This window comes from Solanum dulcamara, chromosome 8, assembly GCF_947179165.1.
Source record: "Solanum dulcamara chromosome 8, daSolDulc1.2, whole genome shotgun sequence".
NCBI lineage: Eukaryota > Viridiplantae > Streptophyta > Magnoliopsida > Solanales > Solanaceae > Solanum > Solanum dulcamara.
Window position 1 is genome coordinate 30159603 of NC_077244.1, and position 72089 is coordinate 30231691.

At 36.0% G+C, this 72089-nt stretch overlaps 1 protein-coding gene across 1 annotated transcript; it reads left to right on the plus strand.

Moving 5' to 3' along the window:
* Positions 1 to 23170: 23170 nt before the first annotated feature.
* LOC129899859 (uncharacterized) lies at positions 23171 to 27632 on the plus strand. The gene is made up of 8 exons (XM_055974867.1): positions 23171 to 23188; positions 23659 to 23907; positions 24354 to 24629; positions 24705 to 24920; positions 25053 to 25139; positions 25243 to 25347; positions 26384 to 26773; positions 27588 to 27632. Exons 1-8 carry the CDS (start codon positions 23171 to 23173, stop codon positions 27630 to 27632), a joined length of 1386 nt encoding a protein of 461 aa, XP_055830842.1.
* The last annotated feature ends 44457 nt before the right edge of the window (positions 27633 to 72089 follow it).

Genomic DNA, 72089 nt, shown 5'->3' on the forward strand with positions numbered 1-72089 from the left:
CCTTTGTTCCTATGGTGGGACGTAGTTTAAGAGACATGAGGTTAATACTAGGGATTTTGGTATGGACCCCACCTCAAGTCCACCCATTGCTTATTCAAATCCCTCGGAATATATATATATACCATAGAAATCATAAATGACATATATTATAGTCATGATCATAGGTTTGAAAACATAGTGTAATATCTCTTAAAATGCTCACAAGTACCTTAAGAATGTTTTGGTAATAGGACTCTCATGTAATGCATTATTCTTAATATTTTAGGAAAATCCGAGTTTAAAATATCAACCAGGGGGTCAAAACCTGCGTGAAAATAGTCTCGGTAGATTTTTAGAACTTGTATATCGAAACATAGATTTTTCAAACAAACTGCACAACATAGTAAAGTGCGCGGGAAAAACCATCGCTAGGTCCGCGACGCGGACTTTGCGTGCAGTTTACTGTTTGAGTAGTTTCTTCGAAAAATCTATTTTTCAATATATAAGTCTTAAAAATCTACCGAGACCATTTTCCTGTAGGTTTTGATCCCTTGATTGATATTCTAGACTCGGATTTGCCAAAAATATTAAGGATAATGCATTACGTGAGTGGCGTATTACTAAGGAATTCTTAAGGCACTTGTGAGCATTTTGAGTAATGTTACAATATCTCTCTCTTGGGAGCATTCTTCCTCAAGTGAGATCTAACTAATATAGGAAGTACATGGAAAAAGGACTAGCAACCCAACATGAATATGAGGATACTTTGAAATAAATGCATAGAACATGTAAACTTCATACTCAACATAAGACATAGTCCTTGAGAAAAATCATTTTCATGAATAATGCATGCATATGAATGATATATGGAACTGAACAGTAGGAGTTTAATCGATTTAATCATGAATAACTTAGTACCCGTAGGCTTGAGTTGAAGGAAAGAGATACGGATAACGCTTTATCATGTCTGATTTTGCTTCCCACATAGCAGTCTCTACTTGTTGATTCCTCCATAACACTTTGGCGGATACAACATCTTTATTTCTTAACCTCTTGACTTTCCAGTCTAAAAATCTCAATAGGGACCTCCTCATATGTCAAATTCTCTTCAATACTCAAATTCTCCATTGGCACGATAGAACTTGGATCACCCATAAACTTTCTCAACATTGGCACATGAATTACCGGATGAACCAAAGCCAAGTCAAATGGCAAGTCTAACTCATATTCCATTTTGTCGATAAACCTTAGGATCCTACACCTCTATAAGAAAATGTATCCTAAGAGTACTACTCCTCACAGCCACATTTTATCAAACCTGAGACCTAACCTGTATGCCATCCACCTTCAAGCCTAGTTCTAGAACCATTCTAATACACTCACTTGGAGTCATCATCAATTAAGAATTTTTATGTCTATATTAGCATCTCTACATATATATTTGCATTAACACCTACTAACAGACGCACCAATATACTTTTACCTATATATTGTACATAACAAGATCAATCTAGCTCTACCTCTATGTCTATAAACTTCAATGGGGTAAGCATTCTACCGTTTATAAAAATACAGAATGGCCACTCTATCTCTATCTATCATGACTCCAAACTAGAACCTTAAGACAAGAACTAAAGCTACCCTTAACTACTGAATCATGACACTTCCATTATAGAATAGACTCATTTGGGAATTGACGCAATGATCTCTACAATCTATTAAAAGCATAAGATATATGCAACCGATCTAGACCAATCACTACCATGTAAAAAAGGGAATTCTCACTTACCGAATGAAGCACCACGCTAAGTTTGGGGACCCACAAAGGGTTAAGGATGAGATTGCCAATGACTATCCTTATCATTATTAGAAAATCATGGATAATGCCTCAACTTATAATTCTTTGTAACATAAAAAAACATACACCCGAATTGGCTAAACAATCTCCTGTATGATACCTTCCACACCTTTGGCATGTGAGAAATGCTTGACCACTATAATTGTCACCTTGATATCTAGGGTTAGGTACCCTATCCTTGTGATACTTAGGCACTTACGTGTTATCAAAAGATAAACCATTCTCAATTCGGTCCTTCTTAGTCATCCTATAAACCTCCTTAAGCTTTTTCTCTTCAATTTGCTCAATATGAGTCATTAGTTTAGAGATATCCATTTCCTTTATTAACATGGTCGACTTACATTCTTTAACAACCAAATTTGAAACCCCTGATATAAACTTACTCATTGAGGCTCGAGGGTCGGACCTCAAAGTCGGAGCATACTTGGAAACTTAATGAATTTGAGGGCATTCTCCCTCACACTCATACTCCCTTGCTTCAAGTTGATAAATTCCATCACCTTCGCCTCCCTCAACTCTAAGGGAAAGAAACGATCAATAAATTCACACTTAAAACTTTCCCAATCTATAGGAACCTCATTCACTATTTTGTCCTTCCATCAAGAGTCTACATGCTTAAGTTGATCCACTAAGTGGTTATGTGAACTGGGTACTCACCCCTAGTTCTTAGAATCGAGTACTCACCTCAAAACCTTTATATTTTGGGTACTCACCTCTTAGAGATTTAGGTATTCGCCTCTAATTCCTTTATTCCTATGGTGGGACGTAGTTTAAGAGACATGAGGTTAATACGAAGGATTTTGGTATGGACCCCACCTCAAGTCCACCCATTGCTAATTCAAATCCCTCGAAATAGATATATACCATAGAAATCATAAATGACATATATTATAGTCATGATCATAGGTGTGAAAACATAGTGTAATATCTCTTAAAATGCTCACAAGTACCTTAAGAATGTTTTGGTAATAGGAATCTCATGTAATGCATTATTCTTAATATTTTTGGAAAATGCGAGTTTAAAATATCAACCAGGGGGTCAAAATCTGCGTGAAAATAGTCTCGGTAGATTTTTTTAAAGAAACTACACAAAACAGTAAAGTACACGGCAAGTCCGTGTCGCGGACTTGGCGATGGTTTTCTAGCCGAATTTAGTTTTTAGTAATGACACTTTAGAATATTTCCTAATTGTTATCTAATGATCCTATACATTTTTAGGACCTAATTCAGCTTTATAAATTAACCTAAATCTCTAAGTTTATTCATTCTTCTACATTTCACCTAATCAAATATTTCTCTTTCTATAATGGAATCTCAAGGATTCTATTGATGATTTCAAGTAAATTCACTCAAGCTCTCCATCAAAACTTCAAGTTCTTCCAAATTATTTGGTTTTCTTCACTATATTAAGAGACAACGGACTTCCATGTTATATCTCACATAGTCTTATTATAAGTTATGGTTCCTATCCCATATATGTATGATCTCTTATGCATGTCATGATTTAAATTATGCTTTGGTCATTATAATTTTCTCATGACATTAATTATCTTATCTTATCACATGTTTTACTTGACCCTTGCATTTTATGATTTACGTTGCAGATCATATTCATCTACGTGGCTAGTTAGGGTTTTCTATCCGGTGGTGTTTGTGGTGTGTTCTCATTTATCATAAACTAGTCATCGAGTTGGTTACTATTTTTAAAGACTATTTTTTATGTTTTATATTGAGGGTTAGCTTAGGCATCTAGTTGGATAAATATTTCGAGTCTGTGTTGTCATGTGACATTTTTCATTTATTATTCATGGTTTAGACTCCCTTATAATGTTTACGCTTTTACTTTTCCTTATATATTCTTATGATATGTACAAGAGTCTTCACTAGAGCCCTTAGGGGTTTCAATAGATGTGTTAAGACTAGGCCCTAGGTCAGTTAATGACACATAGAGTATGTCATTTTCATAACATAAGTGAAATGTGGGTATATACATAGTTCATGTCATTAGGCCTTAAGGCACTATGTTGGGCCCTAAGTCACCCTCTCCATAATTGACTTGAAAGTCATGATATTTACTTGAAAACATGCATTATTATATATACTTTCTAACATACCATACACAATTCATAAAAATAATGTCATTCGAAAGTATATTTGAAAATACTCATAATTAATATCATGAATTCTAGAGATCAATGTAGGAGAATTCATGTAAAAACTCTTCAATTCAAAGCAATAACCATCAATTTATATCAAAATAGACTCATAATCATAATTTGAATCATAATTCATGCAATTGGAATAGAGATCATAAATCCATAAAATACCATACTTTAATTTGATAGAAAATTTGAGAAATTGATTGGGCTTCATGGATGTAAGAATCCATTAATCAATACCCAAATATCTTAAGTGAGAAAACCAAATAATTTGGAAGAACTTGAGAGTTTTGATGGAGATCTTGAGTGAATTTATTTGAAGTCTTCAATGGAGTCCTTGAGAGTCTTTTGTAGAGAAAAATATTTGAGTAGGTGAATTGTAGAAGAATGAATAGAATAAGAGGTGTAGGTCAATTTATAGATTTGAATTAGGTCCTAAAGACGTCGATCTTAAGTAGCAAGCAATACATAGGGTCTTAAAGTGAGACGAGATTACGAATCTACGGAAGGTAAATAAGGAGACGACGCGCCTACGTAAAACAAGTAGGTGATGCAACTACTTGTACTAAGTAGGTGATGCACCTACTTGTACCAAGTAGGTGACTCACCTGCTTGGGGTGGACCCCATATTGCCATGTGGCAGCATGTGAGTGGGCACATGGATGAGGTGGCGCCCTAGGGAGCTGCCACATGTCACCCCTAGGGACTGCCATGTGTCCCCTCTTAAGGACACATTTATATACATGTTGTGATGACTATTAAGTCATTTTCATCCAAAAATCAGCAACAAAGAAGAGAAAAAAAAACGTGCGAAAGGAGAGAACGCAGCCACGAATTTGGCCAATCTGAGGGAAGCCTCCGACTTTCATTCCGTGAATTAATTATTTAAGATATACCATAGCTACATGATCGTTTTTAACAGCATAAATTACTATTTGGGGCAGCGAAGAAGGGACGCGAGCAGCCCGTCAATTTTCAGCATGTTAAGACAGCTTTCGAGGCAAGTTTTAGCAAGTTCTAACAAGGTATGACTTGACTCTCTTCTCCCATGTTTTGGTAAGGGTTTAGACATGATATGAAGGTATAAATATGGATTGGAAACATGAAAATATACATGTTATGACTAAAGAATGTTGCAGATCATGTAGGGGCTGGTTTGACGCGATTTTAATGGGTTAAAGTTTGGCTAGAGTCGTTGTTATTGTGGTGTTATATTGGGCATTGTTTGTTGTATTTCAGGGATGGAAAATGACTAAAAATGAATGTATATTCTTCTAGTTGCATCCACATGACACTTGTATATATGCTACTGATTGTTGTTGTTGGTTGAATTCAAAGGTTTGCAGGTTCAAGAGACAATGAGGCGAATGTGTTAAGAGTAATCTATAAGAGGTATGTAAGCTAACATTTCCTCCTTTTGGCATGTTTTTGGCATAAGTATGTAAAGTTTATTCTTTCTCTTGGCATGATTTGGTATAAGTATGTAAAGATAATCTTTCTTTTGGCATGATCTTTATGAAACAAATATATGAATTTTATACGATTCCAAGAAAGTTCCTATTCCTAGAGCCAATAGGATGGCCAATTTCTTGATTTCCAAAGGAAATTTTATTATGCTTTGATACGAGTATATAGTTCCAGAAGTTCCATTTTGATGTAATCGATAGTGACTTTCAAAAGGTACTTCATATGACTCTTGTCTTGATTTTGAACGATAGCTTATTTAAATTATTCTATTAAGCCCCATAATATATTTTGATATATGGAAACGATTTCAGAAAGACTATTTTTATATAGACCATCGTGACATCTAAAAGACATGCACTATGATTATCGCTCAATTTCTCTTATATGACTTGGCATCAGAGTTATGCTATCGAGTGTCTAGAAATATTTTGTATTTTATATTGCATTTCATTTCTCACTACTCCACTCGTGGATGCCTCAATGCTTCTTTCACTGAGTCCAGGCTAGGATTTGTTATCATGCGTACTTCTTTGCGTTGTTCGCCGTATCTTGACGTGAGGGGTAGGTATGACCTGTACATAGGATTTGTGGAGTTATGATGTGTCATGTACACATATGATATGACATGATCTGATATGATATGATCTGTTATAGAGATATTCTCTACTCTGGAGTTATGATGTGCTGTGGTGCCAGTGATGGGGCAGCGACCATGATTTGTTCACCGATTCCCATAATAGGGTCGGATATGGCATATGTTTTGTTCATATATTATCTATGGTTATGAAAAGCATTTTGGTATTCTGGATATTTTGCTCATTTTTGCACCTTCTATTCTAGTAATGTCTTTACTTACTATAGTCCATGGTTTACATACTCGGTATATTTTCTGTATTGACCCCCTCTTTCCAGGAGGCTACGTTAAATGCCCGTAGGTACAGATGCTCGGTTTGCTGATCCGCTCGCTTAGGACATTCACCTTGTTGGTTGGCAGTACTCCTTTGTTCGGAGCCCTATTTTGGTACTAACTTTTCTGTTGTATATTTGTACATATTGGTTAAGGGTACGATGGGGCCCTGTCCCATCATATGACTAGGCTATCATTCTATAGAGGTCTGTAGACTTGTGATGTGGGTTATGTATATATATTTTTGGGTTTATGTTTTGTGATGGCCTTAAGGCACTCTTGTGCTATATCTGTTCTTATGCTCTCTCTAGCGACCCCTTTTTGACTCCTATTTTTTTCTATTCTACTAACACGCTAAGTGGGGCTAAGGGTATGCATGGGTGCCAAACTCGGGCAATAGTCATGGCCTACGGAGTTGAGTATGTAAAGACTTTCAAAAGGTACTTCATATGACTCTTGTCTTGATTTTGAACGATAGCTTATTTAAATTATTCTATTAAGCCCCATAATATATTTTGATATATGGAAACAATTTCAGAAAGACTATTTTTATATAGACCATCGTGACATCTAAAAGACATGCACTATGATTATCGCTCAATTTCTCTTATATGACTTGGCATCAGAGTTATGCTATCGAGTGTCTAGAAATATTTTGTATTTTATATTGCATTTCATTTCTCACTACTCCACTCGTGGATGCCTCAATGCTTCTTTCACTGAGTCCAGGCTAGGATTTGTTATCATGCGTACTTCTTTGCGTTGTTCGCCGTATCTTGACGTGAGGGGTAGGTATGACCTGTACATAGGATTTGTGGAGTTATGATGTGTCATGTACACATATGATATGACATGATCTGATATGATATGATCTGTTATAGAGATATTCTCTACTCTGGAGTTATGATGTGCTGTGGTGCCAGTGATGGGGCGGCGACCATGATTTGTTCACCGATTCCCATAATAGGGTCGGATATGGCATATGTTTTCTTCATATATTATCTATGGTTATGAAAAGCATTTTGGTATTCTGGATATTTTGCTCATTTTTGCACCTTCTATTCTGGTAATGTCTTTACTTACTATAGTCCATGGTTTACATACTCGGTATATTTTCTGTATTGACCCCCTCTTTCCAGGAGGCAACGTTAAATGCCCGTAGGTACAGATGCTCAGTTTGCTGATCCGCTCGCTTAGGACATTCACCTTGTTGGTTGGCAGTACTCCTTTGTTCGGAGCCCTATTTTGGTACTAACTTTTCTGTTGTATATTTGTACATATTGGTTAAGGGTACGATGGGGCCCTATCCCATCATATGACTAGGCTATCATTCTATAGAGGTCTGTAGACTTGTGATGTGGGTTATGTATATATATTTTTGGGTTTATGTTTTGTGATGGCCTTAAGGCACTCTTGTGCTATATATGTTCTTATGCTCTCTCTAGCGACCCCTTTTTGACTCCTATTTTTTTCTATTCTACTAACACGCTAAGTGGGGCTAAGGGTATGCATAGGTGCCAAACTCGGGCAATAGTCATGGCCTACGGAGTTGAGTTATGACAAAAGTGGTATCAGAGCAGTTCGCCCTTGGAGTGTCTACAGACCGTGTCTAGTAGAGTCTTATTTATCAGTGTGTTGTGCACCACATTTATAAACAGGAGGCTATAAGATATTTAGTATGTTACCTTTCTTTCATATCTAAGATCGTGCATAGAGCCGAGTCATGGAGAATGAAATTCCTTATACTAACTTATGATTTTAGTAGAAGGACAACATCGATAAAAGAAAGTAACTGACGATATTGGAGGTTACAGTGCATGTAGGTAAGCAAAGACACGAAGGAGATATGTTAGGTGATGTATGGAAATATGATTGACATGTAAGGTTGAAAGGTGAAAGGAAAGTAGACAGGAAAGTGTAACAATTGCTATTTGAGTTGGACACATGAGGTAAGTCCATTATTTTCATACGGTTATTGATACTGAAAGCCATGTGTGGCTGTGATATGAATAAATATATGTTGGCCCTGTGAGGCATTGTATGTATTTCCTGAGTGCAGGTTTCAGATAGTAAAGAATATAGAGAAAACTCTACCAAATTATTTTTGGAAATAGAAAGAGAATGAGTTATAAGGTGGTAATATATCATGAAAGATCGTATCCATGGTAATGATAAGGATGGAAGCTTATGAAGAAGAAAGGGGTATTGTGAATATGTACCTCCACCTTGGAAAATAGTGGGATCCCTCGAGAATAGGGAATAGAAATTGCAAAACAAATGAGGCAGTGTGAAATTATCAAAGGAACAAGTGGTATCCTTTGGAAAAAAAGGGTGATAATAAAATATGAAACATGTGTCATCAGAGTATAAGTGCCCCAAATGGAGAATCGGACACGATTATAAGAACTAGTGACGTACTGATTGGGATGAATGAAATGTGGCTTCGGTTAAACTACTACATTAAGTTGTATGACTCGAGTAGCAGTACTTAGACTAGATTATGTACTATATATCGAGAATACTAACCACCTTATGGTTGTACTAGGGTTTTTTATAGGGGCAACTTAAAGTATGTATGATCTAAAAGAGCGTGTGGACATGGTGCAGCATGTTAAATATATTGGACTAGAATCATTTGCGCATGAATAATTGAAAAAAATAGAGGAGGACATAGGTGCACCCTAAAAGGGTGGAAGTGGATAAGAGAAGTACAAGCGTAAGAGAAAATTAACTGACGTTATCATATGTAAATAAGAATGCTTAAACTTCAAACGAGATCCCATAAGGAATGGATGGATCTCGAGGCCAGCAATAAATAGATAGAAACCGCGGTATCTATGACCGTGTGAGAAACCATTGGTGGAGACCTTAAGGGATGGATGAGATCATACTAGCACTAATGCATCGGATTCCATCAGAACTCCGAAGTTAAGCATGCTTGGTAGAGAGTAGTACAAGGATGGGTGACACCCTAGGAAGTGAAAGTGGAAATGAAACACAAGTAATCCTAATCTTTGGAACTCTAATATTTATTGCTTGATAAGAGTATATGTTATGGCAACGGGATAGAGGAAATCTCTATATAGTCAGTATAAGATTCGGAGGAAGGTTTTGGTTCACATTCGAGGATGAATGTTCTAAAGGGGGGAAGGATGTTACACCCCGTACTTTTGTACCTTGGAATGCTTCTTAAGCTTATTAAGTTTTTGGGAAGGCTCTTAAGTTTCTTAGAAGACGTCATCTGAGTAGTATATTCTATAACGCTATCAAATAATCCTAAGGAAAGGAGAAGGAGATACTCCATAAGAGAGAAGATTGGTAATAGAATTATAAGGATTTTAAACGAGGTGGGAGGGGGGGGGGAATAATAGGTCATGGGACTCAACTTACTTGTGTAAGCTAACAACTTGGATTTCTAATGTAGTTAAGCTACTTGAGTACACGTCAAGCTTATGTAGCAAGGAATACATAGGCTCTTGAAGTGAGACGAGATTATGAACCCATGAAAGGGAAATAAGGAAAACACGCACCTACATAAAATAAGTAGGTGATGCACCTACTTGGACTAAGTAGGTTATGTACCTACTTGGACCAGGTAGGTTAATCACTTTCTTAGGGTGGACCCCACACTGCCATGTGGCAGTATATGAGAGGGCGCATGGATGAAGTGGCACCCTAGGGGGCTGCCACGTGTCACCCCTAAGGGATTCCATGGGTTCCTTCTTAAGGAAAAATATATATACGTGTTGTGATGACTATTAAGTCATTTTCATCCAAAAATCAGCAACAAAGAAGAGAAAAAAATATGAGAAAGAAGAGAAGGCAGCCACGGATTTTGCCAATTTGTGGTAAGCCTCCGACTTTCGATTCATGAATTAATTATTTAAGGTATCCATGGCTACATGACAGTGTTTAAAATAGTAAAATTACCATTTGGGGTAGCGTAGAAGGGACGCGAACAGCCCGTCAATTTTTAGCATGTTAAGATAACTTTCGAGGCAAGTTTTAGCAAGTTCTAGCAAGGTATGGGTTGGCTCTCTTTTCCCACCTTTTTGTAAGGCTTTATACATGTTATGAAGGTATAAATATGGATTTTAAATATGAAAATATACATGTTACGACTAAAGAACATTGCAGGTCATGTAGGGGTTGGTTTGACGCGATTTTAATGGGTTAAAGTTTGGCTAGAGTCGTTGTTATTGTGGTGTTGTGTTGGGCATTTTTTTGTAGTATTGAAGGGATGGACATGACTAAAATTGAATGTATATTCTGATGGTTGAATCGACATGACACCCCGGTTCATGTGGTAAAAGGTTTTACAAAATAGAGATTAAAAACCCTATTTTGGAATCGTAGTTTTAAGTTAGTTGTTTTGAGTTTTTGTTGTATAATGTTGAAGTGGTTTACTTGTATAGATGTTGATGACTGTTGTTGTTGGTTGGATACTAAGGCTTGGAGGTTAAAATGGAAGTTTGGATAGGGCAAGTTATAGGGGAGATGCTTCCCGATTTCCGCTAACTTCGGAACTAGTAATGAACTAGTCTAAGGGAATTGATAAGGGATTGGTTCGTATGGGTATTTGGTGGTAGAATTACAAGCTGGAAAGTCGAAGGTCACAAACTTTAGAATTACTTTCATGTTAAATAGGTTCAAGAGACGATGAGGTGAACGTGTTAAGAGTAATCCGTAAGAGGTATGTAAGCTAACATTTCCTCCTTTTGGCATGTTTTTTGCATAAGTATGTAAAGTTTATTCTTTCTCTTGGCATGATTTGTCATAAGTATGTAAAGCTAATATTTCTTTTGGCATGGTCTTTATGAAACAAATATATGAATTTTATACGGTTCCAAGGAAGTTCCTATTCCTAGAGCCATTAGGAAGGACAATTTCTTGATTTCCAAAGGACATTTTATTATGCTTTGATACGACTATATAGTTCTAGAAGTTCCATTTTGATGTAATCCATAGTGACTTTCAAAAGGTACTTCATATGACTCTTGTCTTGATTTTGAAAGATAGATTATTTTAATTATTCCATTGAGCCCTCTAATATATTTTAAAATATGGAAACGATTTTAGAAAGACTATTTTGAAATAGACCATCGTGACATTTGAAAGACATGCACTATGATTATCTCTCATTTTATCTTATATGAATTGGCATCGGAGTTATGCTATCGAGTGTCTGGAAATGTTTTGTATTTTATATTGCATTTAGTTTCTCACTACTAAACTCGTGGATGCCTCAATGCTTCTTTTATTGAGCCCAGGCTAGGATTTATAATCATGCATACTTCTTTGAATTGTTCGTCGTGCCCCGATGTGAGGGGGAAGGTACGACTTGTACATAGGATTTATAGAGTTATGATGTGCCATGTACACATATGATATGATATGATATGATATGACCATCTGATATGATATGATCTGTTATGGAGATATTACCTACTCTGGAGTTATGATATACTGTGGTACCAGTGATGGGGCAGTGACTATGATTTGTTTATCGATACCAATAATGGGGCCGGATATTGCATATGTTTTCTGCATACAATATTTGTGGTTATGAAAAACATTTTTGTATTCTGGATATTTTGCTCATTTTTGCACCTTCTATTTTGGTAATGGCTTTACTTATACAGTCCATGCTTTACATACTCGGTACATTATCCGTACTAACTTCCTCTTTCCGGGGGGGAAGGACTGCGTTACATGCTCATAGGTACAGATGCTTGGTTTGTTGATCCGCTCGCTTAGGACATTCACTCTATTGGTTGGTAGTACTCCTTTGTTCGGAGCCCTATTTTGGTACTGAATTTTCTATTGTACATTTGTACATATTGGTTAAGGGTACAACGGGGCCCTGTCCATCATATGACTAGTCTATCATTCTGTAGAGGTATGTAGACTTGTGATGTGGGTTATGTATATATGTTTTGGGCTTTGTGTTCCGTGATGGCCTTAATGGCCCTCTATTTCTATATATGTTCTTATGCTCTCTCTAGCGACCCCTTTTTGACTCCTACTTTTGTCTATTCTACTAACATGCTAAGTGGGGCTAAGGGTACGTATGGGTGCCTAACTCGGTCACTAATCATGGCCTACTGAGTTAAGTCGTGACAAAATCATTCAGATCAAGCTCTACTAGATCACATGAAGTAACTTTGTCAAAAACTTAAACTAGTCAATCTCTACAAACTCTTTTAGCTACAACTGGCTTACCTACGGAAGTATAAATCGAAAATAGCTCCAACAATATTTTGGGGCCAACATCAAATCACATGGCCACGTAAAGAGTAATAAATTATAAAATTGCACCTAGATCAAGTACAACATAAATATCATAGTAAAAGAACTGTAACATGTCGATAACAATATCGGGAACCTCTTCTACCTCTTGCTTAGCATGAAGAGCATAAAACATATTATTGTGTTGACGACCTTTTAGTTGAGCTTGGGCACTTTGTTTCACTTTCCATCCATGAGAAACATGTCCTTAGGGATGGACATCCTTAACTCAATACTATTGGCATGCTGACCCTTCTAGTCATATCTATAGCACACATTCAATCCCACTAGACATTCTCCTTTGTGATACTTTCCACAGTTCTTGCATATGGGCATAACTTGGCCATTTGGGGCTCTTCCTTGGGGCTTAGGGTTAGCCAATCTATCCTTGTCAAACTTGCAGTAGGAGCATTGGAAGAGACTTGATAGGAATACCTTTTGTGAAACTGAGGACGCGCACCATTTTCAAACCTAGCATGAAAGGAATCACCACCATCGGTCCTTGCCCTTTTAGACTCGCTAGCTCTATCCCTTAGTCATCCTTTATTTGTTTCGCATGATTCATGAGCCTAGATATATTTATTTCCTAAATCAACATGGCCATCTTGTATTCCTTAGATAGCAAATCCGACACACCCGATATGAAGTTGCACATTAGAGATCTTTGATCAGCAACCATAAATGGAGAATATTTTGTCAATTGGGAAAACTTAAGGGCATACCTCTTCACACTCATATTCTCTTGCTTGAGGTTAATGAACTCTTGTATCCCGTCCTCCCTCAACTTCAATAGGAAAAAAATGATTGACTTGCACCATCACAGCTTGGGAAAAATCTTGGAAAGTCTCTCGGAACTCGGCATATGAGACTTGTTAAATCAAGGGAGCATTTGGAGCTTCTTTCTCCTCCTCAATAACCCTTCATACGGAATCCCTTCATGGAGGCATTTTTTGAAAATTGTAAACAATAATAGTTAGAAGGGAAAGACATAGAGTACCAATCTATCACATAATATAGATCATGAATGAAGTGAGATTTCCCTAAGACGCCTCATAGCCTCTTATTCATAGATATGGTGCGCCTCACATAGATGAACAAGACTCTACTTGATGTGGCATGTTAGACTCTCTTGTCACACCCCAAGCTAGATCCTAGGAGTAACACGACGATCAAAAAATCCTAGATTCCCAACCAAGCCTATTTAATACATTGCATTCATAAGGTCAAATAAATATAGTGAATCAAAAAAATATCAACTCATAACCATGAAGTTTAAGAATAGAAAGAACTCAGAACCTATGTCCAAACCAGACTATATAACTTGTATTTCTTAACATGCCTCTATAACTACATGGGGGCTTATCAAAAGCTCCTAGCTCACCCTAACATAAGAGGAATCAAAGTGGCAACATAAAGAAAAAGCCACGTAATCGATGAATTAGGACTCACCAGCACTCTAGAATACTATATCAACTTTAACCATGAATGTGAGGAGTGTGAAGATCGTTGGTCCCTCTATTATAAGACAATGTAGGAAAAAGTAAGTGTTAGTATATTTAAGGTACTAAGTATTTGAGATATGCTTGAACAATGAAATAAGGCATGGACAATATGCACATAGGATGCATGACCAATGAGATGAATATAGGTAAGACTTAAAAAACATTTAAAACCATATGAAAACTTCTGTTCAATGAATCATAAAACTTCATAGTAAACTTACTTATATTCATACAACTTGTTTAGGATAAGACCATTAACAAACATCTAAGACAATGTGTGCTTTAACATAGAATTTGATGTAACTCCCATATCGAGAAGAAAGAGGCTACTTACCAAGGTAAACTCTTTGAGAAACATCTTAATATCATAAGATATATGTGGATACACTAGATAGGCCATAAAGGCAACCTATGGGGGAAACGTAGTTTAGGACTTTAAGTCGCTACTAGGATTCCCTTGGGTATAAAACCTTTGATTATCAGACCAAACCACACCTAAAAGACCTCTGGGTGCTTATTCAATATTCCAATGGAATTCATTAAAACATCAAGACATTATTACAAAAATAATCATTAGAGTAGCTCATTAATTGAGTGATTCATAGGAATCTATAAACTTTGGTGAGAAATGTACTTATCTCCCTTTAATCATGATTATGTGAGAATTTTACTTATCATACCATAATACCTTCTTGAAGCATTATTGAAATATAATTGAAACATTCGTCATTCATTCATATGTCTCAACTTCTTTCATAAAAGCTTTCTTTTGAAAATCATTGAACTTCATGATCATAATTAATTAAAATCATTATTGATACTAGCTTTATGCAAGGGAATTCATAAACAACTTGTAATCATGCCACTTATAGAGATCATAGAGGATCCCAATGCAATTAATCAAATCTAGGGTTAGAAATAAATTGAAATTAAAGAGATTTTTAAACAAAACCCTTGGAACTTCATGGGTGAATGGAACCCATGAATCTAATCCCACATACCTTGGTGAATATAACTCTTAAATTGAGAAGGAGTCTTGAGTTCTCGTAACCCTAACTTGAATTGTAGGAGAAGACCCTTTAGAGAATAATCCTTCAACGCCTTAGAGAAATTTTTTAGAATAAATTGGAATAGGAGGAAATTTGAATGTTTGAGGGATTTATAGGTTCTTAATTTCCTTGAAAAATGCCTAGATTCATTGAACAAAAATTACGAAAAGTCTACAATACCCCTCATTAATTCTTACCACTATTTAGACTCTACTAGTTGTCATCTGGTTTACAACTCATACAAATGACTCGTCAATCACTCTAAGACCTATACAAAATCAAGCCTCAGGACATTTCCTACGAGTCCTTTTTATGACTCATTCATGTTTTTACTAGTCGTAAGACTGATGTATCGCATATTTATGACACTTTTAATGCTCAAAATGGTGAATTAGTGTGGGCTGCAAGCATGTTTCTATAGATATGATGTGCATTTTGTTTATTTTGTAGGAACACTAAGTCAAGAATGAGTTTTGATGATTTGCTGGATCTGAGTTATTGTTTTGCTAAGGACTAAGTAATATGATCCTCATGATGGACCATAGTGACTTGCACGGACCATGGTGGTTGGCGTATTACTGATGAGAGAATGAATCTAATATTAAAAGTTGATTAAGTATAACTCCACAGAACCATTTATGGGTCGTGGAGTACAACATGAGTCATTGTGGATGCTGTAATATTGAATATGTAAAGTTGAAAGTGGATTGAATATTGACCAAGTGAAAATCCACAATGCCTTTCATGGGCTGGGAGTCCACTACGGATCATAAAGATGGCTCATGGAGGATGGTTAATTAAAGATTTAATATCTAGAAAGGGAATCACTACGGACCCTAATACGAGCCATAGTTAGGACCACGAGACATGGTAGTTTCCCATGAAGAAGTCAAGGCCTCCATAATGTGGTGTAACTAAGTTGGGGACTATGGAGAAGAGCCATAGACCTGAATATTAGTACAGTTCGTAGTCCGTGGGCGTAAGGTCGTGTCGAGCTAAATTTTCCTAGTTTGTTTAGGATTACATTTTGTAATTCTATAAATACTTGAATTTATTAGGTTTTTAAGGTTACGCCTTTTATTATCAGTTTTGTTATTATTGTAAACGACATTGGCAGACATATTCTATTACCTTTTTAGATTGATTGTGGAAATATAATTTTGGTGTTCTTTCTTGAGTCATGGTTCATATGTGTGATTCAAGGTTTACTTATTCATTCATGTTGGGATTTATTTGTGAATAATACACATATTCTTATTTCTTTACATATAATTATGAGTAGCTAAGCTCACAACTAGGGCTGTGGGAACCAGGATAAAATAATGAAGTAGGAAAATGTGTAAAGTGATTATCATGATTTGTCTTGCATGTATTGTGATTTTCTTCATTTATAAGTCTTGGGAATTTTTCCGTATTCAATTCTTGATTGGGAGGGAGGTATTTATTAGGAAAAGATTATCACAACAATAATTCAGAGGAATGAAACTTCATCTAGGTTACTTGAGTGCGGGAGGGGATAGTACTCTGAAATCCAGAGCAAGGGTTAGTAAAGCATACATTCTCAGACCAGGAGAAAAAAAATGAACTATATCTAAGAAGGACGGGAAGGTGAATTAGATGTTAGATAACTCTCTAAATTTTATAAGTAATGCATTGAAATGTTATCACTAACACGATTAATATGTTGAGTTAAACATCATGGGGAACACACACCTAGATAAATTCTCATATTTTTCATAAAGTTATTACTAGTTAATTTGCTATAGCGTGATTAAGTGTTACTAAATAAATACAAAACCCACAATTTTACTTTATGAACTTTTTTTTGGGAACTAGAGACTACATCCAGAAAGTTCTTGCTAATGGATTTATTTAAACCTATTCCCTGCGGGATCGACCCCAACACTTAGTTTGGTAAATAGACTACTAACGATCATCTATATTTCTTTCGAGAAGTATAATTAAAGGTTATAAAAAATAACTCCATTGCCGGGGAATACGACTTTCAAATAATCTATTAGTCACTAATTTAGTTTGTAGTTATATATCCTAATTTTACTTTTTATTTCTTGTTTGTTCTTTTGAAAGGACAAATAGTGCATGCCAAACACCCACATTAAGAGTTAACCACTACTTTCCAACAATCCGGAATTATGAAGGTCAATTCGGAAGATGAATGTGCAAGAGTGTGAGGCATAAATTCTGAGAGAGCTTGCTGAAAATCAAATCAAGGATGATGCTGACAATAGGGATCAACTAAATCAACCATTAAGGGGAAGAGATTAGATACGTGTGAACTTTACCCTAGTTGATGATTATGCTGATACAGATTGTGCAGGATCTACTGGATCTATAGTCCTCCCACCACTACCTCATGGTGTTAACTTCACTATCACGACTACCATGCTGCAAATATTGAACTCAAATGGAATATTTAGCGGAGCAGCAAGTGAAAGTTAAGCATCAAAATCTCAGAGGTTGAGATCGAGACATTGGGATTACTACTTGGAAGTGGAAACATGCAAATATGGACATTGTGATGGGTTTGCCTCATACTAGAAGGCACATGATTCCATTTGGGTTATTGTAGACTGAATAATGAAGTCGGTATATTTTCTACCAGTTAAGACTTCCTATGGTACCGAAGACTATGCAAAGTTGTATATTCGGGAATTGGTCAAGCTATATGGTGTCCCATGTCTATTATATTAGATTTAGTACTCAATTTACTTCATAGTTTTTAAAGTCATTTTAAAAAGGTCTTGGTATGAAGGTTAAGCTAAGTACTGGCTTACATCCTCAAATAGATGGACAAGTCGAAAAAAGGGTTATTGTGGACTAAATGATGAAATCGACACATTTCCTACTAGTTAATACTTCTTATGGTGCCCAAGACTATGCTAAGTTGTACATTCAGGAATTGGTAAAGCTTCATGGTGTCCCCATGTCTAGTATATTAGATTTGGTACTCAATTCACTTCACTTTTTTTGAAGTCATTTTAAAAAGGTCTTGATAATAAAGTTAAGCTAAGTACCACCTTCCATCCTTAAATAGATAGACAAGCTGAAAGAAGGCAACATGATTTCATTTGGGTTATAGTGGACTGATTGACGAAGTCGGCATATTTTTTACTAGTTAAGACATTCTATGGTGCCGAAGACTATTTTAAGTTATATATTCGGGAATTAGTAAAGCTTCATGGTGTCCCCATGTCTATTATATCATATTTGGTGATCAATTCACTTTACATTATTTGAAGTCATTCTAAAAAGGTCTTGGTATGAAAGTTAGGCTAAGTACCGCCTTCCATCCACAAATAGATGGACAAGCCAAAAGAATGATCTAAACTTTGAAGGATATGTTGAGATCCTGTGTGATCAATTTTAAAATAAGTTTGAATGAGCACTAGCTATTTATTGAGTTTTCCTACAATAATAGTTATCAATCTAGAATCTAAATGGCTCCTCTTGAAGCCTTATATGGAACAGGATGTATATTCCTGATGGGATGGTTTTAATAGGTGAGATAGCGTTGATTGGTCCCAATTTGGTAGTAGATGAAATGGAAAAAGTAAGACTCATAAGTGAAAGAATGAAGATGGCTTAAAGATGCAAAATGTTATAATTAGACATACGAAGGAGAGACCTTAAATTTGATGTGGATGATTGGGTTTATTTGAAGGTTTCACCTATGAAGGGTGTGATGCGTTTTGGTAAGAAAGGGAAGTTGTCCTACATATGTAGGACCCTATACAATATTGAAGTGTGTTAGGAAAGTTGAATATGAGTTAGATTAGTCGTTTGAGTTGGAGATGGATCATCCACTATTTCATGTGTCTATGTTGAGAAAGTTTGTGGGTGATCTAAAAACTATTGTACCATTAGAAAATATGAACATTGAAGAGAATTTGACGTATGAAAAGGTTTTGGCGGAAATCTTAGAACAACAAGTAAATAGATTAAGGAACAAAGAGGTTACTTCCATCAACGTGTTGTGGAGAAATCAACAACTAGAGAGTGCTACATGAAAAGCAGAAACGGAAACGATAAAGCATTATCTGTATCTCTTTGCTTCCACTCAAGCCTAAGGTACTAAGTTGTCCACGTTAAAAATATTTGAACTCCTACGTTTCTATTCCATATGTCTCTCATATGCATGCATGTTCATGAAGTTGGTTTTAAAGTATGATTTAAGTTAAGTTTGAAAATCTTATGATTTATGCTTTTTTATTTATCATTTTATTAATGTTAGGTTGCTAGTCCTCTTTCCATGTCCTTAAGTCCACGAGTCACTCTACGACTTGTAGTGCTTTCTACAACTCAGAAGAATGAGTCGTAGGTTAAGACCTTAAACCTTTTCAGGACCACCCTCTAAAAAATCACCTATGACTCAATAGGATGAGTCGTCATCCAGTTGATGAGTCATAAATTTGACTCATAAGGCAAATTTTAAAGGCTCAGAATATGTAGGTTTTAGGACCCGCAGGATGAGAGGGGTTTATGACTCATAGACTCGAAGATGATTCATAGACATGCCTTGTAGACGCGACTTCAAAGACACCAAATTCCCAGGCTTTTTAGACCAGTAAGACGAGTCGTTCCTACATCTTATCCCCACTTCTATGACTCATAGAGTTAATTCGTACACTACAAGAAATAAGACTTATTGTGGCGAGATTTAGTGGCGACCCTACTTGTTGCTACAAAAGCTTCATATTCAGTAGGGACATTTATGGTCGTTCCAAAATGTTTAGTTTCAGTGGCGACTTATTTTGTGTCGCTGCTAATAGTTGTCACTAATTCGCAAATTATAAAGTCCCGCTAAAATAAAATTTGGACCCTAAATATTTAGTAGCAAATTTTCAAATGTTGCCTCAAATAAGATTTTGTAGCGACCTAGTCACCGCTAATGTTAATCCGACTAAATTAAATTTAAAAGAAAAATAAACTAAACAATCTGTAAAAATTTGGCAAGCTTTGAGATATTAAAAGATCATCTCTTAGCTGCTAAACTAAAGGCCATTCTCATCAGCTCTTGCACAAACCTAAATAAAAAAATGGATATTATATAGATTTGGGAAAAAGGGATCGGAGGAAAGAAAAACAGAGACAACACTGCTAACAGAGGTTCCTCTTTGCTCGATTTATAGGAACAAATAGTGTCGATCTGTTGGTGAAATATATATGAATAAGGTTCCTTTTTGCTGAATATTCTTCAATTTTTGACTAATAGGGTTCTATAAAGTATGTATTTCATCAGGTATGTGCTCAAATCCGTTTCTAGGTTTATGTATTTTAAGATTTTACATGTAATTTCTAGAACCCACTTGAATTTTGTAGGAATGGGGTTCTCTAAAGTTGATGGAGAAGGAAGAGACTTCCTAGTTTGAAAATCACTGTGAGCGTAAGAAGTTCGAAGTTCTAAAGGATTGAACCAGTTCGCCCATTTGAAGTTTTGAAAATTAGTTCGAGGTAAGTTAAAAGCTGAAAGTTCTAAAGATGTTTTTGTATTTTGTATTCTCGATCTTGCGAGATAAACTAGAAGCTGAAATTCTATATTCTCATTTGTATTTTGTATTTTGTATTCTCGATATCCTCTGTGTGGGTGTTTCTATGTCTGTTGATGGAAGTCCTACATTTGGATTGCACATTGGAAAATCTATCTTGAAATCGAGAGTCTCTTCGTTGTTTACATCTTTATCTCTTCATGAATTTGTGGTTTTGACTAGTTAAAGAATTGACACCTTTGTTGGAGAAAGAAGTATTCACAATTTGTTTACAGAGATTTATTTTTTATACTTTGTGCAGTTCTGTCTAGTTAGCTGATCAATCGATTCTCTTTATTTGAAGTTTTATTTTCTGGAGATGTGTAGAGTCGATAAGACTCACTGTAAATAGCCGCAGAATGTATGGAGAATTCTAGTATTTGTTCTTATCTTTTGCGGTGTCTTTACATAGGGATGATATTGAACCACAAACTGTTTTGCGTACCAATGATGAAGAAAATCAGGATGATGATTTTATTAATGACAATAATATAGATGTATCTGAGAATGAAGAAAGCGAAGAAGAGTTAATTGATGATAATGATGGAGATGACAATGATACATCCTTTTGAAGATTAATTAACAAAGACGACTGTATATCTATCTACATCTTGTTTTGATAAGTTTTCTGTATTTTATTTTGATTAGGTTGACATAAAATTAATTCATAACGCTTGTATCTGCAACTTTGTAAATATAATCAGCATTTTAAGTTTAATCAATGTGTTACATTTCCATCAATGAGGCTATAGTAGAGATGTTTGATTTGGTGGTTGTATCTTTGATGTCCTCTATGTAGTTGTTATTAGTGCATGTTGAAGAGTAGTGAGTTTCAAGAGTTTTGGGGTGCAATGGATCTGCTGTAGGTGTTGCAGTCAAGGAATTGGCATGGGTGGAGAGCTGATGTGTTGGTGAGGTCCTATCTTGGAAGGCTGCTGTCTTTATGTTGATGCATTTTATTTGCCAAGGTGACCCATTAGCTGTTGTACCTACAAAAAACCATCGAAGGAAAACAACCAGCCAACAAGAGAGAAAAACCTGGATGGGCCTATAGCAGTATTGGAGTTTCTATTTGATTTGGTGGTTGTATCTTTGATGTCCTCCATGTAGTTGTTGTTAATGCATGTTGATGTATCACTCCAGTAACCTGCAACAATACAACAAAAAAACAAAAGCAAGAAAGAACTTGCACAAGCTAGCAAAATAGAAAGGACCTCTAAGAGTGTTTTGGAGCCTGTTTGCTTTTTCAAGGTCGCTCGCCTAACGTCTACAATTATCCGATTGAGCTGAAACTCTTTGAGACTTGCACAAATAAGCTTTTCTTTTGTCCTGCAAGATTTTGAGGAATTTTGCACAAGTTGGAGTTTCCAAATAGCAAATTGCTCCCTCTTTAGGCTTAAGACAGCTGACTTTTTCAAGGTCGCTCGCCTAACGTCTCCAATTATCCGTTTGAGATGAGACTTCTTGGGCCTTGCCCCTATAGTATTTGCTGCAATCCTGCAAGCTTTGGAGGCCTTGGTGCAGGTCCACATGATCCCAATCACCTTGCACATCATACCCTGCTGTGGCTTAGTCATAGGCTGCTGCAGGTCCTTGGGTAGCTCTATGTTACTTCCATAGTAGAGGGGGTTAAGATGTTTGTTGTTGCCAGCTACTCCCAAGAGGAGACCCTTCCTTATGATCAGGATCATCTCTTCAGAGTACCTGCACAAGATAGATAGACTAAAGGAGAAATCTCATTGCTGATTCTTGTGCTGCATCTCTACAACATTCTTATATTATTGTTGCTGCATCTCTGTAATGTTGTTGCTGCTGCTGTAGCATCTACATGTGATGTTGTTGAGCTGTTGCAGGTATAAAGGTAGTTGTTGGTGCAGGCAATCCAATCTCAGATGCTGCAATTCCAACACAAGGCTCAAAGTTGCAGGATACTTCCAAGAGTGCTGTACAGCAGAAACATTGGAAGTACAATTGTTGTTGGTGTGTCTCCTCTTGTTGTTACTGTTGTTAAAGCATTCCAGGTTCTGTATTGTGGTGTATCTGCACAAACCAACAAACAAAAACAAGAAAGAACTTGCACAAGCTAACAAAAGGGAAAGGACCTCCAAGAGTGCTTTGAAGCCGGCTAACTTTTTCACGGTCGCTCGACTAACGTCTCCAATTGTCCGTTTGAGTTGAAACTTCTTGGGATCTGCAAATACAGTATTTTCTGTAATCCTGCAACTTTTGGAGGCCTTTTCCAGAAGCTGGAAGTTCCAATTTGTGAAATGCTCCATCTTGCGACTTAAGTCGACTAACTTTTTCAAGGTCGCTCGACTAACATCTCCAATTATCCTTTTGAGATGAAACTTCTTGTTTTTTGCAGGAGTTGTATTTGCTATAATCTTGCATAATCTGGAGTCATTTTGGTGTAGCATGGTGTATTTGTTGAAGGTTGCTGGTTGCTTTTGGTCTCTGTTGTTGTTGCTGAGTGGTTGTAGCTGTTGATCAGTTTCAATCACTGTTGCTACTGTATTGTGGCATATGCAAGTGATAACTACTCTAGCTCTTACTTCTAGCAGTATGTTCTTAGTTCTACTGAAGCAGTAAACAAGGGAGACTCTCCCCTTATAATGGGAAATAACTAGATGGAATAAGAAGAAATAAAACAGAATATTCATAAAAAGTCTATTACACATTGAGAATGAGATCAGTCAAGAGGATAGTTTGATCTTTTTCAGAGTTTTCCTTCTGAAACTTACCATTCCTAGCTTGTCCATCTTGATGTAGCCTATTGTTTCCTGTGGTAGCTGCTGGAGATTGTAGAAGTGTTGTGTATTTGATGTTTTCTTTAGCTGGTAGATATATGTTTTATCATTTTTAATTTCTGAATATTATACTTCTCCTTTTTAATCATGTTGCAGGAAATGAAAGGAACTAGACGAGGTAAAAGTAGAAGAGGTGGTATAAGAACTGGACGTGGAAATTTTCAAGGACGAGAAAGTCTTGCTGGAACTGCATCTCAGCCACAAATACCACCAAGGCAAGGACCTCTACAGACAGAACAATCATCTAACCCAAGGCAAGGACCTCAGCAGATAAGCCAAATATCAAATGACCCTATCCAAAGAACATCTCTAGAGACTCAATCATCCAGAACTCTAGAAGAAAGTGTAAGCCCCTCCCCGGAGGTTGAAACTGGTGCAGGTTAGTCCACGTCCCTAGCTAGTGGTGCAAAATTGTCTGTGCTTGGTCTTGGTTCTGGAAATTTAAATTTACAAGGATCTAATAGACTAATGGGTGGTGTTCTGCATCAAAGTAAATTAACTTAAAATACTGGCAGTTTCTCTTCTTCTAGTTCTGCTAGTTCCCTTCATCTGCTAGTTTTCATACTTGACAGAGACTTAACTAGTTTCGTTCTTTCTTGGGTGCAGATATAGACACTTATTTAATAATCTTCTTTTGATCTGTTTCTTAAAATATATAAGCTCAAATTTTTATGTATCTTTAAGTTGAAAAAAGAAGAGGATAATTGGTTAACAAAAGATGTTTTGGTGATAAGATGCCATGAATCTGCAAACTTTTAGTGGAGATGATAAGATGCCATGATTGCATATAGTTCTCAAGATCACCATATTATTGCTTTGCAGTTTCTCGCATCAATAAAAAGAGAGGAAGAGGAAAATATAAATCTAAGACGGTTGATATTAAAACCAAGTACGGAGGAAAAATTAATATAATTATTCCATATGACATTGATAGAGCTGTGGGTTCTGGTGCTAGAGATATTGTTAATTACTGTGGCTTGATCATGAGGAGCAGCATCTCATTTCGAGATGGAAATTGGCAAAAGATTGTTTTAAAACATGGAGAAGCAATGTGGTATAAGGTTAAGGTAATTAATTACTTTCCATTTTGTATTTTCTTTAAATTACTTAATTTATCAAATTTAATATTATAATATGTTCAGGACAAATTTGAATTTTGTGGTGGACTGCGAGAACATAAGTTACAAGGCTTTGTGATAAGCACTATGCAAAGACTTTTTAGGGCATGGAAAGCTCGATTGCATAATTCTTACTCTGCCTATGATACTGATGAAGAAAGATTGTCTCATCGACCTGAGGATGTTGAGTTGGAGGACTGGAAATACCTAGTTAAGTATTTTGGCAGTGAGAAATTCAAGGTAACTTTATTATAACCAAAACATTGTTGCCCACTCTATAATCTTAGACATATGCTTACATGGAAAACATGAAATATTTCAGTAGCTATCTAGACTAGCATAAATATTTTTTGATCTCTTGACTTAGTACAGGTTGTTAGTGAGAGAAACAAAAAAAATAGAGAAAAACAGATAACTAAGCATTCTTGTGGGACGCGATCATTTGCAGAAGTAGACGAAGCTACGATGAAAACACATTTGTTCTTCTATAATTACATATACTTCTTGTTATTTATATGATTATTTGCTTATATATTTTTTTTGTTATTGAACTATATTGTAGAGAAATCCTGAATCGGGAGAAAAAGACACACCAGATAAAGTCTGGGAGATTCAACATACACGTAAAAAAGACAACGGAGAACGTGTATGGTTTGATCTACTACAAGTTACTTTATTCTTTTTTTTGGAGATAACTTCTTCTCAAGATAGTCATTAATTCACCTTGTCTACTTCAATATGTAATCTTTCTTCTTTGGATTTGTGGCTGTGTTTGGGCAAAACATCAGCTGTAAAGTTTCTTTGTCTATATAAATAAACACCCTTGAAGACATGGAAATGAGAACACCATTGAGGACTTAACTGCAGCTGCAGTTTCTGCCCCATATTTCTGCAGGTTCTGAAGGTGAAGATGAGGATGACTATTGTAAGGTGTTGCAGGTTGTTGGATGCTAAAGGTTCCAAGTATGGTTGTATTGTAGATGTGTACATGGTTGTGTAGTTGAAGTATTTGTTGTTGGATGTTGCAGATCTGCAGTAAACTTAGTTGTTGATGTAGTAATCCACTCCATTGCACCATGCTAAATCAACCTGCAGGTTCTAGATGTATGCTGCAATTCGACAACAAAGTCATAAAGTGCTGCAACACTTTATTTACCTGCACAATGGAAGCAAACAAGAGAGGAATTCCAAGTGCTGTATCAAGTGTTGCAGGTCTGCAATGTACCTGTACAGTAGAAACAGAGCAGAAATACCTACTCTAGTCCTTATCTCTAATGATAAGTTGTTTAGTCTAGGAAAGCTATAAATGAGGGACTCTCCCCTTTACAAAGGTCCTAACTATTAAATCTTCAAAGTCGATATAGCTATGAAATAGAGACATCCAAATTGAAGAAGAAGAAGTTAGAACACTAAAGCTGTAAGAAGAGTTGAAGGAGGTTGAGTTTTCTTCTTCTAAAACTTGCCATCCCTAGCTTGTCCAACTTGATGTAGCCCGTAGTTTCTTGTGGTAGTTGCTGAAAATTATAGAAATATTGTGTATTTTCAAGCATATGACTGCATTTGGACAATGTATCTGCAGGGAAGTTTGCTTCTCGGAATACATATTTGCATTGGAAGAAGTCCAAAAACTGGACCAAAGAAAGTCCAAAGTTACTTTCAATATGTGCATTATGTTTTGGTGAAATAATTAAATGTTATTGCAGGGTCAGCTTCAACAACTTGTTGTTGAACAACAATCTGAAGAGATCGAGCATCCCATGACTAGGGATGAGATTTTATCATCGGTTCTCGGTGAGATATCAGTCTATGTTCGGGAAAAAGGATATGGAAAGAAGCCTCCTAAAAAGAGTCAACTACATAAGTCAGACATAGAGGCAAGTGTATCTTCGGCAATGGAAAGTATTCGTCAAGAGATGCAAGCTGATATGGATCGAAAGTTACAAGAAGAACGTGAACAAATGACTGCTGATTTAAAAAAGAATATGAAAGAAGATTTGCAGAAAAAATTAGACGAGGAGTGTGAACACATGAAAGGCGAGGTAGACAAGATGTTCCAAGAACAAATGGCTGCTATTATGACTAGAATGCAACAGGTACTTTCTCTTGCTCTTTTGGAATATAATAAATTGTTATCTTCGTGTAGAAAATAGTTACATTAAAAGTTGGACTAGTTATTAGGAAAATCCAACAACTGAAATGTTTTCTGGAAAGCTTTCCATGGCTTTAGAGATGCCGAATCCAACAAAGCTATGGCCTATGGCCAAAAAGAAGTACTTTAGTTATCAACAGTAAGTGGAAGATTGTTGAAAGTTTTTTGTGTTATCTATTTACTGAAAACTAGTGAAGGCTTCTGATAAGCTATCAACAACCTCATCATTATCTATAGGACACTTTTGGGAAAGCTTTTCTTGGTTTCAGCCGGCGAAACTCATTTAATAAGTCACTAAGGCATGATTTTTTGTTAAGGCTTCCAGATAAAGTGCTCAAGTCTTGTGTTATTGTAGGTTTTGGTTTTGTAAACTTTTTAGTTTCTGTGTTTCCATTTTTGGAGTCAAAATCTTGCTTCTTTTAGTTGTTATTTACAAAATATTATTGCTATAGCTGCTACTTTATGTTGTGAAGTATAAGGAAAAGTTAAGATTTTAGGTTGGGATATGAAGAGTAACATCCCAAGAAACATGTTCTTGGCAAGGAAAAAAGTGGTAATTTTCCTTTTCTATAGACTAAGTATTGTTTGATGTTAAATTAGGACTCAATAGAAGCTATATGAAAAGCTCCTATCTTTAACATCCTCAGTCCTTTTTTGACTACTTTTTTTACTGATTATAGGAGAAAAGGAATACTATGAAAGACAGTTTGAGACATTGAAGTCATTCGAGGAAGTTGATATTGTTTTTCTATTTTCAGGGACAAGGTTCTTATGCAATGGGGCCCAATCAAGAAGTAGTTTGAAGGCATGCAATGGGAGTTTTTGCTTTTTGTACTTGTATATGCAAACACGAAATGCTTTTGTTCTAATTTTGTGATATACAATGATAACTGAAGTACTAGCTAATATGTACGTACTCGTAAATGCTTTTGTTCTAATTTTGTGAAATATTATATATTAGATGTTTTTAATATATATATATATACTAATTTTAGAGAATTTGTTTTTAAAACACTAAATATTGGTCTATAGTAACGAGATGAATATTACCTTTTGCAATAACAAAAAAGTTGCCACTGATATTTAGTGGATTTTTGCGGCTGTTAATTAATGACGTGTAGCAGTGACATAAAAGTTGATGTTAATAGTTTATACTTTTTTGCAGCGATAGGAAATGCTACTAATTAATATCAACATTTATCAGCGACATAACAGTAGCCACAGTTAACGTATAAGCTTTTGTGGCAATTATGTCGCCACTATAGGCCATATTTTAGGAGCGACATAACAGTAGCCACAGTTAGCGTGTAAGCTTTTGTGGCAACTATGTCGCCACTATAGGTCATATTTTAGGAGCGACATAACAGTTGCCACAGTTATCGTATACGATTTTGTGGCAACTATATCGCCACTATAGGTCATATTTTAGGAGCGACTTTCCAAATATTTGTGTTGTAAATTATTATTTTTTGTGGCATATTTATTTATATATTGTGACGAATAATGTCGCTACAGATGGAGTTTTATTGTGGCGACATTGTTTAATCGTCACAAATAACTTTTAGTTATGGAACTACTACGAACGAAGCAATTGTCGCTGCTATATACCATTAGCGGCGACTTTGGATCATTTTGTAGCAACGTTTGGCGCCACAATAAGTCTTATTTCTTGTAGTGGTAGGACCAAATTCCAATTTTAAATAAATGGTATTTCCTTCTTTTCTCAAGTTCAATTGAGTGAATCTAGAAACCTTTATGTCCAAGTTCAAATTCTATATTTACCCAGTTATTTAAATTCTCCTCCTATTCTATTCATTCTCCAAAAATTTCCTAAGTCAAGACTTTAACTATCTCTCAAGCTTTTTCCATAAATTCAAGCTAGGATTTCAAGTTCATCAAGGTTCCTCTTCAATTCTTGAGATAATTTCATCAAGATATGTGGCGATTGATCCATGGGTTCATTTCACCCATGGAGTGCCAAGGTTTTCCTCTAAAATATCTTAAAATTTCATTACTTTTAAACCATAGTTTTGATTAATTATGTTGGGCTATTTCAATTACGTTTTAATTATTATTAATGATCATTATAAGCATGGTTTTACATTAATTGCATGATTTAATATCGATTTATAAATACCCATGCATGAAGCAATTTTCAATGATGATTTACATGAAATATGATTATGAAGTTCAATGACTTCAAAGTATTCTGATGGTGTTCATCCAAATTGACTATCTATATAAATTTTAATCTAAATTGAAGTATGAATTATGATCACTGATTAATATTATGTTCAAGATATGAATTTCATACAAGTTATGAAGATATATGACTTAGGATCCTTAAATGGTGACCTAGCAACCTAGTGGCATAAAATATGGAAGTATGAACTGTAATGTTGAAAGGCTTTTACTCACATTGCAATTATGACATGAAAATGAGCTACTCTATGAAGGTTAAACCCATGCACAAGCTTTATGATATATGTTAAATATTATTACTATGGTATATATTTCATGGGATTTGACTTAGCACGGAATGAGGCTTGAGGTAGAGGATCGACATATGGGTCCTTATATAAATTCTCTACTCTCATAACTGCGTACCATTGTAGGTTTGCCAAAATTCCCTAGCTTGTGGATCCACATATAGCACGTGTTCATGACACTTGTCTAGCTGGGTATAGTCTATCTTGACAAGTAGATTCCCCTTTCTTCTGTGTATGGGAAGACATCGGTATTCCATTCTATAATTCGAATGGAATTATTGTTTGTTATGGTTATATCCAATATATGTATATTCTCTTAAGCTCTTTTATGATTTCAACTATATCTCTTAATTGCTTTGATCAATATAGTTTTCTAATGACATTACATATCCTCTTAATCATATACGTTAATTGATCATTGCCTCATATGATTTATTTTGCATGTCCTACCCATATATTTACTACATTCAAAAGTACTAAAGTATATTTTTCCTATATTGTATCATAATATAGGGGTTGAGGATCCTGTTCATTCTACATGTGGCTTCATCTATGGAGGCTGAGGTATGAGTTGTTTGCTTTCAAGGACTTTTTGTTATAATTGTATTGAGAGTGATCTAGGACATGTCTTAGCTCCTGCCCTTCTTGATTTGTAGAGGCATATGTTGGACAATAATACAGAATCTATGTTGTTTAGTTTACACTCGCTGTGTGATCTATGTTTTAGACTCTTTCCTATGTTATTTTTGCTTTACTTTACTTTATGTATGCTAATGATACTTCAAGAGTCTTTGTTGGAGCTCTTTGGGGTTTCAATTGATTTGTTACGAATAGGCCCTAAATCAGGTCGTGACACCAATAAACCAAATAGTCATAAACAAAGAATGAAACTAATCGTTACAAAGAAAGACTAATAGTCATAAAATAAGAATAAATTAGTCATTAAAAAACTTACAGTTATAAAGCAATAAACAAAAATTGTCATAAATAAATCTTTAGTTATAAACAAAGAAACCAAAACAATCATAAAACAAGAATGAAACTAACCTTCTGCATATTTTTTATGACTGTGGTATATGTTCCATCTCCCAGCTGAAGATCTTTCTTAAGAAGCTTGACATACAAACTCCAAGTTGTTGTTTCTCAACCTCAACTACTATGCAAGCTAGTGGTAGCATTTGATTTTTCCCATCTTTCTAAACAACAACCAGTAACTAACCTTTAGGTTCTCCCTTTAGAAATCAACCATCCAAACCAATGCAGTTCCTACAACCAGCCAGGTAAGACATCTTAAATGCATCAAAATATATGTAGAAGCTTTGAAACCTTTTTCTACCATCTTCAAATGTTTAATCCTAAAGATTGACTATGCATGTACTACCTGGATTAGTTCTTAGCAATTCATCTCGATAGTCTAAGATCCTTCCAAACTCAAGAACATAGTCACCTATTAGATCTTGTAAAACTTTGTTTCTTTCTCTCCTACAGACTGTTCTTCCAACATATAAATCCAATTAATTTTTAATAATCTCTTGAAACTCAAAAATTCTAATGTTGGATTGTTCCTTTATCCTCTCATAGTAGTGATGGGATAAGAACTTGCTATTGAAAAGTTTGTTTCTATTAGTAGGGTCACATTTATGAACTGGATTGTAGGTTTTCACAAAAAATTATTTCATTTAGACTCAAAGATAGAGAATAGTAGGTGAAGACTACCAACTGATGTTACACCCCATACTTTTGTACCTTGGAACGTGTTCTTAAATCTCTTGAAAGGATCTTAAGTCACTTGAAAGGATCGTAAGTCTCTTAATTTTCTTAAGGTTTCCTAAAGTTTCTCAAGCTTCTTAAAGCTTCTTAAGACTTCTTAAGAACTCTTAAGCTTCTAAGAGTTAACATGTGAGCCGGATAAGCTATAACTCTATCAAACAACTATAAGGAAAGAAGAATGTTATACCCCATAGTAGAGAAGATTGGAAATAGAGTTATAGGAAACTAGAAGAAGTTGGAGACCAAATAATGAGTCGTAGGAATCGACTTATTTATGTAAGATACCAACTTGGAAATCTTATGTACTTAAGCTACTTGAGTTCATGTGAAGCTTACGTAGAAAAGATTATATAGGTTCGTAAAGTAAGATGAGATTACGAACCTATGATGTGGAAAAGAGAGTACCATATGGCAGCATGAGGGAGTTTCACGTGGAGCAGATGGAGCAAGGTGGTGGACACCACATGCCATGTGGCAGCCTGTGATTAGAGGAAAGGGGTGTGTTGGCCCAATGGGGGATTAACATGTGTCACCACTTAGGGCTTGACATTTGTCCCCATTAAAGTAGACTATATATGTATGTTGATAACTTATATTCATGATTATCCCTTCATTTATAACTTCATTCAAATATTCTAGAAAAGAGAAGAAGAGGAGAGAAACCCTCAAGCTAGAGAGAGTTTTGGATTTGAGGAAAACAAAAGGTAAGCTTCCGATTTTGTTCCGTAAATTAATTATCTAAGGTAAACCATGATTTTATGAAGGTGTTAGTAATATAAATTTATGTTTTGGAGTATCATATAATGTTACCAAACAGACAAGAAGTTTTAGGCACGCTAAAGAAACTTTCGAGGCAAGTTTCGATGAGGTTGACGAGTTCCGGGAAAGGTAAGAGTTTCTCCTTCGAACTGAAGTTTATGATGATTTTATGAGATATATTACATGTATTAAATGATTCTGCAAGTGAAAAAATTTCACAAGGTTGCTTGACGTTAAAAACAAGCTAAATTAAATTCGTAGTAGCTAAATCGAAGTCGCGTAGTGTGTTGTCATTGTGGTGCTGCGGGTTCAGATGGTGGGGTTGCATCTTGAAGGGATTTAAAGTATTTTAAAAAGGGTATGGGTTCTTCTATTTGCAGCCACACAACCCTCTGTTTGGTATGGTTAAAGAATTTATGTAATAAACATTAAAAACTCTATTTTTGTATCATAGTTGGGAGCTAGTTGTTTGGAACTAGTAATGTGTAAGGTTGAAGTGATTTAATTATAAATATGCTGCTGATTGTTGTTATTGGTATGGTTGTTGATATTTTGGCCGAGTTGAAATCTCGGGAATGATAAAGTTTCAGGGGAAATGCTGCCTGATTTTTTATAGCTTCGGAAATAGTAACAAACTAATCGGGGTAAGGGATAGGAAATGACTCCTATTAGTATTTGGTTGTAGAGTAAGATATTGGAAATTGAAATTCTATTAACCTTAGTATTACGTTCATGTCAAATAGGTTAAGGAGGTATCAAGACAAGATGGATTTCAATTAATCCCTAAACAGGTATATGAAGCTTTCTCTTGGAATGTTTTTGGTACAAGTTAGTAAAGCTACCCTTCTTCCCTCTTGACATGTATTGGACATAAATACGATGTTATAATTCTATGATTACTCACCGAGTCCCATCATGGTTTGGGTTCATTATGTGATGGTATGGTAAAGCAATGAGAAGGTTATGATGTCGAGCTCATGACGGGCCGGGTATGATATATGAATATAATGATTCTGTGAGGGAAAGTAGCGGGTATGTAAAACTTATTCTATTCCTTCTTTTGGCATGACCCATAGAAAGCCAACGGGATGAAGAACGTGTAAAGTCTACAAGAAGCTCCTATTCTTAAGTACACTAGGATGGCCAACGTTTTTAATTTTCTAGAACGTATGTCCTTTTGCCTCGATTCATGTTATAGTGTCCAACCATCCTAAGTTGGTATAATTTATGTTGTGGTATAAGGCATGACTCTCATTCACTCTTTTAAGCTAGAGCTCTTCCAATAATTAAACTATAGCTTCTAAAGTTTATAAAATGAATAGACGAAGTATATGTGATCCCAAGGAAGTCCCCATTCTGAAAGCCACTAAGATGGCAATTTTCTTGACTTCCAAAAGATATTTTATTATGCCTTGATATGAGTAGATGATTTCAAAAGTACTACCTTGATTGAAACCATAATGACATTCAAAAGGTACTTGTTATGGCTATTGTCCTAATTTTTGAACGATATTACATTTTGAATATTTCAACAAGTCTCTAATAATGGTTTAAATTGCATATGGTTACTCACTACTCTACTCATGTATACTGTAACCCTTCTTTTACTGATTCCTAGGCTGGGAATGTAATCATGCATAGTTCACTGCATTATCTACCGAGTCCCTCACTAAAAGGTCAGATACGCTATATGAGGAAATGATAATGCAATGACATGAACAACTCACCAAGTCTCTCACTAGAGGGTCGAGAATGTATGTATATATATATGATGATATGAAGTGATGTGATAAGGTGATGATGGCATCAGGCCCTATGATGGTCCTACAGATATAGGATTCATCGAGTCCCTGAAGGGGCCAGCTATATTGTATAATATGAGCATGCATGTTTTTATGATTCACAAGGTACAGTTACAGTGTTTTCTTAAGTAACGACTTTATCTCCCTGGCTCTTTTTATTTTAGATATATTTATAGTTATGCTTTGCATACTCAGTATATATGTTGTACTGACCCCCTTTCTTTGGAGGGCTGTGTTCATGCCCACAGGTACTGACACACGTTGTGGAGATCCACCACCTTAGGACTCCTACCAGCAAGTTCGGGAAAAGCTCCATTGTATCAGAGCCTAGTTGTGGTACTGGTTTCTTGATTTGTATACTCATTTTGTTTATTCAGGGGTACGGTGGGGGACCTGTCCCACCTTATGTTATCATTATACTCTTAGATATCTGTAGATATATATGTGGGTTGTATATAGGTTGTATAAGCACGTATGCACAGTTGTGCTAATATGGTTTATGTGTTGGGGGATATTTTCCCCTATCATGATAGCCGTGTCGGCTAACATGTTATCTAGTATATTTGTATACTATGACTCAAATAGGGGATAAGTTTCCTATCACTAGCAAGGGTATACGTGAGTATCCAGTTTGGGCACCCGTCATGGCCTATTGGGTTGGGTCATGATAAAAGTTGTATCAGAGCGGTCCTTCCTTGGAATGTCTACAGAACATTTTTGGTAGAGTCTTATTTATCAGTGTTTGGTGCACCATATCTATAAACAAGAGGCTACAGGACATTTAGGATGCTACCTTTCTATCTTGTCCTAGATCGTGTGATAGAACTTTTTGTTAGGATAATCCCTCCCTAGCAAACTATTATGTGTGCGGCCATACCTATAAAAGAAGCTTGTTTGACCTCTTTTCTTGCAGATGGGTATAGACGTTGGCAGAAAATGAAGAGATCAGCTATAAACAGTAGAAGGGGTGCAAAAAAGGCCCCCAGGGTACATATGGGACCTTAGGCTTTAGGACCAAGCAGGCAGAGCCCTAGTTATTTGATCGAGACTGATCCCTTTAAAGACCCTGAGTATGTTATGGAGACCAATCCCTTAGAGGTCCTAACGATAGAGTCCCCAGAGCATTTGATGACCAGGGAAGTGGTTTTGGAAGCTATGCCAGCTGCTTTTATGATAGAGTACTATGTTCGGCTGGCTTCCACGGTAAGTGTTACGGCATATTCGAGCCCTTTATCTTGGTTGTCGGTGAACCAGGAATTACCTGGCTATCGATGTCTTTCTGGTTCAAGCGAGGAAGATGATGAGGGACAGATAAGAAAATGGCAACCGAATAGAGACGGGGAGCATACTTCACCTCCTAGGTCACTGGGTCGAACTAGGGACTGATTTACTACAAGTATAGGAGGGTGATAGGTATAGTTTTGTTGACTATATGGGTAAATTATCAATTTTGGTTCGGCTTAATGTAGGAAGCCCTATGTGGCTATAAACTGAGATGCTATAAACATATGTACATATTGTCCATATGAGGCTTTATGGTTGTGATATGGTATAATATGGATGTATATATACGTTGGCCTCGCATGGCATTGTTGGTATTTCCTGAGTGTAGGTTTGGGATAGGAAGGAATATAGAGAAAACTCTGGCAATTTTATTTATCAAAGGGAAAGTAGATATAGGTTCATCATACGGCTTGGAAGTAGATACCGAGTACCCTTATTATGATGAAATAAAGCCGGAGGGGTACTCTCTGTGTTGTTGGTAAGGGGACTTCATGTTTATTTAGGAAGTCTTAAGTTTGGAAGAAAACTCTTGTTGGAGGGCGAAGTGTCCCGCAATTGGGGTCCACTCTTGTGGGAAGGAACAGAACCACTAACCATTAGTGGTGAACTGGATAAGTTGCTTACGACTTAAGAATGAACCTAGAGGGAAACCGTAAGAGTTAAATGCTAAGAAGTATCGTGGTGCTTATTGGATTTTAATTTCCTTCTGGTGGTGGTCGAAGGTTGCTTTATGGTAACCTTTTATTGGTTCTTAAGTGACTGAAGTAACGTATGGATTGAAGATATGAACTGATGGGCTGTCCAGAGCCATATGTACCATATATTGGGTAACATATTAGGGATTTAGAAGAGTCGGTAATACTAAGGAATGATTTTCCCACGGGTTATAAGAGTAATATGACACCCATCGGGCATAAAATGGACATGAACTAGAAGAATAAAAGGACTACTACAGGTAACACCCAAGATAGATGTGATCGGTTAAGTATGAGTATCGGACGGAAAGGGGAATAGATAGCTACGAGCTGAAGGAGTAGCACGAAAAGGGCGAGAAAACAAGACCACAATTAAAGTAAAGTGGACATGAGACTGAGAAGGATTGGAAGTTAGTCCTAGATACCCGACAAGGATAAAAGCTTACGAGACATAAATAAGTATTGTGAATAGGTAATTCCACCGAGAAGAATAGTAAGACCCCTCAAGGATGAGGGAGACATCTCTCCAAAACCAGTGATGCATTGCGAGTCTATTAAAAGGAATAAATGGTATCCAATGGGATAAAAATAGCATTATAGCAAAACTAGAAACTCGAGTTATTGGAGTACAAGCGCTCCAAAAGGGATAACTTGAAATGATTATGGGTGATAGCAAATCACCGAGGGGGAAGAATGGAATGTGGCTTGGAATAAACTACTACATTAATCGAGTACCATTACATAGACTAGATTGTGTACCATTCCTCGAGAATTTTAAGCACCCTATGGTTGTACTAAGGTTTCATACAGGGGAAACCCAAGGTATGGAAGATCTAACAGAAGGTGTAGACACAGTGTAGTATGTCAAATGTGTTGGAACAGAATCATATGTGTATGAATAGTTGAAAATAAATAGAGAATGACCTAGGTACACCCTAAAGGGGGGAAGTGGACAAGCGAAATAGAAGCATAAGATGGAATAAACCGACACTACCATATATTGATAGGAACGCTTAAATCTCAAGCGATATCCCATACTGTCACGAGCTATCAAGAGCTTGAGGCCAACCATAAACAGATAGAAGCTGTGGTATTTGAGATTGTGCAAAGAATCAATGGTAGAGACCTTATGGGACGGGTGCCTACAAAAAGGGGTGAATATGATAAGAGAGCAAGACTGAGCAAACTAAGGACTGTGTAAAGGTTAGTAGGCCCGTGTTTGAGTAAAGATTAAGATATGGCAACAACCCCATTAGCCGCTGCTATTGTGACCTACAAGTAGCAAGGAGAAAGAATAGGAAATCTCCTACGGTGGGAAATGAGGAGACCAAGGAGTACTTAAAAGAAGAAAAGAAAAGAGTAGGACAAAATAGCATTAGCGAGAGCAAGTTCTAGTGTGAAGGTACTATGTAGAGGAAGATGGACCAGGAAACGAAAAGACTGCATCTACCTCATACCGGTTGTATAAAATCAGTTGTACAACCTATGAATATGTATATACGGCATAAGACCAAGTGGAGGAGTACATAATGAAAAGGAGTTATGATATTTTGGAGACGTTACAGAGAGATACAAAGAGAAGTTAAATCAAATGATCAAAAAGGACGTGGTCATGGTTGAACTAAAGATCTACCCCGATACCGGTTATAAGATAAAAAAGAAAAGGGCAAGAAGAAACATGAAGACTAGAGAGACAACGCTAAGGTAAATCTTGGTCTAAGTTGAGTGCCTTCTCACATTATTGCAAGAAATGCAATAAAACTTGACACGAGGACTTCCTAGGGGGGTCACCCATCCTAGTACTACTCTCACCCAAGCACAGTTAACTTTGAAATTCTAGTGGGATCTGGTACGTTAGTGATGGTATGATCGCATGAGATGTAAGAATCCGAACTAGCAGAGAAGCAACGACCCGAGATTATGTACCTAGGGTGTTATAAGTTATGTTAAGGGAATTGAGAAAAGGCTTAAGCAAAACAAGCAGGATTAGCTGATTACTAATAGATGGCGCACTTGTGTTCCACAGTTCTTCAACATAGTACCAGTTAATGACAAGGAAATCACATAATAGCCATGAGGGTTATTGTGTGGGGGAAATTTCGATACCGCTTGGTAGCCAACTCTAATGGGCAAAAAGGCAAAAACTCAAAACGTAAGGGTACCAGTTTATGTTATCTAAAGAAGGCAAGAAGTAATATACGAGGTTGAAGATTCCACAATACGACCTTGGCTACAAGACTCACTTCGCCCTCCATGGACAGATGATTCTAGATGGAATATTACCCATAAATTAACAATATCAGCCCATGTTCCTTCAATCAAGGACTACCTGCTCAGCTGAGATTGTGTGAAATTATAGGTCCAAAGGGTGGTAGGACCTTACGAATTTCCTTAGCTATTGACTCAGATGAAGGATCCCGAGTTACAGTTAACTACTAAAGAGCAGCCCACGAAGAGATTGGGAAGATAGATAGGTATTCATATACCATTTTACCCTCAGACTGAAGGATAGACTAAGCTTACTAGATAAACGTTATATGATATATTGCAGGCCTATATGGTTGACCCCAAAGGTAGCTCGAACAATTGCCTACCACCAGTCAAGAGTACTTACAATATTAACTATTATTCTAGTATCCAAATGGCCCCATATGAGACTTGTATGGTGGACAGTGTAGGTCACCAATTAATTGGTTTGATGGTAGTAAAACATGACTAATAAGCTCGGACGTGGTTTAATATGCGGTATAGAAGGTGAAGCTTATTCGGGAGAGATTATTAGCAGCTCAGAGTCGACAGAAGTTATACGCGGATAATCGATGTCGATCTTTATAGTTTCAAGTTATAATTGAGCACTCTCAAAAGTGTCACCCACAGAGAAAGTGATGAGATCTAGAAAGAAAGAGGACCTTAGTCTGAGATGTATTTGTCCTTATCATACCATCCGCCGAATAGGCAAGGTTGCCTACGAGGTGGACTTACCGAAAGATTCGAAAGCAATACATCTAGTATTCCAAGTATCTATGTCTCACAAGTATGTTGGTGATCCATCTCGCGTATATTCCATAGAGGATATCCAGGTCACAGAGGAGTTATCGTACTAGAAGCAACCGATTGCTATCCGGGATAGGCAGAGTAGAGGATTGTAAACTAAGGACGTAGCTTTCATCAAGGTATTATGGCAAAATAAGAATCGCAAATAAATGACTTGGGAATCTGAAAGGGAAATGAAATATATATATCTGTACCTATTCCCTACATCTACAGGCAATCCCAACTTTTGAAACTTTTATATTGGTTACCTAATGAAAGTGGGGCTTATTATAATAGACAGGAATTTCCCCATAATCTGTATAAGATCTTAAGAAAGATTTTGGTTCACATTCAAGAAAGAATGTACTAAAGGGGGGATTGATATTACACCCCGTACTTTTGTACCTTGGAAAGCGTTATTAAGTCCCTTGAAAGGCTCTTAAGTCTCTTGGAAAGATGGTAAGCCTCTTAAGTTTCTTAAGGTTTCCTTAAGTTTCTCAAAGCTTCTTAAGAACTCTTAAGTTTCTAAGAGTTAACATATGAGCCGGATAAGCTATAAAGCTATCAAACAACTCTAAGGAAAGGAGAATGTGATACCCCATAGTAGAGAAGATTGGAAATAGAGTTATAAAAATCCGGAAGAAGTTGGAGACCAACTAATAAGTCATAGGAATCGACTTATTTATGTAAGCTACAACCTTGGAAATCTTACGTACTTAAGCTACTTGGGTTCCTACCAAGCTTGCGTAGCAAGGATTACATAGGTTCGTAAAGTAAGACAAGATTACGAACCCATGAGGGGGAAAAGAGAGTACCACATGGCAGTATGAGGGAGTTCCACATGGCAGCAATTGGAGCAAGGGTGGTGGACACCACATGCCACATGGCAGCCTGTGATTGCAGGAAAGGGGTGTGTTGGCCCAATGGGGGCTTGACATATGTCACCACTTAGGTCTTGACATGTGTCACCACTTAGAGGATGACATGTGTCCCCATTAAAGTAGACTATATATATATGTTGATAACTTTTAGTCATACTTATCCCTTAAGTTATTACTTCATTCAAATATTCTAGAAAAGAGAAGAAGAGGAGACAAACCCTCGAGCTAGAGAGAGTTTCGGATATGTGGAAAACAAAAGGTAAGCTTCCGATTTCGTTTTGTGAATTAATTATCTAAGGTATACCATGATGTTATAAAGGTGTTATTAATGAAAATTTATATTTTGTAGCAGCCCAAAATATTACCAAACAGCCAAGAAGTTTTAGGCGCGCTAAAGGAACTTCCGAGGCAAGTTTTGACGAGGTTGATAAGTTTTGGGCAAGGTAAGAGTTTCTTTTTTGAACTGGAGTTTATGATGATTTTATGAGATATATTACATGTATTAAATGATGCTGGAAGTGGAAAAATTTCACAAGGATGCTTGACGTTAAAAACAAACTAAATTAAAGTCGTAGTAGCTAAATCGAAGTCGCGTAGTGTGTTGTCATTGTGGTGCCACAGGTGCAGATTGTGGGGTTGCATGTTACTGGGATTTAAATTATTTTAAAAAGGGTGTGGGTGCGTCCTTTTTCAGCCGCATGGCCCTCCATTTGGTATGGTTAAAGATTTTGCGAAATAGAGATTAAAAACTCTATTTTTGTATCCTAGTTGGGAGCTAGTTGTTTGGAGCTTGTATTGAGTAAGGTTGAAGTGATTTAATTGTAAATATTCTGCCGGTTGTTTTTTTTGGTATGGTTGTTGATATTGTGTCCGAGTTGAAATCTCGGGAATGATGAAGTTTCAGGGGAAATGCTGCCCAATTTTTAATAGCTTCGAAACTAGTAACAAACTAGTCGAGGGTAAGGGATAGGAAATGACTCCTATTAGTACTTGGTTGTGGAGTGGGATATTGGAAAGTGAAAGGTTATTAACCTTAGTATTACTTTCATGTCAAATACGTTAAGGAGGTATCAATACAAGACAGATTTCAATTAATTCCTAAATAGGTATGCGAAGCTTTCTCTTCGCATGTTTTTGGTACAAGTTAATAAAGATGCCCTTCTTCCCTCTTGACATGTGTTTGACATAAGTATGATGTTATAATGCTATGATTACTCACCGAGTCCCATCATGGGCCGGGTACGTTATGTGATGGTATGGTAAATCAATGAGAAGGTTATAATGCCGAGCTCATGATGGGCCGGGTACGATATATGTATATAATGACTCTATGAGGGAAAGTAGAGGGTATGTAAAGCTTATTCTATTCCTTATTTGGGCATGACCCATAGAAATCCAACGGACGAAGAATGTGAAAAGTCTACAAGAAGCTCCTATTCTTAAATACACTAGGATGTCCAACGTTTTTAATTTCCTAGATTGTATGTCCTTTTGCCTCGATTCATGTGAAAGTGTCCAACCATCCTAAGTTGGTATAATTTATGGTTTGTTATAAGGAATGACTCTCATTCACTCTTTTAAGCTAGAACTCTTCCAATAATTGAACTATGGCTTCTAAAGTTTTTCTATATCTTGGGAAAGAGTAAGTAGGTAAAGTAAATCTACTTTTTCTTAGCATGAACTTTATAAAATGAATAGACGAAGTATATGTGATCCCAAGGAAGTCCCCATTCTTAAAGCCACTAAGATGGCCATTTTCTTGACTTCCAAAAGATATTTTATTACGCCTTGATAAGAGTAGATGATATCAAAAGTACTACCTTGATGCAAACCATAATTACACTCCAAAGGTACTTGTTATGGCTATTGTCCTAATTTTAGAACGATATTACATTTTAATTATTTCAACACGTCTCCAATGATGGTTTAAATTATATATGGTTACTCACTATTCTACTCATGTGTACTGTAACCCTTGTTTCACTGAGTCATGAGCCGGGAACGTAATCGTGCGCATTTCAGTGAATTATCCATTGAGTCCCTCTCTAAAGTTCCGGGTACGCTATATAAGGAAATGATAATGCAATGACATAACCAACTCACTGAGTCTCTCACTAGAGGGATGGGAACGTATGTATATATATATATATATGATGTGATGTGATATGATGAGGTAATGATGGCGCCAGGCCCAATCATGGTCCTATAGATATATGTTTCACCGAGTCCCTAAAGGGGTTGGCTATATTGTATAATATAAGCATGCATGTTTTTATAATTCACAAGGTACAGTTACAATGTTTTCTTAAGTAATGAATTTATCCCCTTGGCTCTTTTTATTTCAGATTTGTTTCCAGTTAAGCTTTACATACTCAGTAAATATATCGTACTGACCCACCTTTCTTCGGGGGGCTGTGTTCATGCCCGTAGGTACAGATAAACATTTTAGAGACCCACCAGCTTAGGACTCCTACCAGCAGGTTCAGGAAAAGCTCTATTATATCGGAACCTAATTGTGGTACTGGTCTCTTGATTTGTACACTCGTTTTGTTTATTTAAGGGTACGGCGGTGGACCTGTCCCACCTTATGTTATCATTATACTGTTAGAGGTATGTAGATATGTATGTGGGTTATATATGGGTTGTATACGCACGTATCCACAGTTGTGCTGATTTGGTTTATGTTTTGGGTGACGTTTTCTCCTATTGTGATAGCCGTGCAGGCTAAGGTGTTATCTAGTATATTTGTATATTTTGACTCAAATACGGACAGGTCTGCTTATAGCTAGTAAGGGTATATACGAGTGTCCAGTTCTGGCACCCGTCATGGCCTACGGGGTTGGGTCGTGACCATACACCTAACCCTTACCATTGTTGGTTCATTAATGTGCATTTCAATAGAAACATGCTCATCAACATCATATTTTGTAACAACAGTTCTAGATTTATTAACACTTCTAAATACAAGATCCAATTCTCATACTATTTTTTGCGAAGTTGTATCAAATACAACTCTTTTCAACTTTTTTCTCCATCTTGCTTTAAATCTCTAATAAACCTCTATGTCATCATCATTATAATCATCAGGATTTGTTCATAGATGGAAGCTTCATCTAATGGATAGTAAGGCTTTTTACTAGCTAGCCTGCCTTCTAAGTTATTTTTATTTCCACTTGTAAATTGATCATACCCAACATCTTGCCCTTTTTTGTGTTTCCAACATCACATGGTCTGGCAATGGAGCTCTTTCTCCCCTTTTCCTTCTCTTTCTTTTATTAATTTCCTCCCTAAAAGTTCATAGTTCCTCCTCTATATCACTCCAATCATCTAATCCTTCATTTAATGACTGTATATCAGAACATTATTATGTTAAAGGATTGACAGGGATAGGAGTTAGATCAGTAGAAGGATGGGCAGGAATAGGAGTTGGATCAGTAGAAGGATGGCAAGGGGTAGGAGTTGGATCATTATAAGAAGGAATATTTGGAGTAGTAAAAGAGTGTACAGGAGAAGAAATATTTTAAGAAGAAGGGTTCGGGTTTGAAACTTTTTCTTAGGCCTCATGGGTTGGTTCAGCATCAAAAGAAACATTAGGGGGGCCATTGTTTTGAGATGCTCCTTCACCTCCAATTATTAAATTTCTCATTCTAAATATTTTAGTTCAGGTGGGAAAAAAATAGAATATGCAAATAAGTGACAAACAAATGCCTCTAAAATATCTCCATTACTCAAATATTCAGAAATTATATTAGTATCATAGTCTGATTTAATATCTAAAATAGCAGTACTCTTAGACAGTCTCACATATAGTAGGTATTGTCCAAGTTCAGAGCCTAATTCTTCCATATAATCCCTCAATTCAAAATAAGACAATCTCTCTATATCAAAAATTTATGAACTCAGTAATTTGTCTACCATCAAAATCCTTAGGTTAAATCGTATGAAAATAGAAGATTTGAAATATGAGTCTGACCTTTTTGCAATGGATTCCCCACCAAACCCTAGTAAACACCAGTTGTTTTCCACGAAATGATATGATCAACTCCTTGATCATAACAACCAACTCCCATTTTGATAGTGGAACCTCGATTAAATGATTACAACTCAAAGTCTCACTAAAAAATACAATAAAACCGAAGAAATCTTTAGCATTTTCTTAGATTTATGGTACAAATTATTAATTTCTTTGATTTTGGTGTTCTTGGATTTTGTTGATTAGGTTTTAGTGTCGATTAGGGTGAAATGAATGGGTATGGGAAAAATGAATTAGTATGGGTGAAAAGAATTGGGTCGGGGTTCATTTAATCACTAGGGACTAGTGGCTCTCACTCACTACATAATATCTGGGGTTGGGTGCAAGAAAGGATAAATAAATACACTTTTGAGTAGTATAGGTGTGTAATGGGTCACCTCAGTAGTTAAAGAGTGTAACTGAATTTTGGATAGAACTTTAGGAGGGTATTTATGCCTTAACCCTTTTATTATATGTTTAATTATATTTTTTTAGTTGAGTTTTTAGATTATGGATTCATGTTTCCATTAACATGAATTCTAGTTCAGTCTTGCATTAATTATTTTATGCGCTGATTTGACTTAAGAATGATTATTTTCATCATTTAGTTTAGAAATAGTTTAAGCATGAGTTGAGTTCGAGAATTTTATCAATTAACATTTTGAGCATGAGCTGAGAAGTATCTTAATTACATTTTGAGCATGAGCATAAATACTTTTAAACATCTATTTTGAGAATTAGGTTGAAAAGTGATTTCATATAATTGAGGCATTCATTGAGTGGAGATCATATATATTTTAAAGAGAAAACATTAGTTGAGAAGAGATGAGTTTTAAGTAATGAGTATGATAAATTATATTTCCAAAGTATTATTGAGCACCGATTTGGGTAAGAGTATGAAATAACTCAAACCCCAGAAACCACCTAACCAACGCAGGATAGTATCATACCATTTATTCGGGCGACTCCTTATTCTCCCAAAAGAGGAATTTTATTGGACCCAATTATGAGTTGTGTCCCTTACCCTAGTAAGGTATTGGGAAACTGTGCCAATGAAAACAGTTCATTATATCATCATGTAGCTCATAAGTGATGGTTGTCGGAAAGAAAACTCCCTAAGAAGTAAAGTATTATATTATTATATATTGGGTTACATTTACTATTTCATGTCTTTTAAAGTGTTTTTTGATAAAATTGCATGCTTTATTTAGTTGAGCTATTTTCAAAATTGAGTTTGTTGAGTTATAATGATTACTCCTTTAAGAAATTTTACATACCCTACATTTCATGTACTAACGTCATTTGGTGTTGCATATTTTTATTATGCAGGTAATAGGTGATAGAGATCCTCAACAGGCGCACTGTTGAAGATTAGCTTCCTACTCAGGTTTGGTGAGACCTCTTTACATTCCAATGAGCTCCTGAGTCTTATTTTATTCTTTAATTTCAGTAATATATTTATCAGTTTAAGGTAGTCCTTAGCCGGTACCCATTGAAGAGACAGTCTTTGAGGCTTCATAGACTAATTAGACAATATTCAGTTTATTAATTTGAAATGTTTTTAAACATGTTTTACGACTCGATTTAGGGCCTAGTCGTAACACGTCGATCGAAACTACGAAGGATCCCAACCAAACCTCTTAGCATATATTGCATTCATAAGGTAGGATAAAATTTTATAAAAACATACAAAATAATAATATCAAACATGGAAGTCTAAAATTGGAAACATAATCTCAAGTCATAAGTCCAAATGGACTATTGCAACTCTATGTCTAAACATGTCTCTATCATAATAACATATATAGGGGCATAGAACAAGCCACTAGCTCCCCGAACAAGATAGGAATGTCACAAAATAGAAACATAGTCTAAAAGTAGAAAGGGAGTAAATAAGCTTGATAGGTAGTCCCCGGAGCATGAGGACTTACAAACTCAAGTGAACATGTCTTCTATCTAGACATGAGAGTGTGTAGGGTGGTCTCCGATCCCTACATTATAACACAATATAGGAAAAAGTATGTGCTAGTACATTTCAATGCACTAAGTATGTAGGAATGAAATGCATGACATAAAAGCAATGATGCAATGATTAAGGTTAGAACACGTTCTATATAAACTATTTGTATATAATAGTGAATCATGAGTAAGTCTAATATCACCTAGAACAATAATGCAATATTATAAAAAGAGCTTCTATAATGCATGAATAGTCATGAGTTATTATGAGGAATCATAAAAGAGCTTGCAAGTTCATAAGTTGAAGTAAGGACCTTAAGTCGTGTTGAGCGTCATAAAAACCACGAGTGAGAAAAAACATACTTTATATTGTGAGAAACATATTAGCCATAATAAGAAATGCCTTAAACCTTTAAAAAGGGACCTTATGCTTTTTTGTGAGAGCGGCCTTTAACATACATAAATCATATGAGCTATAACATGGAGTCCCAATGTTTACCCATACATCGAAGGAAAGGTGGATACTAATTGCCAAGGTAGACTCCTATATGCCTAAGTAGATCTACTAACTTACGTGAAGGATCGTGCCTCAACTACAGGCGACCCTCTAAGGAATCAAGCCTCTTCTACAGGTGATCCTTTATCCTATGATGGCTGTAGTTATGGGACAATGATTCTTACTACGGGTCTCCTTCCACAACTATGGGAGAGAGTTCTTATCCCAAGGTCCACTCTATGCTAGGTAAGCTCTTAATGGAATATCGTACATAGTATATCATAAGCTTGTGTTATATTCAACATCATATGGGAAGGGTCATATGAAATACCCCTCCACCATTCATAAAAACATAATCATAGAATAACTCCTTTCATAACATAAGTGCAGTGCGGGTATTGTAGTTACACATTACAAATCATACCTACATAGTTTATATCATTAGGCCTTAGATCACCACATAGGGCCCTAAGTCACCTTTTCCATAATTTGCATGAAAATCATTTTGAAACATGCTCATCATTGGTGATCATAATTCATACTTGAAAATATGGTGAAAACTTTAATACAAGACCAGTTGATGTGGAAATAATGAGATTCACTTAAAAACATACATGATCATATACTTAATATCAATGCACACATATTTAATGAAGATGACATCAATTTGAAACATAATTGGATGTACCAATAATTCATACCATAACCCTAATTATCAATGTAGGAAATTTATAGAAAATCCTTGAAATCATAATTTATATTCTTCACCAATATTCCATAAGTCTCAAACATCATTCATAAAGCTTTCATTGAAAAACCCACTAAAATTAATCATAATTAATAAAAATCGATATTGAAAATAGCATTATGCATGGGCCTTCATAAACTAACTTGAAATCATGTAATTAATGTAGAATCATGCTTATAATGATTATTTGTAACAATGAAAAAGGAAATTGAAATAGCCTATGCAATTCATCAAAACTAGGATTCGTAATTATTGGAAAGTGAATGAGATTTTGAAAAAACTTTGGGAATCCATGACTAAAAGAAACCCATGGATAAATTTTCACATACCTTGATTGAATGCACTAAGAAATTGAAGAGAAACCTTGTTGATCTTGAGACCCTAGCTTGAGTGTGGGAAAAGACCTTTGAGAGAAGCCCTTGGGAGAGAAGACTTGTGATTTTTTAGAGTTAATAAAAGAATGAGATTTTTGGAATACTAAGGGTAGTCAATAGTTGAGAATCCACTACCAACTATGTAAAAATACATTGAGGAACTTATCGTAAAAATTCCAAACAACCCGTCATAAAAATATGATCGGAAGACCCTATAATCACTCTTTACGGTTTGTCAAAATGTTTGTTGTTCATAACTCAATTAATCCTTTCGAACCTTGGAAAAAGCAGAAAAATTGAGTCTCTGATCTTTGTTTAAGACTTACATTTATGGTTCCTAAACATATCTATGGTTTGTAGCTTTTTTCCACAGGTCGTAACTCAAGGTTGTAATATTTGTGATTTGGCAGTCTTTAGTAAAACTGTGATAAATATTTACTCCAAACTCCAAAATGAGGAAACCTTGGTGGCATTGGAAAGATGACTCAAACACATTTAGTTTTATTGGTCAAGGGATACTAATGCTTTATATTCTATGATAGATAATCATTTGAATTGACCTAAGTAAACGTTTTCACCAAAACTCAATCGGTAAGGATTCTTTCAACTTGACTTTGGGCTAGAGGATTCTTGTCACCTTAAAACCTCTCCAAATCTATTCCAACACTTAAAAATTGACATTAAAATATATGCAAAATAAAGAATCACCCCTGTACGACACTACAGATAGCATCGACGACTCGTCATTTGGTCTACGGGTGGTCAATTTGAGTCGTCAAAGTAGTTGTCCAAAATCATAAGCTATTGTAATGAAACTTATTCCCTATGACTCATCCTTATGAGTCATCGACTCTTCTATGATTTGTACAAATGACTCATCAATATCCCCATTTACTTAGTCAAAATTCATCCTACGACTCATCCTGTTGAGTCATTCCAAAAGTACTGAAGGTTATCAATTTCAAAAAATCAAAGATCAACTCTACGACTCATTCTACGAGCCGCCACCATTCTATAAGTCGTCAACTTGAATTGTAAACTCACTTCCAAACCCATTCAATTGTCTAACCTCTAAATTATTCCAATGAGCCACTCCTACGATTCGTAGGCCAAGTTGTAAACTCTACAACAATCCCTTTTTTTGGAATTTTCTTTCATTTTGACTTTTCTATTTTTGGGTCTTACAATATCTCCCTCTTGGGAAAATTCATCCTCGAATGAGATTTATCTAGCATAGAAAGGGCGCAGAAAGAGGAATAACAATCCAACTTGAAATACGCTAACACATCAAAATGCATAAACCTTGGGAATTTCAAGCTCATCATAAAATATGACATTTAAAATCAACTTCATGAATATGCATATATATGAAAACATGAGATTAACAAGAACTCAGGAATTCGCTAGGATACACATGAGAAACATAACACTTCAATTAGAATGGAAACTCAAACACTAGGGTTATCAAACTAATCCATACCAACCATTATCATAATCAAAAGAAACACATAACATACTAGATGAAGCAACCCAAGTTATCTCCCTTCCTCTTTTAGTAGCCACCAGGAAATCCCTCAACTTATGCCTATATCACTACACTTTTAGCAACCCTCCTTACCATCTATCCATTCTCTTTGGTAATTCCTTCCCACCTTTCACAAGGGGGAAAAGAACGTTCATCCTTGTTAGGCCTACACGCTAGAGCATTAACAAAAGATTGACCACTATCGATACGTGCCCTCTTAAAGTCCCTAGATTCCTCCCTTAACTTTTCATCTTCTATTTTTTTCTTCATATGTAATAAGTTCCATCTCCCTTACTAACATTGACATCTTACAAACTTTGGACACCAAGTACGAAACTCCTAAAATAAACTTGATCATTCGAGCCCTAGGGTCGGCAACCATAAAAAGGGAATACTTAGACAATTGCGTGAACTTGAGGGCATACTCCCTCACACTCATATTCCCTTTCTTGAGGTTGATGAACTCTTTTATCTCAGTCTCCCTCAACTCCATTGGGAAAAGTAATCAAGAAAAACAACTTTAAAGAGTTCCCAACCAATAGGACCCCTACTCTCTCTCACGGACTTCCATTGAGTATACCAAACTTAAGAAACACCCTTGAGTTTGTAGGCAGCTAATTCTACTTTCTCTTCTGAAGTAACACCCATAATACTTACTATATATGGGATCCTCATTAATGAACTTTTAGGGATCCTCATCAACTTTCGAACCACATAATTTAGGAAGATTTATTATTGCAAAATCTCTTACCCTCAAAGCCATAGTAGGTGAATTAGAAAGAGAAACAACCCTTTGTTTGGCAAAAACATAGGCTAGCACAGTGAAGGGGGTTCAAAACTCAGCATGGGTAACTTGATAGGTGAAAGGATCGCTAGTTTGAGGAACTTTTCTTCTTAGAGGCATTTTCTAAAAATCGCAAAGACAATCATTAAGAAAAAGAACCTTAGAACACAACTCTATCGCAGAATATAGATCATGAAAGAAGTGAAACCTTTCCTAAGATATTTCGTACCTACCAATGATAAGACTCTAGTTAATGCGGCATGTTAGACACACTAGGAAACTTAAAGCTATGACACTAAGTTTGTCATGACTCAACCTAGGGCCAAGTCATAACACGTCGATCGAAACTCCAAAGGATCCCAAACAAACCTCTTATCATACATTATATTCATAAGGTAAGATAAAATATTATAAAAACAAGCGGAAGAATAATCTCAAACATGGAAGTCTAGAATTAGAAATAAAATCTCAAGTCATATGTCCAAATGGACTACATCAACTCTATGTCTAAAGATACCTCTATCATATTAACATACATGGGGGCATGGAATAAGCCACTAGCTCCCTGAACAAGAAAGGAATATCTCAAAATAGAAAAATAGTCTAAAAGAAGAAAGGGAGGAAATAAGCTCGATAGGTAGTCCTCGAAGCATGAGGACTTACAAACTAAAGTGAACACATCTTCTATCTATCCATAAGAGTGTGTACGGTGGTATCTGATATTATAAAATAATATAGTCAAAAGTATGCGCTAGTACATTTTAATACACTAAGTATCTAGGAATGCAATGCATGACATGAAAGCAATGATGCAATCATTAAGGTTAGAACACGTGCTAAATAAACTATTTGTACGTAATAGTGAATCATGAGTAAGGCTAATGTCACCTAAAACCATAATGCAATATTATAAATAGAGCTTGTATAATGCGTGAATAGTCATGAGTTATTATGACGAATCATAAAAGAGCTTGCAAGTTCATAAGTAGTTATAAGGACCTTAAGTCGTGTTGAGAGTCATGAAAACCATGAGTGAGAAAAAATATACTTTATGTTGTGTGAAACATATTAGCCATAATAATAAATACCTTAAACCTTGAATGAGGGACCTTATACCTTTTTATGAGAGCGACCGTTAACCGACATAAATAATGTGAGCTATAACCCGAAGTCCCAATGTTTACCTATACATCAGAGGAAAGAGGGAGACTACTAGCCAAGGTAGACTCCTATATGCCTAAGTGGATCCACTAAGCTTTATGAAGGATCAACCCTCAATTATGGGAGACCCTCTAAGGAATCAAGCCTCTTACTACAGGTCTCTTGCCTCAACTATGGGTGAGAGTGCCTATCCAAAGGTCCACTCTATGCTAGGTAACCTCTCACTAAAATATCGTACATAGTATATCATAAGCTTGTCATAAATTCAACATCAAGTGGGAGGGGTCATATCTACTACACATCTACTATTCATCAAAATATAATCATAGAATAGCTCCATTCATAACTTAAGTGCAATGCGGGTATTTTCCTTCCATATTACAAATCATACATACATAGTTCATACCAATAGGCCTTAGGTCAGCATATAGGGCCCTAAGTCATATTTTCCATAATTTTCTTGAAATTCATAATTTGAAACTTGCTGATAATTCGTCATCGTAATTCATCCATAGAGGGCGAATTACGCCTTGTTTCTTTTCAAACACATTTATTTCTTGACTTAAGGGTGAGATAGGGACATATATTAGCCTCCGCCCATGTTCATGTAATAGAGACATTGTTTGACCTATATCATGGAGTCTCTGTGTTCAAGCTACTCTTTTTTCTATGATCATGTTTAGACTCTTCTTATATTATTTTCCGCACTTATGTTACCTTATGAATGCCTTATGATAGGACAAAAGGATTGGTTGAAAACCTTTGAGGTTCAATAGCCGTGTTATGACTAGGCCCTAGGTTGGGTGAAAACTTAGTATGAGAGCACAAGGTTTAGGATGTCCTAGTATGTCCAACATTCCGCATCAAGTAGAGTATTCATTGTTGTGAAGTGTGCCACACCTATGAATACGAGTCTATAAGCTGTTTTAGGAAATTCTCAATTCTTTCATGGTCTAACTTATGTTATAGAGTTTACCCTAAGACTTTCTTTCCCTAACAACATTCCTTTGTGATTTCCAGAAAAATGCCTCAAAGAATACCACCGTTGCTAAAGGGGAACAATGATAATAAGACCCAAGCTTCCCTGACTTCTAATCAAAATGGTTCCATAACCGACCATGTTGCCAATACGGAGTTCTAGAACACTATTACTATGCTAGCCCAAGTTGTGCCAATTCAAAGGGTTGCAACTCCTCTTAATATTCCCACTTCGGCTTCGAGGGTAAGAGACTTTGCATGAATAAAACCTCTAGAGCTTTATGGCTCAAAGTTTGATAAGGATCCTCAAGAATTTATTGATGAGTTATAGAAAGCAGTGAGAAAAGTGGGGGTGTCATCAGAGAATAAAGCAAAGTTGGCAGCTTATAAACTTAAAGGGGTGGCTCAAGTATGGTATACTCAATGGAAGATGGAGAGGGTGCATGAAGGACCTACTGAATAGGGAGCCTTGAAACATGCTTTCCTTGATTGGTTTTTCCTTCTTGCGCTAGGGAATCTAAGGTGTTGGAATGCATAAATCATCAATAAGGCAACATGGGAATGAAGTACTATGACCTCAAGTTCATAAAGCTTTCCAACTATGCTCCCCTATTGGTTGCCGACCCACATGCCCGAATGAGTCTATTCATATTGGGGGTATCTGATTTGGTGGCTAAAGAGTGCCATACCGCCATACTTATCAAGGAGATGGATATATCTCAGGTTATGACCTTTTCCTAACAAATTAAGAGACAGAAACTTATATAATTTAAAAGAGCCCGTTGTGAAGGTGGGTTCTCACATGGTAATTTCGGTGGTGATAGTGGTCATTCTCAAAAAGGCCAAGGTTCGAGAAAGAATTTTTTGAATGATAGGGTACCATACCCTAATATTTAAGAAGGAGGTGTAAATGCTACTCGCTCTTCATTTCTCAAATGTTCAAGGTGTGGAAAGAATCATGGATGGCGATGTTTTATTAGAATGGATCCTTGCTTCTAATGTTGAAAAATAGGCTAGTAACAAGTGTCCTTATACTACAAAAAAGAATCATCCGAGTATCCTCATGCTACCAATAAGTGTATAGAAGGTCATCCCCAAAGCCAAGTTGCTCAAGGAGCCCAAGCGCAACCTAAGTTTGGTTAACGGAACAACCATTTCTATGCCCCTTATGGTTGGTAGGAGGTGGAGGAGACTCCTGATGTTCTCACCATTATGTTATCGGTATTTCACTCTGATGTTTATGCCTTTCTTGATCTGGGTGAAAAATTATCCTTTGTTACTCCTTATGTGGCTATGAGTTTTGATGTTAGCCCCAAAATATAGATTGAGACTTTTTCCATTTATACTCCTATAGGTGAGTCAGTTATGTCTAAAAGAGTATATAGGGAGTGTCCTGTGTCAATTTTGCATAAAGCTATCCATTGTGATCTTATTAAACTAGACATGACTGATTTTAACATTATTCTCAGTCTAGATTGGTTACATACCTCTTATGCATCTATTTGTTGTTGAACCCGAGTGCTTGAGTTTCAGTTTCCTAATGCGCCTATCGTTGAGTGGAAGGGTAGAGATTCAGTAGTTAAGGGTAAAATCATTTCATGTGTTAAGGCCTGGAGAATGATTTCCAAAGGGTGCATTTATCACTTAGTGAGAGTTAGGGTAGTTGATTCCGAAACTCCTACTCTTGAATCAATTTTAGTTGTAAATGTTTTTTCAGAAGTTTTTAATGAAGATCTCCCTGGTATTCCTCCCAAAAGGGAAATAGACTTCGTCATAGATCTCCTTCCCAATATATAACCTATCTCTATTCCTTCTTACCATATGACTTCGGTAAAACTTAAAGAGTTGACAGAATAGTTGAAGGATTTGTTGTATAAGGTTTTATAAGGCCGAAGATTTCACTTTGGGGTGCTCCCAAGTTATTTGTAAGGAAGAAAGATGGGTCACTCTGAATGTGCATATATTATCGCCAATTGAACAAGGTCATGATTAATAGTAAGTATCGTATCCCAAGGATTGATGACTTGTTTGATCAACTTCAAGGAGCAACTTACTTTTCAAAGATTGACTTCTGATTGGGTTATAATCAACTACGAGTGAGGCAGTGTGACATTCAAAAGGAAATATTTAGAACTCGGTATGGTCATTTTGAATTTTTGGTTATGCCTCTATAGATTTTATGGATTTGATGAACAGGGTATTTAAAAAATATTTGGATATGTTTGTGATTATCTTTATTTATGATATTCCGATCTACTCGCAGAGTGAGGAGGAGCATGCCACTCATTCGAGGATTGTGTTACAAATTTTCAAGGACCTATAGTTGTATGCAAAGTTTAGTAACTGTGACTTAAGTCTAAACCACAAGCAAGGTATGCAAAGTACCCGCAAGCCAATAACCTCCCATCCCAAGCGAACCAAATCACCCTAAGCGGTGTGAGACTGTAAAAGCCCTGCCACAACACTAGCGGAATACAAGGCATGGATAAGGTAAGAGTCTTGGCATAGCAATCCAAGACCGCACGGTGATGGTATAACCAGTTCATGATAGGATAAAATTAAACTCCACTATATCAAGAAAGATAAGATCAACCCTAGTGTCTCACCCCTGAATAGTCACCACGCAGGATCTAAAGACCGGATCCACTACTAAAAAATCAGCTAACGGGTTCGAAACATGCATTGGCTTAACTATGGCATCCAAACTCATACTCAACTGAGTGGCATAATATACATGTATATACGAATAGGTGGATCCTGGATGAAATAAAGAGGATGTTGGATGATGATATAATAAAATCATAACTGGGATCACATCGTCTGAGGCCTTATCCTCTACTCTAGCCGGAGCTACATAAAAGAGGGCCTGGACTACTCTACCCTGCACATCGACCCTGCCTCCAGCTATACCTCCTTAGGTACCTCCCCATGCACCCTAATAATAGAACCTTCGGTACAGGACCTGGCCTCTTCCTCTAACTGGAGACGCTGCTTCTAGCGTACATCTATCTTCCCGTGGAGAGGGTAAAGATGGCCTACGTGAGGGAATTTGTGGTACCAATGATCTAGTTCCCTACACTCATAGAACCATGTGATTGTTAGCTCCTAGAAGGAGGTCGGCCACCTTGGCCCGAAGAACCTATCTGTGATCTACTTCGGCCCTGACTCGAATAAAAATGATATCTCTTCTATATTTTGGGCATAACTTTTAATAGGATAGTCCAAATTAGGTGATTCAAATTTCGAAACAACTCGAACATCATTACCTATAATTTTGTGAAGACTATATTTTAAGTTTGGGAGGTTAAGTAGGTCAAAAAATTAATTATTTTAATTATTGTTAGGTCCCTCTTTCACGCCTATAAATACCCACCTTATTTCATCATTTTGTTCATCAAGCTTTATCAACTACTCTTCTCTCTATACACTATTTTTAGTTCTTAGTAGTGTAAAATTCATATTTTGGTGATTCATATACACCGGGTAGTACACAAAACACTCTGGCGAGGAGAAAATACTAACATTCAATAGTGTTTATTAAGTCTTCTGATTCTGAGTAACACGTTGAATTCAAGTTATGTAGCGATTCAATGAGATTATTCCTTCCTTTCTCATGGCTAAATTATTTTAATTATATGATAAATTATGTTTATTTTCTTTAATATTTACTCTATGTTATGTGGGTGTTTATCCATGAGTTCTTCTACCCATGTAGTTTAAACTCTTTCAACTAAATCTATTGATTTCAAGTAAGATTTTCTTATGGGTAATTCTTATTTCTACTTAATAGCATGAATAATGGTTAAACTAATGACTATTGATCTATTTTAATGCAAAATAATTTCATATGTATGAATTGATGGTTTGCAAGTATTTCCTCTATTTAGCTCTTTAAAGGTTCTTGAAATTCATGGTGGGTTGTTTAAAATATGATTTTTCATTGATAAATTTAAAAGTATTTATGTATAATTTCATTTACATTCATGCTTGAAAGTTGAAGTAATTCGAACCCACCTAGTTTTACAATATTTTCAATGAAGTTTGACTTGAAAGTTTTGACTCCAAATGAATGTTTATGAAAGTAATATCTCTGATCAAAAGGGAGTCTTATGAAATGACAGAATGATGAAATGATATGAATGATGGATTCTTTATTCAATAAGGACAATTCTTGCATATTTGAATTACCAAAGGTTTTAATGAACTATTCTACCGAATATGATGTTTTGAATTCTCAAGCTATATGCTATGACTATTTTGAAGTTTTAACTATTCTGTAGGATTGACTTAGAACCAAATGGGTCATTGAGGTGGGAATTAATAAGGAAATCCTAATAGCAACCCTTTGTCTCATTAACTATGTCCCAACATAGGATCCCTTGTAGTCTTAGGCTAATGGATTCATAAATAGCCCTTAAAGTTAAAGTTAAAGAAATAAATAAAGTTGACAGAGTTCTACCCGGCAACTAGTCTCCCTGACCAACGTAGAGGGTTTTGTTGGATTCCATGTAATATCTAGCATTGTCTTAAATATCGGTTATGGTCTTTTACCATAAAATGAATACAATATGAATGATTATGCATGCATTCCATTATGTTTGATATTACTTAAATGTTTTAATGTTTTCTCAATGTTCATGCATGCTTACATACGTAGTACGTTCAAAGTACTAATGCATACTCTTTTGCCTACATGATATCACCATATTGAGACCAGTGCTTTTCCTCGTTCTCCTCCACGTAGCTAGTTGAGATTTCGTTTGAAGACTATTTTATGTGAGTTCCCATGTTATGGGAACAATACTCCTTTAGCCCTATTAAATCTAAAAGATAGAGGTATTGTGGGACATATTTAAGTTGAAGATTTACTATTATGACTTCTTTTTATTTATTTAATGTCATTACCTATTAAAGGCTAAAGGAATGCTAAAAGGCTTGTTTTAGGTACTTTCCAGTTCTTCATTTGCCATATCACGTCTAGGACCTACGCTTGGGTTGTGACAAACTTGGTATCAGAGCTTGAGGTTTTGAATGGTCCTTAAAATGCAACATACCGGGTCAAATAGGATCTTGTTCATGGTTGTGAAGCACACCATAACTATGTAAAGGAGACTATGGGACGTTTAGGAAAGTTTTTACTTCTTTGAAATTCATGTCGTGCCTTAGAGTGTCCTAATCTTTTCTTTAACTAATGACCCATTTTGTGTTCTCTATATAATAACTCGTAGAAGAGCACCTCCAAGAGAAAAGATTGATGATGAGGTCCAATCTTTTCCGATTTCCAATGCCCCACATCATGAGGAAAGGGTAACCCATGCCGAGTTTCACAATATAATTATGTTGTTGACTCATATCATAGCCAACCAAGGTCATCAATGTGTTTCTCCTCCTAGATGTAAATTTTGGCCTCTAAGATTCGAGATTTCCAAAGGATGAATCCGCTCGAGTTCGATGGTACAAAACTAGATGAGTACCCTATGGAGTTCATTGTTAAGGTGTACTTGATTGTGGCTATCATGGGTGTGCCACTGAATGAGAAGGCCGATCTAGTGTCCTAAGAACTCAAAGGTGTGTCTCGAGTGTTGTACAAATAATGGGTTGTTGAGAGGGATGAAGAAATGGGGCCGATAGGATGGGAAGAGTTTAAAGGTTCTTTCCTAGATCGTTTCTTCCTACTATAGCTAAGGGAGGCCAAAATCCAAGAGTTCATCAACCTCCATCAAGGGAGTATGAGCATGAGGGAGTATGCTCTCAAATTCACTAAGTTGTCAAAGTATGCTCTCTTCATGGTCTCCAACCCAAGAGCTAGGATGAGCACATTTATTTCTGGTGTCTCAATCTTGGTGTCCAAGGAGTGCAAAATGGACACGTTGGTTAAGGAGATGGACATCACTTGGTTAATGACTTATGCAGAACAAATTGAAGAAGAGAAGATGAGAGAGAGATCAAGGGGGTTCAAAAAGGGTAGAGTAGATGTTGGAGGGTTTAACCCTCTAAGGTCCGGTTATGGTAACAATGGCAAAGGCCAAGGTGGGAAATGGTTTGTGGGACAAGGTTCCACCAATAATCCTCCTCCAAGGTTCAACAAGGACAGGGGTGCTAAACCAATGGTTCCAAGAGAGAATTGTTGCTCAAACTTTCTCTCCTTGCAAGAAGTGTGGAAGGACTCACAAAGGGGAATGCTTAGCTGTATCCAATGCATTCTTTACGTATGGAAGATGGGACACCATGCTAGGGATTGTAGAGATTATAGTGGTAGTCCTCAAGGCCAAATTTCTCATGGTCAACAAGCTCGAGAAGGTGTCCAATGCATCAACTGCTTTTACGCCTTACATAAGAGATGAGAGGTTGAGGATGTACCCAATGTCATTACCGGTATGTTAAAGGTCTTTGTTTTTTATGTGTATGCACTATTACATCCAGGTGAAAAAAATTATCATTTGTTACTTCATTCCTTCCTAATAGTTTGATGTGTCACCCGAAATGTTATTAGAGCCCTATTTGGTGTCAACCCCCATTGGTGTGTCATTTATTGCTAGAAAGGTCTATAGGGGTTATCCCGTGTCTTTTTTCCATAAAGTTATTTCTTGTGATCTCATTGAGATTAACATGGTATATTTCGATGTCATTCTTGGGATGGACTGGTTACATGCATCTTATGCTTTCATAGATTGTAAGACTCATTGAGTCAACTTCTAATTTCCAAATGAGTCTGTCATTGAATTATAGGGTTGTGATTTAGTGGTGAAGGGTAAGCTCATTTCTTATCTTAAGGACCAAAAAATAATTTCTAAGGGTTGTATTTACCACATTGTGAGGGTTAGGGATATCGGCTCTAAAAGTCCTCCACTTGAGTCGGTTCCCTTAGTCAATGAGTTCCCTGATGTCTTTCCCAATGACCTTCCTGCTATCCATCCCTAATGAAAAGTTGATTTTGGTTGCGATCTCCTCCCTGATACCCAACTTATCTTTATTCCTCCATATCAGATGGCACCGCATTCCATCCTCAAATGGATGGGCAAGCCAAAAGGATTATTCAAACACTAAAGGATATATTAAGGGCTTGTGTGTTGGAGTTTAAAGGAAATTAGGATGATCATCTACCGCTCATCGAGATTTCCTATAATATTAGTTGGTGCCATTTGAGGATTTGTATGGTAGATGATGTAGATCCCCGGTTTGTTAGTTCAAAGTAAGTGAGATGACCTTATTGGGACCTGATTTGGTACTTGATAGTTTAGAGAAGGTGAAGATCATTACATAAAGGTTTAAGACAGCTCAAAATCATCTAAACTCTTATTCTGACACTAGAAAAAGGGATCTTGAGTTTAATGTAGACGATTGGGTGTATCTGAAGGTTTCACCCATGAAGGGTGTGGTTCAGTTTGGTAAGAAAAGGAAATTGAGCCTTAAGTATGTAGGGCCTTATAGACTCGTGAGACGTGTTGGAAAGGTTGCATATGAGTTGGAGTTGCCATTGGAAATGACCATGGTTCATCCGGTGTTCCATGTGTCTATCTTGAGAAAATATGTGGGTGATCCTAGTTCCATTGTTCCTTTAAGAGTAGTGAATATTGATGAAAACTTGACCTATGAAGAAGTTCTAATTGAAATTTTGGAACGACAAGTTAAGAGATTTAGGAACAAAGAAGTTGCATTTGTTAAAGTCCTTTGGAGGAATCAACAAATCGAAAGTGCTACATAGGAAGCGGAAGCGGATATGATTAATAGATACCCTCATTTTTTTCCCTCTACCCAAACCTAAGGTATTAATTTGTCCTTTCTCAATTACTTTAAATCCTTGCATTTCAACTTTTCTTGTTATATGCATGCAAAATTATAAACTATATTTCGAAGGATATTTTAAATTGCACTATTGCATTAATGATGGGATGTTGGTTTATACTCTACTCTACTCAAGCTAAGTCTTTCCTTATTCGAGGATGAATGTTCCCAAGGAAGAGATAATGTAACACCCCCTAAAAATGTTGTATATAATATTCCAATTCTTGATAAAAATGATATCTCTTCTGTATTTTGGGCATAATTATTTATAGTATTGTCTAAATTAGGTAATTCAAATTTTTTAATAAATCGAAAATCATTACCTACAACTTTTGTGAGACCATATTTTTTGTTTCGGAGGTTAAGTAGGCCAAATAAATTAATTGGTGCAACACATGGTTATGTGATGAAATAGAGTATTTGCAGAAGAAAAATCATATTTCAATGTAGGATGCTCTGAATCAATTGATTCTTGAATGATATGAAAGTAGACTTCTCGAGAAATAATTCATATTAAACAAAGCCTAATGAGGAAGTTATATTTTTGAAACATAGCTCCAAAGAGGGTATTCCGCTAAAACAAGGTTCATCTCATCAACTATGGATAGATCTAGATCCATTTGACATCACCCAAGACATTAATAGTCCTCCATTTGACATCACCCATGATATCACAATCTTCCATTAAATTTTTAGATTTTTTTTATAATTATTTTGATTATTGTTAGATCCCTTCTTCACACCTATAAATACCACCTTATTTCAGCATTTGGTTCATCAAGCTTTCTCAAGCAACTCTTCTATCTATACACTCCTTTACTCATTCTCAAAATATAGTTTTAGTTCTTTGTAGTGTATAAATACTTTTTCGATGATTCATATACTCCAAGTAGTACACAAAATGCTCTAGCGAGGAGAAAATGTTAAGATTCAAGAGTGTTTATTAAATCTTTCAATTCTGAATAACGCTTCCAATTCCAGTTATGTAAGGTTTCAATGAGAGTATTCCTTACACTCTCATGCCTAATGTATTTTTATTATATGATTAATTATGTTTATTTTCTTTAAGCTTTACTCTATGTTATATGGGTGTTTATTCATGGGTTCTTCCACCCTCTTAGTTCAAAACACTTTCAACTAAATCTTTTAATTTTAAGTAAGATTTTCTTATGGGTAATTCTTATTTATATGTAATAGAATGAATCATGGTTATACTAATGAATAACGTGAAGATCATCCAAGAAAGGTTAAATATTGCACAAAGTCGTCAAAAATCCTACCCTAATGTTAGGAGAAGATACTTGGAGTTTGAGGTCAATGATTGGGTGTATTTGAATGTTTTGCCCCTGGAAGGTGATATGAGGTTTTGGAAAAAGGGAATTTTTTAGTGCTTGTTACATTGGTATTTAACATATTTTAAAGAGTGTTGGCAATTTTTTCTATGAGTTAGAGCTCCTACTTGTGCTAGATGTTGTTGATTCCGTGTTCCATATTTCCATGCTTAAGAAATTTATGGCAGAACTTTCCCTCATTATGCATACAAAGAACATTGGAGTGAAGACTAGCTTGTCCTTTGAGGAAATTCCTGTCCAACTTCTCAGTCGTCAGGTTCATAAATTGAGGACCAATGAAGTCGCTTCACCCAAAGTTTTGTGGCAATATTAATTCAGTAAGGATGCTATGTGGGAAACCAAATAGGATATAAAATCCAAGTACCCACATCTATTCGATCCTCCTAGTGTTCATATTTAAGGTACTATCCTTGTTCCTATCTCTGATTTATTCTTAAGTTTGAGTAATTATGTGAATTATTCTAGGGTTGATGTTTTAATTTCTTGCATTTTATTCATACCTTGAGTAAATTTTTAGCTTGGTCATCATTCGAGGATGAATGGTCCCAAGGGGGAGTAATTATAACTCCCCGTACAATTATAGCCTAGATCAAGTTCAAAAACTAAGAGAAATTGTGAGAAAAAGTAAGATAGATGAACCAGTGTCCACGAGTGGTACCTACATACCATAGGAGTACCTATGAGTCATTGGCGGCTATTCGTAGGTCACCCCAACATATAGAGAATATTTGAGTTCTAGTTCACTTTCTACGAGCCCTGTTTATGAGTTGTCAAAGCTTGTGTTACCTGTATAAAACCCTCGTAAGTCAAAGTTCAAAATTCTAGTACCTATTGGAATTGTCACCAAGACCCTATGTTTAGGGTTTATGACCCATCTAGGGATCTACGATCCATAGGAAGGGATTCATAGATCCCAAAACCAAGTTCACAGTTGAGCCTACAAGAGGGTCTCTACGTCCCGTCCTAGTGTTTATGACTCACATATTCTACTTTTGGTCCAAGGATCTTACAAGTGACCTTCTACGACCAGTAGGAGTTCCTATGGGCTGTAGAAAGGCACCCATAGATGACCTAGTACATTTTTATGTGGGGTATTCCGGTCTTTTCTCTATCTATCACTACATTCTTTAACTAAATTTAGTCCCTTATCAATACCCAATAGGTTTCCTCTCTTTAACAATTAGAAACTTTAGAGACTAAGTAGTGGAGAGAAGGGGAAGATCTATGGTTCAAGAATTTCAAGCCAAGTCTTTGATTTTTGATTAGATAATGTTCATTCCAGGTATGTAAGGCTATAACAACATTGGACTAAGTTCATCCTTATTCCCTACACATTCCTATAGTCCTTGTTCCCTACAATTTCCTAATGTCTCTTAAATAACATTTTGAGCATCAGTTGAGTTGAGAAAGGTCATGACCCAAGCCTAGGGCCTAGATATAACACGATGAATAAGACAACCGGAGGTACCTCAGTCAAGCTTCTTAACATTCATTTAGCTTTTTATAGGTAATAACATAAAGTAACAGTAAACAGAAATGAAAAGAGGAATGGGACTATGGGAGAAAATAATGGAATAAAAGTCATCAACACATCAAAAGCAATGTCTACTTGTCCAACAATACCTTAACATCTTTAGACTAGAAAGGTCTAAGGCATGTCCGTAGCTCAGGATCAAATGAAAACAGATATACCAACCATGAAAGGTATTCAAAAGTCTTTATACATTATAAGTTAGAAAAAGAAATAGGATGTTTTTTCCGAAACATGGAAACTCACAACTATGTAGCCTTCAATGAATCAACTAGCCACGTGGAGGTGAATGTGGAGCAATGCAGGTCCCTACATGGTAATATCATGTAGGCAAAAGAGTAAGTCTTAGTAATTTAAATGTACTAAGTATGTAGGCATGCATGAATATCCAATAATCCATTAGCACATTAATAAAATATGGAACATAGTGCAATGCATGCATTATCAATCGAATAAGAAACATTTGAACCTTTAGTTTTGGGAAGATGACCATAAATGACATTTAATACCATGCGAGCCATTACATGGAATCCAACATAATCCCCTACGTTGGCACGGGGAGTCTACTTGCCAGGTAGAGCTCTATCAACTTCATTTCTTGAATATTTAGAGTTATTTATGGATCTACTAGCCTAAATCCACTAGCCTAAGCCTATAAAGGCTCCTATGTTGGCAAATAGTTAATGATACAAGGTGTTGCTACTAAGATTCCCCTACCGAATCCCACGTCAATGCCCCATTTAGTGCTAAGTCAAATACCACAAAATAATTCATACATATAAGACCATAATCATTTACAAAGATTTAAATAATCGAAATATCATTCGGTACAATAGCTCATTAAAACTTGATGATTCAAATGTGAGAATTGTTGTTATTACATAGAATTCATTCTTTGTCTAAGAAGCCCTTTCATCATTAGTCAATCATTATTTCATTTCATAAGACTACTTTGATCATAGACATTGCTTTCATAAACATTCATTTTGGAGTCAAGCTTTCAATTCAAACTTCGTTGAAATATAGTAAAACTAGATGGATTCTATTCAAAAAGTTTCAAGTCATTTAAATCATTGCTAGAATGCACGAGAGTAATGTAATGCATCAATTAAAATATCTTAACTAATACACCAATAAACTTTAAAAATCCTTACATGCCTTCATATAAATACCTTTAATACCTCAAAGCTTTAATGTAATTAACAGCAACTATAAACTAATATAGGTACATAAACTTCAAATGTTCAATAACTTAGACATTTCAAATCAAAATATGAAAACCCATTAGATTTATCATTTGAAAGTTAGTTGCTAGGTTTAGGAAAATACTTAGCCTCCATTGGTGTAAGAACTAATGAATGAGACACACATAACTTGTAAGATAAAGCCCTAATGCAGCTTTGAAAATTGAGAGTTGAAGAATAATGAATCAAACCCTTGACCTTGCTTTGAAACCCTTGAGAGAACTTTGAGGGGAAAGAATTTGTGTGTTTGAGTCTAAGTGTGAGAATGAGGGATTGGAAAAGCTTATGGTCCTTAGATAGGGTCAATTCAGTCCATAAAATGACCACACTTTGATGATAAAACACAGAAAAAAGGATGAAATGCCCCTTTAAAAATCTGAGCCAGACAGACTCTACGACTCATCCTTATGATTTATAGTACTTTCTATGAGTCAATGAGAGGACTCGTCGTGTAGTCTCTGAGGATGACCCTTAGTACTTACCCTCAGAAGTTCCTCAATGAATCATCAAAGGGACTCGTCCTGTAGGATTGGAGGAACCTTGGGGGCTGAGTCTCTTAACTTCCTCTACGATGTGTAAAAATGAGTCGTAGACTTAAAGATGTGTCATAGACTCGATTTGTTTGGCAGGGTTAGAATAACCTGTAATTCCATGCCTCTGAAGTTTCTTGATGAGTTATTTCTATGACTCATCTAAACTTCTACGAGTCGTAACTTGACTCCTGGACCCATATCTTGCCTTAGGAAAAATTTCCAACTTCCTCATCAAACCTATGAGCCACTCCTACCACTCATAGGAGCTTCTATGACCTGTAGGTGGAGTCGTAGACATTGATTTTCAATCTATTTTCCCAAAAGTTTATTTGTTTCGATGTTTCAACTTTAAAGGTCTTACAAGAAGTCTCTTAATCACATTTTGAGTATAAGTATAAATACTTTTAAACATCTATTTTGAGATTGAGTTGAAAATTTAATTTATACTTTTAATGCATTCATTGAATTGAGATCATAGCTATTTTCCAAAGAAAAGGTAAGTTGAGAAGAGATGACTCTTGAGCTATGTCCAAAAGAGACTAAATAATTTAATTGAGTAAATACACTCACTTGAGTTTTGAGAATAATAAATTATATTTTGGAAGTAGTATTGAGCACTGATTTAGGTAAGAGTATAGAAAAAGTCAAACCCCGCAAACTACGTACCCAACATAGGATATGCTCGTACCATTCAATGGAGTGACTCCTTATTACCCCAAAAGAGGACTTTTATTAGAACCAGAAATGAGTTGCATCCCTTATCCTAGTAAGGTATTGGATGGTTGTGGCAACAACAATAATTTTTTATATCATCACATAGCTCATAAGTGATAGTTGTCGATCACAGAAACTACCCACGAAGTAAAGTATTATATTTTAATATATTGAGTTATATTTACTATTTCATGTATTTTAAAGCATGATTTTTATTATATAGCATCCTTTATTGTGTTGAACTATTTTCAGAGTTGAGATCCTTGAGTTCAATATCGTGAGTAAGTTCCTTTTAGCTATTGTACATAACGTACATTTCATGTACTGATGCCATTTCACGCTGTATCTTTTGATAATTCACAAAAAGATGATAGAGATCCTCAACAGGCATACTATTAAAGATCAGTTTCCTAGTCAGCTTTGGTGAGTCCTCTTTCCATTTAGAGGCTCTCTTGAGACTTATTTCAGTCATTCATTTTAGTCATTTATTTATGAGGTAGCTGTGGGTCTGTCCCGATACTATTACACCCCATACTTTTGTACCTTGGAATGCGTTCTTAAGTCTCTTGAAAGGCTCTTAAGTTTCGTGGAAGGATTGTAAGCCTCTTAAGTTTCTTAAGGTTTTCTAAAGTTTTTTAAAGCTTCTAAAATCTTCTTAAGACTTCTTAAGAACTCTTAATCTTCTTAAGAGTTTTCATGTGAGCCGGATAATCTATAATGCTATCAAACAACACTAAGGAAAGGAGAACGTGATACCCCATAGTAGAGAAGATTGGAAATAGAGTTATATGAATCTCGAAGAAGTTGGAGACCGAATGATGAGTCGTAGGACACGACTTATTTAGGTAAGCTAACAACTTGGAAATCTTACATACTTAAGCTACTGGAGTACATTCCAAAATTATGTAGCAAGGATTACATAGGTTCATAAAGTAAGATGAGATTACGAACTCACGAGGGGGGAAAAAGAGTGCCACATGGCATCATAAGAGAATGTCATATGGCATCATGAGAGAGTGCCATATGGTATCATGAGAGAGAACCATGTGGCAGAAGCTGGAGCAAGGGTGGTGGACCCCCTCCCACATGCCATGTGGCAGCCTATGATTGGAGGAAAGGGGTGTGTTGGCCTAATGAGGGCTTGACAGGTGTCACCACATAAGGATTGACACGTGTCACCCTATTATGAGGAAAACATATATATGTCTTATGACTTATTAAATTTCCATAATTATCTAGAAAATTCAAGAACAAGAAAGAAGAGAAGAGAAGAAACTAGAGAGGGAGAGAGCCACAGTTTTGAAAGGAAAAAAAAAGGTGAGCTCTTCGATTTCGCTCCGTGAATTAATTATCTAGGCTATACCATGATGCTATGAAGGTTTTATTAATGAAAATATATGGCTTGTATCATCCCAAAATGTTAGCAAACAGCCACGAAAATTTAGGTGCACTAACGGAACTTCTGAGGCAAGTTTCGACGAGTTTGACGAGTTTCTAGAAAATTAAAGGCTTCCTTTTCAAATTGGATTTTATGATGTTTTTATGAGGTATATTAAATGTATTAAATAAGTTTGGAAGTGGAAAAATTTCATAAGGATGATTGACGTTAGAAACAAACTAAATTGAAGTGGTTATAGCTAAATCAAAGTCGAGTAGTGGGTTGTCGTTGTGGTGCTGTGGGTGCAGCTTGTTGGGTTGCTTGTTACAGGACTTTAAATTTTTTTTAAAAGGGTGTGGTTTCTTCTAGTTTCATCCAAACTACCCTTCATTTGGTATGGTTAAAGATTTTGTGAAATAAAGATTAAAAACCCTATTTTCGTATCGTAGTTTTGAGCTAGTTATTTGGAGTTGTATTGTGTAATGTTGAGGTGGTTTACTTATATATATTCTGATGGTTTTTGTTGTTGGTATGGTTGTTGACACTATGGCCAAGTTAAAACCTCGAGGATATTGAAGTTACAGGGGATATGATGCCCGATTTTCGATACCATCGGAACTAGTAACAAACTAGTCGAGGGTAATGGATAAGGAAACGACTCCTATTAGTACTTGGTTGTAGAGTTGGATATTTTAAATTGAAAGGCTATTAATATTATTATTAATTTCATGTCAAATAGGTTAAGGAGGTATCAAGGAAAGCCGGATTTTAATTAATCCCAAAAAAGGTATGTGAAGCTTTCTCTTGGTATGTCTTATCCTTAAGTGATTGATATACGAAATGTGAGGATAATTCCATTCATATAACCCCAAATATGACTCATAAGTCTTATTCACTTCTCGATGGTAGAATTTCTATACTAGTTGAGTTATTCCTCTAAGGGCTTCTATATGATGGAGAGTAGTAAGTATGTAAAGTTATCTCCTTTCTCTTGGCATATTTTGGCATAAGTACGTAGAGCTACCCTTATTTCCTCTTGATATGTCTTTGACCTAAGTGTGTTGCTATGATGGTAAGGTAATGCAATAATAAGGTTATGATACCGAGCCCATAATGGGCTGGGTAGGATATATGTAATGATGACTCCTTGAGGAAAAGTAGAGACTAGGTAAAGCTTATTCTTTCTTTTCCTTTGGCATGTCCTAATTGTAAGTAAAATGTGACACGAGATCTGGTGTAACTCCACTTTTAAGTCCTAAATGTAATCTGTATCTCTTATTCACTTATGAATGTCAAACTCTTGTAGTAAGTTGAACTACTTTCCTTGAACTCCATAGGTTGAGAAGTGCTGGATGCATAAGCTCCTAGTCCTAAGGACTATGTGAAGAAGGGTATCCCTGATTCTATGAACTGTTAGTATTACTTTAGTACATGTCTAGGGTCCCCGATATCCTAAGAGATATAGGCCTCAATGGCATTTAGAAGACACTCGAGATGGCTACACTACTATTTTGGTCCTCGGATGATAGCTTAATCTTCTTACAGTGTCGAGTCTCTGATAATGATTTAGATTATATATGGTTACTCACTACTTGATTCGTGCATACTGTAATACATCTTCCACCGAGTTCTGGGCTGGCTATAATATGGTTATCATTATATGATATATGGATCAGAACGAACGTTTCTCAACATTATTATATGATATATGGATCGGACCGAATGTTCCTCAGCATTACTATATGATATGTGGATTGGATCATCATTTCTCAGCATTACTACATGATACGTGGATCGTACCAAACGTTTCTTGGCATTACTGTATGATATGTGGATTGGGTCGTCATTTCTCAGCATTAATATATGATATGCAGATCAGGCCGTATGTTTCTCGGCATGTACTTACTATATACATGGATCAGGTTGTACATTCCATAGCGTTAATAATATATATGTGCATATGATGACAGAATGATATAGATGGTACACCGATTCCCCAAAACAGGCCGAGCACAGTACCTGATGGTAATATGTATGACTTTCTTTTATATGATGCGAGTATAGTAAATGGTTAAATGTTATACTTCCCCTTGCATTCCTATGCCAACTGTAATTTCCTTATAATGTCTATACTTTACATACTCAGTACATATGTGATACTGACCCCCCTTTCTCGAGGGAGCTGCGTTCATGCCCACAAGTACAGATACACACTTTGGCGATCTGTCAACGTACGAGTTCCACTTAGCAGTTCAGAAGCACTCTATTGTGCCATAGCCTAGTTTTGGTATTAACTCTCGGTGTATATATTTATTTGTTCATGGGTATGGTGGGGGCCCTGTCCCACATTATGTTATTGTTCTTACTCTTAGAGGTCTGTGAACATGTATGTGGGTTGTGTATGGGTTGTATATGCATGTATGTATAGTGGTGCCTATGATAAGCCTCGCCGACTTATATGTTATCCTGCCTGTTGATGTGCTATAACTTAAATAGGGGATATATTTACTTACAGATAGTAGGGATATACACGAGTGCCTAGTTTGGGCACCCATCATGGCCTACGGGGTTAGTTCATGATTGGTACTCATTTAAGAGTAAGTCTTAATGGCTTCGTAGAATAGTCAGACAATATTCAGTTTATTTATTTGAGTTGTTTTTAGATATTGAGTTATATTTCATTATCTATATGATTCAGTATTGAGACTTATTTTTGAGTAGTAAGATTAATGAACTTATTATGCCAATCCGAGTACTTTTCTAAGCTACAGTCTTCCACTTAGTTAGTCAGTTAGTCTTAGGGTTCACTTAGGAACCAGCAATTATTTCTGAGTGCTGGCCACACCTAGGGACTTGGGCATAACAAAACTAGAACATCCATCGCATATAAAATCTAAGTCACACATTATGTAAGAGGATTCTAAGGATATAAAATGAAAACCAAGACAAGGATCAACCTAAACTAAGGCTTATAGAATAAAAGACTAAAATGAAATAACCCTAAAAGGACAATTATATCACTAAGAATCAAGGAAACCTATAAAACTAGTCCAAAAATCATCCTCACTATCGAACTATCCAAATACATACATAATAAAACTAAGCGAAGTCCAAAGGGGAGAAACAATAACTTACCTCAAGGCCAAAAAGAAAACACAAAAAAATAATTAGGTGCTTTTCCCATCCAGAGATCCTCGGAATGCTGCAAATATATCAAGAAGAAAAAGAGAAATTCAGTACGAAAGTAACGATACCCATATCAATGCAACAAAATTCTGGTTGGAAATTCGATAAAAATTTGACAAATGAAAGAAATTCTAACACAACCATTATGTTCTCCTCAAAGTAGGGATCACAAGCCCAAACAATAAGCTAAGATGGAGGTCAATTTGAAGCTCAAATGGTCCAATATCAAATTTAAAGAATTAAGAAATAAAGAACTTTGAGGTTCAAAATGATAGTAAAATGTAAGAATGAAGCTAAAGTTGGATTTAGGATAAGTAAAGAGTTTACCTTGAATAAACTAAATTGGTGAAGAAATGAGGAATTCCAACTTTGTTTGAGCTCTATTTATGGAGGAAAATAGGTTCACATCTTTATATAAATGAGGAAGAATCCATACAAAATAGTCAATGATCTCCTCATTGGCAAACAATTATTCACCGATGCGAATCCACCAGAGCAGGGGAAATCCCAATGGAGCAGCGGTCTATAGTTACCTTATGCTAAGAAGGAGCAGAAAATATATAACAGGCATGAGACTAGCGGTGTGGAGAAGGCTGTGTAAAGGTAAATCCTATCAACACCACCTGTTCCACCAGACAATGCTTCCTATAGGAATAGAGTCATCAGTATGAGCCAAAACTTATAGGAGCGACAGCACCAGCAATTGCTGCCACAGCAGTTGGAGTGAAATGCTTCAAACTCTGAATAGACCCTTAGATTTCTTTTAAGGTTCGATGAACAGATATTAGAAATGACTTTCCATACTTAATATCGACAAAACCACAAATGGAGGTTGTATAATCCAAATATTGACCCAAGTCAACACTTATGAAGAATTATCAAATAAAACCCTAAAAGCCACAAACTTAACTCGAATACCTTAGGACCAAACCAAATGTTGTACTAGACAAAAATCGACATTTCAGAGATAATCACGATATCAGAATTTCCATTTGAGTGCATTTACCATTAATGTTGACCAAAGTAAAACTTTATCTAGAACTTTAAAGTTAAAATGCCTAGCGGCACTAATTCAAAATAAAAGCCTCAAACCCAAACCAAGCATCCTACAAAACCAAAGTGACCTTTTTAGAGCTGGTAGAACTTTTGAAATTTCCACATGACATCAGAATTTCTAGATGTTGACGAAAGTCTACTCATCCACTTCAAAAGCCTCCAAAAGTGCAAAACTAGCTCAAAACTCACCCAACCTTATTGAGAAAGTGTGCCACCAAACATAGGATTAAAAAAATCTACAAAGACGCTACGGGGAGGGGAAACATAGAAAAACTATGTAAAAACATAAAAATGACCTCGAGGTTCATTAGACATTTACTATTTTTCTCAAAAAACTATCATTTGATTATTACGTTAAATATTTAGGACTCATTGAAAGTTATTTCAAAAATTATAACCTCAATACCCATTTTGTCTCATATTTAATTTTAAGCAGTTGATTTGCAACTTTAAAGGGGTAAGGAGAAGGTAAGGAAATTTCAATGAAAAAAAAACCAAACACTTGGAAAAATAGTGACAAATTGAAGGTTGATACTAGTAAAACCACTCAAAGACTCTCCGAGTGGGCTTCCAGGTTGCCTAAGTGTTTTATATGAATTACTCAATAGGCAAGCCAACTTGGCGAGATAAGATACTTAAAAGTGACTCACCAACATGAAGAGATAGCATGACTAACCTCTACAAAGGTTTCTGAAACTTATGGTAAAAAAACATGTCAATTCAATGGGAGAGATACATAAATGGCGACTTGCTGACTTGGATGGCGAGCTCAACTAAACTCGCCAAATATTTTTGCTTTTTCTAACCAAAAAACATGCCAAATTGGCAAGCCAAAGCTCCAATTGGCGACTTGACAAATCGTAATGAGATCTATCATGGTCTCAAACTAAGTACCTGAGAATTGAAAAACTGAAGAAACAAAAAAGTGAGAAGCTTCCATGAATGGTGACTCATCAAACCGTTCAGCAATCCTGACTAATATCTCTAAATTATTTTTTCTTGTGTAATTTTTGCTTGATTTTGGAAATGTATAAATTGTCTTTTGGAAAGAAACAATACATACTTCACTGATCTAAGAATACTGAAAGAAGGAATAAATTACCTTTTTGGAATTTTTGAGTTTTGTACATTGGATATTTTGGAATTTTAATGGAAATTCAACTGACTTGCATCGAAATAATTATTTTGGTATAACTTCTTTTATTTTCATCATGTGTAGCTAAACCCCATGCTTTCTAGTAGTGTGTAGTGTAGTTTGATTTTAGCTTGAACTTGGGTTTGTGCAATTGTTCAACTTTATGTTATTTTTAAATGGGTTTAATTAGCTTATAAGGTTTTCATTTATTAATAGAAGAAATATCCATATTTTTCCCTATATCCAAAGGTAGTCTAAACTCTCAAAAGGATTAGAATACAACAGTTATAGAGAACTCCCGAATAACCTCGTAAAGTCCCGTAAATCCTCATAAAACCCTATAAGATGAGTTAATATTCGAGGATGAATGTTCTAAAGGGGAGAAGAATGTTATACCCCGTACTTTTGTACCTTGAAAGGTTCTTAAGCTTCTTAGAAGTCACCATGTGAGCCGGATAATCTATAACACTACCAAACAACTCTAAGGAAGGGAGAATATGACACCCCATAGTAGGGAGATTGGAAATATGGTTATAAGAATCCGGAAGAAGTTGGAGGCCAAGTAATGAGTCGTAGGACTCGACTTATATACGTAA

Excerpts from the sequence above, each read along its gene's own strand:
- LOC129899859 (XM_055974867.1), top strand. Across the intron at positions 24,630-24,704 it reads CAATGTGGTATAAGGTTAAG|GACAAATTTGAATTTTGTGG; the intron begins GTAATTAATTAC and ends TAATATGTTCAG. Across the intron at positions 24,921-25,052 it reads TTGGCAGTGAGAAATTCAAG|GTTGTTAGTGAGAGAAACAA; the intron begins GTAACTTTATTA and ends GACTTAGTACAG.